Source organism: Caretta caretta, chromosome 6 (assembly GCF_965140235.1).
Source record: "Caretta caretta isolate rCarCar2 chromosome 6, rCarCar1.hap1, whole genome shotgun sequence".
NCBI lineage: Eukaryota > Metazoa > Chordata > Testudines > Cheloniidae > Caretta > Caretta caretta.
The window spans coordinates 87,794,805-87,861,415 of record NC_134211.1 but is presented as its reverse complement, the minus strand read 5'-3'; the positions used below and the strand labels follow the sequence as shown (position 1 = coordinate 87,861,415).

Sequence of the window (66,611 nt, the reverse complement as noted above, 5' to 3'; positions counted from 1 at the left end):
GTCGAATTTATAGGTCAGTTTTTTATAAATTGTTTTTATATAGTTGATTGTGTGTGTCCCCACACAAAATGCTCTAAGTGCATTAACTCAGCAGAGTGCTTCCACAGTACCGAGGCGAGCATCGACGCCTAGTGTAGACCAGGGCTGAGACAGCTAGGTGACATCCACACCTACTCTGAGAGCAGACTGTCCTTTTCCCCCACTAGGTAACAATGCAGCATGTAGGGGAAACTGAGGCACACATAGACTTCATACAAATATTACAGAAAATTCCCACATTGTCACAAATGCACACTAAGCCAAGGCTCTGACTCAGTTCTGAGCCCAAGCCTGCCCTCCATCTACACACAAATCAGTCTGACTCAGGTCAGCAAGCACTCAGGACCCAGGTCCTAACCTGAGTCCCACTGAGACTCAGGTCCAAGCCCTGTCATTTTGCAATGTGGCTGCAGCTCAAGACACAGACCCGAGGCAGAAGATCTGCGTTGTGCAGTGTAGAAGTTTAGCATGGCTGCAAGACCCAGGTCCAGTGCTTGTAAGCCCAGGTTTACAATGCAATTTGGATGTTCAAATGCAGTCTTAGAAACACTAATTCCAAATGTCTAAGTCCCACAGAGCTGGGTTTACAATATAGTGTCGACGTATCCTGAGAGGGTAAAATATAAACCCGGAAGACTAAAAACCTACATTCTCTGGCTCACATGTTACATACTGATATATAGTATATAAAGTGACCTCCTGTCCTGTGTTTTAAGGGAGATCCCTTGTATGGTGCCTAACAACCCAAATCCAGCAAGCCAGAGGCTGCTTTCAAGCAATAATCATACAAAGGCTCACACCCTGTGTTACAAATGTATGATTTTGTACCATCAATACCTCATGAGTACCTTCCCCATAGTGGTTCCCATGAAAAATAAACTGTCTCGCATTTTTATATAGCTCTCCTGTATTTCCTTAGCCATTAGTGCATATTCCATCACAATGACACCACATGGCAAGAGTATCTAACAGTTTGCAAACCACAATCATCAACACTGGAAAAACACACATAAAAACAGTGACAGGAAAACTCCAAGGATTCAGGATTTAGGACTAGTTCTGACAAGCCTTCTATGGATGTCATTCAGCAACTATTGAGGCCCCCAACAGGCTTCAGACCCTCCCTCATGCCTCCCCTAAACAAATCCTATTTCCCCACAACCTGTTTGTTATCTTCTTAGGATGCTGCTATCCCAATGTGTTGTGTCTGGGAGCCAGGGCAGTTAGCAGGTGTGCTTCCCCTCTACTGTGTCCTGGAGCATCTTTGTAAGGCCTCTCTTCTACCATTTTTCAACCTCACTGCTGTCAAGGTCTGCCCCAGTCTCCCTTCTGTGGTGTCACCCGTCCTTTCCACCTGCACCTTGTTTGGTAACCCCAGTCTCTCTCCCCTCTCCATACTGTCCCCAGCCCATAGTGTTCCTCCCTAGCCTGACAGTGTCCACATCCATTTCCCTCCCTAGTGCCCCTACCTTCCTCTCAACAGTCCCCCAAGGTGTGCCCCCCTCTTTGCTCTCCACCACAAGGTATGCATACTACTTTCCCCTTGCCTTGCTATCTCTTATCTCTCACCAGTACCTGCCACTGTTTTGAGGGTGACAGAGTTAAGGTGAGCGACACAGACAATGCTAATGGCTGCTGCCTTCTGCCCTCCCTAGCTTCCCCAGTTTTGTTGCAGGCAGAAGCACAGAGCAGTGAATGGGGGGGCATCTGGCAGTCAGAGCAGTGAGACTAGATCTAGAACAGACAGATGCAGACTCTAGTGACAGGAGGAGAAAACTGCAGCCAGTTTTTGTTTTCACTCCCCACTGGCAACGCAACAGGTCAAAGGAAGAGACCTTAGAACATATCTGTTTACAACAGGAAACTCAAAATCTCTCAGCTGATCCCCCCTCCTTCACTAAATTCTCTCCCCTCCCTAGTGCAACAGTTTCTCTCTGCCATTTAGGAAATGGGGAATGGCATATAAAGCATTTCAATTTAAAAAAATCAGGAAGATAATATTCCTGACTTTAATTATTATTATTTGTATTGTGGATCAAAATGCCTAGGCCCACATGCAAAAGAAGACAGAATATCTGTCCCAAAGAGATTTAAATCTGGATAACAGTGGGACTCTTGAACTGTCCACTTTCCAGCTTCTCTTTTCCTCTATTCTGTGGTATGCCTAAGTCCTAACATGGAACAGAGGGTAGAAACTAATTACTGGCCTGGGAAAATTGGAGTTTTATTCCCAAGTACAGCATGCAATTGCTATGCTTAAAAATGGTAAATCCAAGCACCTTAGCCTCAAATTAGCTCAACTGTGTAGTTGTATGAAGAAGCCAAATAATGATATCCAAGCTTAGATCTCTAGACCATGTTACTTTAAAAATTTGTTAAACTTTATCTGAAAATGGTTGATTTATGTTTCATACCAATAGGAAGCTATTGAGTCCAAAGCATGTCTAAACCAGTTCCAGAGTCAGTGTGTGACTCTTCTAATGGATGTGTTAAAAGGGTTTAACTAAACATGGCTATTCAAATTATGCTATCTGCAGTTTTCCAAAGTTTTCTGTTTGGCGTTTACTGTGGACTTTGATAGACTGCAAAAATATCTAGTGAGTCTCCACAGGTAAAACATGGGCTTTCTTTTGTGACTCTAGGTGATATATATGGGATTTTACAGTAGCTATTGTTTAAAAAAAAGACCAGGTGCATAATTTTCAAGCCTTCTGGGTGGAACAAGAATGTCGCGACCACAGACATACATGACAAGAGTTTATGATCCTATTATCCACTTTTTAGATTTGAAGCTGTTAAAGGCTGTTTGGAAGCACCCTGATCCCCCTTCTGTATGGATTATTTTTTGTTGTGTGATTTCAATAATGAACCAAATTTAGATTAATTATTCTCTTTTCCTGTTTATAATTTTAAGTCCCAGACCCGTAGTCTTTATGAAGACATAATTCTCAGTTATCTTTGAATTAAGCTCAAAGGTAATAGTTAATGGAGTTTATCATAACAGGCTTCCAAAGGACAAAGTTGAAAACTTTTAGCAGATATAAAATGTGCTGTATATTTTACTTCCACTTTGCAAGTTAAAGACCAGACACATTCTTGCAGTAATTAAGCATGGACTGTGTTAGTGTACATGCAAAGATATAGGAATATTAATGAAAACATAGGAAATGTAGATTGACCAACCTATTTATAGAAATGTTCAATATGCAAACCTGAGAAGCATGCTCACAAATCTCAAAACTTTATAAGATTTGTGCATCTTTCTGCCATGTGACATACAGAAATATATATACTTATGGCTTAATTTTAACAAGACGTTAAACAATAAAGATTTCTTGTACATAGGTTGACATTTTGAGTGCTATTAGCTGCACATATTAAATACATTATATAGAAAACAAAAAAGTTACTGAATTTTGTTATTTTTCATAGTTGCCCATTACGTGGTGGACAATGTTGTTGTATCTGTGTCTGTCCCAGGATATTATCGAGACAAGGTGGATGAGGTAATATCTCTTATTGGAACAACTTCTGTTGGTGATACAGACAAGCTATCAAGCCACACAGAGCTCGTCTTCCTCAAACCCCTGGGTTATGCTAGTAGCATTAAGCATTTATGTTGAAGAATTTAAAGATTATCAAGCATAAAACAACTAATATTTAAATATAAGACCAGAAATAAAATTAGAGAAAAATAATTTTAATTAAGCACAATTATTTGCCAAACTACCAACACAACCTGACAAGGGACAAGAAACTGCTGGTTATTAACTGTCACTCATTTTACTTCAATTATTTTTGCTTTACATAGTACATGGTTTCAGAGTGGTAGCCGTGTTAGTCTGTATCAGCAAAAACAACAAGGAGTCCTTGTGGCACCTTAGAGACTAACAAATTTATTTGGGCATAAGCTTTCGTGGGCTAAAACCCACTTCATCAGTTGCTGATAGTTGACCATAGTGCCCTGTGGGAAAACATATTACAGAAAATTTGAACAGCCCACCAACACATCCTGCCAAGCAGTCATTTTGGTCTGTGCACCCCCGGCTACCAGAGCCAGCAATATGAAGGAGGCAACTTTTGAAGAACTTCTCTTGCTTGCGCTTTCACTCCTGGGTCAAGAGAGAGGCAGAGCTTTTGTGAGATGCTGGTGGATATTTTGGCAGCATTTTCTGATCCACCAAAGGCACCTGATGGAGCTTATGATGGAGGAGGAGGACAAGGACACAGACAGGGCAGACTCGAACTTGCTGATGCTCCTCATGACACTTGGTATACCCTCTGATGCCCCCTTGTGGACTGGTGCTTCTGAAGCAGGGCCCAAGCACTGACCTGGTGGGACCACATCATCATGCAGACCTGGGATGACCAGCAGTGGGTCCAGAACTTTTGCATGACGAAAGCTGCATTGCTGGAGCTTTGTGAGCAGTTTGCCCCAGCCCTCCATCATAAAGACATTTGCATGAGAGCAGCCTCACCAGTACAGAAGTGGGTTGCTATACCCCAGACTGCTACAGATCCGTTGCCAACCAGTCTGGTGTTGGAAAGTTGACTATGGATAAAGTGGTGGTGGAGTTTCTGAGGCAATCAGGCATGTGGCTTATCCCAAGGTGGTGAGCACAAACAATATTGCTGAAGTAATTGCTGGCTTTGAGAGAATGGGGTTTCCAAACTGCACCAGGGTCATTGATCGAACTCATGGTCCCCGTAGTTTGCCCTCCTCAAGGAGCACGAGTACATAAACCACAAAGGATACTACTCCACTGTTATGCAGGCTCGCAGACACAAAAGTCGATTTATGAATGTCAACATGGGATGCACAGGAAAAGTTCATGATGTCTGGATTTTTTGCCAATTGGAAGTCTACATTCATGGGCAGGCTGGGATACTATTCCCACCAAATGACACTGTCATAAATGGAGTTACTGTCTCCACCGTTATTCTGGGAGACACTATGTATCCCCTTTGTCTTGCCTTATGAATCCATACCCTGATTTTAGAGGCCCTGTCAAAAGATGGTTTAATTACACTCTCAGCAGGTATAGAATGGTTGTTGAATGTCAGTGGACATGCTACAAAAAGCTTTTTCTATCATTTCAGGCCTTCCATATTTTGGAGGACATAACACTTCTTTTGGTCCCTCAATGGGAAAGGGAGGTGTTATTCCAAGCTGCCAGGGGGAAACCTGCGGTGTATGCAACCAAAGTATTCTACTGTACAGTGACTGACAAGCACATCTCGGAGTGCAGTGGGCTGGTCAGCTACCCAGGTAGCCCTGGAAAATACGACCTTCCCCGCTGGCCTATTATGACTGCATGTAAACACGTCACAGCCATTCTCCTAGCCTCTCCCACCCCACAGCACTTAACTGGACAAAATTTCAAACGCTAGTCAACTGAAATGGACTAGATTTGTGAATGGAACACATTTTCCCCTCCCCACCACAGTTCACTGTTTCCAGCAGGTTCATTATGCTATTGAGCAGTTACAGAGCAGCGTACTTACAGACATGGCAATACAAGGTTATTATTTGTAAGAAACAGGAATTCACTAGCAAAAATCTGCACCTTTCTAGTAAAAATTCACTTTCAAGGAGTTTTTACTGTTTGCATTTCCAGGTTGCCATTTTGAACTCCATGTATGGGGGGGAAAGAGGGAGGGAGCCAAGCTGTTGGCATACAATTCACCATTAGTGGCTACACACAACTAGCTGGGGCTTTTAATAACTTTTGCATTGGTTCATAGAATGGAAATCCCTTCCACTCCTACATTAATAAACATTAAAATGGAGCCAGAAACTTACCAGGCTCTGGGGCAGCTTCTGTCCTTTCTAGATCTCCTGCAGGCTCTGTAGTGGGCTGTTCCTCAAGAGGGGCATCGAAAGGCTCCTCCAAGAAAGGCCCCAGGACATGCTGCTGCTGCTCCTACAGTAAAGTCTCCTCTGGGACTGGTTTCAGAAACACAGTCACTGCGCTGGCCTTACTTGGCACCTTCTGCTGGCTCTGATCAGTTTCCATTCTAGACTCTGGGGCCAGCCAGTCACCATCTTGGTTGACCAGGGACCATCATGCACAACAGTTAGCTCTGTGTTTGATGCAGTATTCAGCACCCAGTCAAACTCCTCATAAAACAGGCATGATGTCAACAAGTAGTCCAAAGTGTGGTTCTGGTCCCTGATTTTCTGGTACTCATTCTTGAGAAATGTAATCTGGTCCCTGCGTTGGTCACTAGTCCAGTAAATTTGCAATACTGCCAGTTTCTTCATTATTTGTTGGTATGCATGGTCATTCCTGGTACTTTTACTAAAGTCCACTGTTTTGCTGGCTTGCACCAGAGATCTACCCAAATTTGGCTGTGCTCCCGTGACCATGAAGCAGCAAGCTCTGTAAAAGACTTCTTCTGTTCAGTCTCCATTGGAAACACAGAAAGCTTTGTGATAGTGTGTTTGCAGCTTGGTGGTCAGAAGACAATGGAAAGGTTAAACACTGACTCACTAAGCTCCTGCACTACACCAAGGTGGGTTGCTTCTGTGTCCCTTGAGTCAACCGGTTATTCTTGGACTAGAGAAGACAAAGGAAGTTGGCCCATGGGATTGTGGGATACTTTTGGTGGACTCCCAGGATCCAAGTCTAGGGGACTGCATCAACACTGCAAAACAATAGGGCTCTAACCCTGGGTCCTGGCTAGAGTCAAGCTCGAACCCTCCACCCCTGCAGGGTACTAGGAGCCTAGGTCTGAGCCTGAGACATGTGTGTGTAGACGGAAGGGAGGTTTGGACTGTAGACTGAGTATGAGCCTAGGCTTACACTGCAGTGTAAACATGCCCTAAGTAATTTGCCCAGTCACACGACAGTTGTAGTAGAATCAAGAATTGGGCCCAGATCTCTGAATTCTAACCCAATGGTTTAACCCTAACACTATCCTTTTTCCTCTTTACATGTGTAGAAATCACTTGATGGCCAGTTGAAAATCTGAAGAAGTGGGGTTTTTTACCCATGAAAGCTTATGCCCAAATAAAACTGTTAGTCTTTAAGGTGTCACCGGACTCCTCGTTGTTTTAATTGAAAATATGTTAGTCTGAGAATGGAATTTTGCTCTGTGTGGTTTTTTACAGTTCAATGATTTTTATTTTGTAAACATTTACTTCCAATTTCCTTTAAAGATATGCAGTTTTAAGAGTTAATGGCAAAGACGTTAGCTTATGTAAATAACAGGGATTTTTCTGAGTGATGTAGCATTAGTGCACATTTGCTGCATTTCATCTATGTAGCTCTATACATCATTCATGAACAATCTACCTGCAGACTTTTGGTTTTAGCACAAAAGGACTCAGCTACTTTGGATCATCAGATTAGAAGATGGAGGGTGTTAGACATCAGATTTTAAAAAAAAGTTTAGTTCAGTTTATATTTCCTGTTACTATTTGATTAATGGGTGCTGATCAATATGCAGGGCCAATGGAAAATTGTATCCTGGGATGGTTGTGGGGCTTCACTTTATGACAAAATACAGAAAAAACAACCCATCCTGTCATCTATTAATCTTAGGCCATGTCTACACTAGCAACTATGTCAGCAAAACTGTTGTTGCTCAGGGATATGAAAAAAACACCCTTCTGGGTGACGTAAATTTAGCCAGCATAAGTGGTAGTCTGCACAGCACTATGTCCACTGGTCATTGGGGGTAATTTAATTATGTTGACACGAGAGCTTTCTCCCATCGGCATAGAGCGCCTACGTGAGAGATCTTACAGTGGTGCAGTTGCGCAGCTGTAAGCTCTCTAGTGTAGACACGGCCTTAGTCATAACATTATTACCCTGGTGAAATATCCAACGCCATGACACTATGTATGGAGTAAACTGCATGGTAAGCATTGTTTACTTTTTAGAGAACAGGAATGTAAGCAAGTAGCAGCTAGACCTACTTTGATGGAAATAGAAAATTATGTACATTCTCTAGGTAATAAATGACATCCTGAGCCTGTACAGCTGACATGGCAATGAAGAAAGACTCTCAAATTCATTCCTCTAATTGCTGAATAAAAACTTGGCAAAGTTTAGAGGAAAGTCAGGTCCCAGAGACTGTATTCAGCTTTTCTGTCTGCCAAGCCTTGCTTTGATTTGCCACACCCAATAAGGCACAAATTTTTAACAGTGAGAGTAATTCTCTATTGGAACAATTTACAAGGGGTCATCATAGATTCAGCACATGCAATTTTTAAATCAAAATTGGATTTTTTCCCCCTAAAAGATATGCTCTCTTTCAAACAGGAATTACTTCAGGGAAGTCTTATGGCCTATGTTATGCAGATCAGACTAGCGGATCACAATGGTCTCTTCTAACTTTATAATCTATGAACGCCAACACAACGTAAATACCATTTTTTGTTTAAATAAAACCTTAACTTCTGTCAGACTGTTTGTATACCTTGGCAGCAGTCTCTCGTAGACTGATCATGAATGTCAGGTACCTCAGATTTCCCTAAAAGAGGATTTTCTAGTCATAATTTTAAGGCCAGAATGGACCATCATAATCATCTAGTCTGAACACCTGGAAAACACAAACAATATACTTACTACGGTGATCAGTACTTAAAAGGTTAAGTGTTTTAGTCTCATTGCCAAATTATTCAAACAGCTGTTGAGACTGGAAAGAGAATGGGACCTTTCCCTGTCTCTAATCTTCATCTCCAGACAGGAAATTGGACTCTTCCTATGCCTGCTGAGAGCAGCTGCCTAATGACTCCATGCACTCTATTTCTGGAGACCTAGCAATCACTATGGAAATATTCAATTTAAGATGCTATTTTCAATACTGGTTGAAGCAAGTGATTGCTTTTCCCTATCTTTAATAAATAAATAAATAAATCCTGAATAGACATCTCACAGCTACATGGTCCAGAATATGTTATGCAGGGAGGACGGGACTTCAGCATTTAGAGAAGTTACTGAAAAGACTACAAAACAACTTACTGCTGCTGACAAACGTGGCTCTGTTTTAGTTTTGTTTGCAAGCATCTTGCTTTTGGGAAATTTAGTTTTTCTGACGATATCATACATAAATGTCTGGGTCCAAATAGACAGGACAATTTTAGTAAGGCTGGCTGTGAACAGTGCAGCAACGTGAGCTTACTGTATTTATATAGTGGCCATTAATATCATGACAAAATCTCTTGCATCTGAAGTATTAAGCTATCACATACACCATCTACACTATTACTCTGCAAAACTAGAACCAATTAACCAAGTACCTCTCTAATTTACATTCAAACCAGGTCAGAAATAAACTTTTTTTTCCTTTTGTCAAAATTTATTGCTGCCTGAAATAGGACCTAAACCTAAAATAAGAATTAAATTTAATCAATCCACTGTCTAATTGACTAACTAGGATCCACTGCATTGCTACTGTAGGTTGAACTAGTGCATTCCTTCAGACCTATGTACTGTGGTGTCTGGTTAGCACAGCTCACTTCTTGTCCAGGACTCTACTATTACTCAACACTTCCTGGACAATAAGCAAACCGCTCAACTGTGTTGACAGAATAAAGGGCAGCTTTTTAAGAAGCTGGACACTATTTTGCAACTTATAGTTAAAATGGCAAAAAAGTTAAAATGGCTTCTAAAAATGGAATCTGAAATAGGCAGTTAACTAAATTATGGCAGCTAAGGACATGCTTGCTAATAGCTTCCCTGTAAACAACAGAATTGCTGATAAATTTAAAATGTAGCATTTTCCAACTGAGACAGGGACAGCTGAATTTGTCTCCCCTACATCTAATTATAATCTGCAAGACAGAGTCCCCAATGCAGATTATGTACAAATTCTTCTGCAGGTATTAGATTAATCCACCTCAGCTCTGACCCATTGTTTAAAAAAAACAGAAAGGGAAATGAGTTTGCACTGACAGGCAAGAAGAAAAAGCAGCAGCAATTCCAGAGAAGCAAAAGCAAAAGCAGAAAGCACACAGAAGGGAAGTATGATGGAAGATCCCGATTGAAAGGAATGCTAGCTGATTAGTGCAAGGCAGAAACTTCAGCAGCATCACCCTTGCATAACATCCACTCTCAGCACTTAATTTCATTCTTGGGTAGTCAAGTATTCTTTAAGCAAAAGAGTCCACTGTTCTACACTACTATGAAATGATGGGTCAGGCTGAACGATTTGAAGTGGATCTGCAGAATTAAACTGAAAGATGAATTAAGCACAAGGGGAGTTTGGCACAAGCACAGCAGTTGATTGTATATCCCTTCTGAAATGGTTCTAGGATTTCCTGAAGATATTTATGAGTGAATCATTCTCAGATTCATCTTACCAAGCCCATTCCACCCTCACTTCCTGGGACACGCAGCACAAATGTGTTTTGTTCAGTTTTTAACTTGTACAGTAGTTTTGCCATTCACCTTTTTTGTTTTCAAATACCATGTATACTGCACGCAGATGATGTTAGCTTTTTTGTTTGCGGTATTGTTGTAGCCATGGTAGCAACTTCCAGGATATAAAAGATAACACTGATGATGTAATATCTTTCACTAGACCAACTTCTGTTGGTAGAGGACAAGCTATGGAGCCCAAGAGAGGTGCTCTTCAAGTCTAGAGAAGGTAACCAGAGTGCCCAAGCTAAACACAAGGTAGAACAGATTGTTAAACATAAGGGGTTCACACATGCTGGAAGAAACCACTTATAACGAAGTGACCAATTAACACCTCAGCAGTGGTAGGAGAATGAGGGGCTAGTAGGCAGCAGAATGTTTTATAAATTGTTGTAACGGCCATAAAACCATAGTATCTGTTAAGTCAATGGTTTTTAGTGTTCTGCAGTTATGAATTTAAGTTCCCAGGCTTGTCTTCTGAAGATGGTGTACCGGTTTCTTTTGAGGGTGAGGACAGAAGTCAGATATGAAGTGAACGCTTTGTAAAAAGTGTTCAGCCACAGGTGTGAGTCTTATTTTTCAGTGCAATTTTGATGCATAGTGATTACGTGGGTGAAACGAGACAGGAGTTAGGGCATATAATGCAGTGGATGAGGTATACCACATTGTGATATGCCTGTATAGGACTCATGGAAACCTGCACAACACCTTCAAAAGGCAAGCCTGGGAATTTAAATTAATAATTCTGCTGGACAGTAAAAACCATTAACTTAACAGACTCTGATTTTATGGTCCATTACAACAATCTGTATTACACCTGGCTCCCTCCATTTTCCTGGAACTGCCGAGGTGATAATTGCCCACTTCATTTTAAGAGGTCTCCTACACCATGTGAAGACCTTATGCTTCATCTTTCCCACCTTGTACTTAGTTTGGACACTCTGGTTACCTTCTCCAGACCTGAAGTGAAGCTCTGTGAAGCCAGAAAGCTTGTTCTCTTCATCAAACAGAAGTTGGTCTAATACAAGATATTACCTCTCTCACCTTGTGTCTCTCAATGTTAGCCTTCACAGATTAGTATGAGCAGAAACAGAAACAGTCTTAAGCATCCATTCAGTAGTCTAATAAGCCACATTTATTTGCACATTTACAGAACAGGCCAACAGGTATGTCATTGTTTCAATCAAAATTATAAAAACAAAGTCACCTTGATACACCATACTGTTTTATTTGGAACTTACACACTTCCCTATCAAATACATTCAAAAGTATCCTTGAACACAAAACATTGGTATTAGTCCCAGATAACTCCAACATAATATTCATAGTGGCATACAGGGATCAAAGTTTCATCAGTGGTGAACAAATATAAGATCCTAGTTAAAAGTGACCAGAGGTCTTGGCCTTTTCCACCACTGGCCAACAAAGCAGGGAGCATCACTAAACAGACATTGTTTTCAGAACATAGTTGTAAACATAACCTGAGCACCTGCAGAGGACAGAGTAGCATTCCAGACTCTGTCTTGGTCTACATTAGCATTTTTATTTAACTACTGCTCATATGTGGGTTGGAGAAACATTTGTAAAATGGGGAAATAAATCAAGCTAGAATTGGTTAGGGTGGGGAAGAAAGTAAAGGAGTGAAAACAGATTGTTCACTTCCCCCTCTCTGTCCTGCTTTGGGAAGTTGAGGCTATCTTTAGGGGGACTATGAATTCCAATTCTTGCCAGGGATGGAGGAGAGAAGGTAGAATGGTAATTATTCTAGGCAACAATGTTATAAAAGCTCCTAAAATATGTAGATGGAAAGTTAAGTGTCAACAGGACATCTCAAACCATTTATTTAAAATGCACATTTATTTCTACAAAAAAGATGTATGATACAGAAGTAGAAGTGATCACACCAATTTAAAGATTTACCTATTAAAATATACAGAGATTCTTAATGAGTACAGGATATTTAAAAAAGATGCAAAGGGGGGGTTAATTCTTTTATTTTTACAGTTTTCTGGAACTTCACATAATTTTGATAAGTAACCTTTTACAAAATTATGTAAAAAGTACAAGATGCCTGGTAAACTGTCTGCATTTTTCCAAAAGACTTTTTACAGCATGCATTTGTTAAGGCAGCCTTCTCCTCCTCATAAGGAATCCTTTTACTCATCAAGTAATCTTCTGCTGCAAAGATTAGGCTAAGGAAGTTTAGTCTCTTCTGTTAACGCCTTTTGTCTTTCCTGTCTGATTTACGGTCTCTTTCACTCCGTGAAGTTCTTTTGCCTGACCGACTATTTTCTGACACAGACCTCTTTCTGTCAGACCTTGAGCTTTTATCCTTTGATCCTTTTGTATCTCTGCTACTACCTTTCGAAGACTTGTGACTTCTGTCTAGTCCTGAAGCATCCCTTCGCTTCCTATCCAAGCTCCTTCTGTGCTTTCTATCCCTATTATGACCCCGTCCTCTGCTTCGACTTCTGCTCTCACTGCTGCTAGTGCTACTGCTGCTACTGTCTCTGCTACTACTTCCACTCGTGCTACTGCTGCTGCTGGAACTACTCCGACTACTGCTGCTGCCACTGCTGGAACTGCTGCCGCTGCTACTGCTGGTTGAGCTACTACTACTAGTACTAGTGCTGCTGCTACGACTTCGACTCTTGCTAGTCTTGTTCCTTGTCCTACCCCTGCTTCTACTCCTAGTTTTACTCTTAATTTCTACGCTCGTCGCCTGGATCTGATCAGATTGCAACTCACCCAGCTTTACAGACACCGCAGCAATTTCCTCCTGGTCTGCCCGAGGCTCTTGATCTTGAATGGACTGAGACAATGGTGGAGGCTGTGGCAGTGGCACAGACTCTGGCTGGGGCTGTATCTCTGCCTCAGGCTCTGGCTGGGCTTGAGGCTCCTTTTCCTGTTTCTCTTCAGGTTCAGCTTCAATTTCTGGTTTGTTAGCTGTCTCCTTTTCAGGAGAATCAGCGTCAAGCTCTTTGGCTGGCTGAGCTTCACACTCAGCTTCTGGTGCCACTTCCTTGCTATTTTCACTTTCTAATGGTTCTACACTATCAGCCTCATTCATCTCCATCATATCCTGCTCGTTATCCACTGGCTGACAACTCTCACCTTCCTCTCTTACAGCCATGACCTCTTCATGCTGACTATCCTGCTGCCTGTCATTCTCCTTCACCTCACCTCTCTCTTCTACCTTATCCTCAATTTCATGTTTCTGCTCCTCCTCCTCCTCCTGTTCTCTCTCTGCATCACTATGACCTGCCCCTATTTTCACCTTTTCCTCCCCTGCCTCCTCCATTTCTATATCATTGTTCTGGTTACCTGTCTCCATCTCTTCCACCTGCTGAGCCACCTTACCCTCTTCCTGCTCCTTGTTCTGCTCTTCTTTCTTTTCTTCATTATGCACCTCCTGCTGTTCTTTTTCCTTTACAGACTGTCTTCTGGGCCTGGCCTCCATTTTGTTAATTTGTTCTGCAAACTCATTGCGTCTATTTTCAAATATTGCTGGAGAACAAGAGGCAAACATGAAAAAGTAAATTTCAGAATAACTTGTCGAAGTTAAGACTGAAATCTTACTTTATTCCCAAATATGTGTTTATGAATTGTAAAATACTATGGTCCTGTTATCTTTTCAAAGTGTTGTGCCATTCAAGTGTAATGCAAAAGATGACAATAGTTTACCAAGAAAGTGAAAGGGGACAGAGGTAGGTAAATTTAAGCCCAAATTTTAGATTTTATGAAAAGCTATCCAAAAAGATTGGTCAACAGATGTTCAACATTTCTAGAATTCCAATGAAGAATTCTGACTGATTTAAACATTAATAGATTTAAAAACTAAACATCAGAATATAGGTTTCCTTGGGCGTAATTTTAAAGCCTGATCCAAACCGAACTAGACCATAGCCAATCCAAAGCCAACCTGAGCATGTTGGGTTGTTTTCAAACAAGATAAAAACCACTTGTATTCCGGTCAGATTGCAAGGGTCTAGCCACTGACCTGGACTCCATTTTCTTTACTTTGTTTCCTCCATGGAGCCACCTGGGCTAATTACCACTGACCCCTCATGCCACCTCAACCTAGTGCCCCACAAATGAAGAGTGTCTGCTTCTCCCTGGGTTGCTGTCCTGAACCTGTGCTCAGTGCTGACACCCATCCTTGGGGCCCAGCTCCTGCTGGGCTCCTCACTGCACAGTGCAGCGAGGTGAAGGTGGCCGGCAGGAAAGGGGCATGCAACTGCTGTCGTGCCGACGCAATGAGCAAGAAGAGGTGATCAGAGACTACCTGACCTGACCTAAGCCCAGGAGTGTCAGGCTGTTTTCAACTCAACCCTAATGCTTGTAGTTGGATCTGGTCAAGCTTGGACTGGTTTACGAGACTAACACCAGAGCATTTTCACTTCGGTACTCATACTATTGGCACTGACTAGGTTCCAGTGTCTAAACTGGATGAAATGAAAGTAGTAAGAGCCTAAATGGCAAAAAGTAAATTAGATGTTTAAAAAACTCAATTTTATTAATAAGGTATTTGTACACGTGAACTAGTTTTAAACGAGAATGTAACTTGACAGCATTCCTTTCAGCTAGGAAGGTCAGTCAGAATGATATAATCCCAATATAGAAAAAAGGCTTTGAGGGAGCGAGATCTCATGTTTAAGAACATTCAAGGAAAATACTACAATTGATAAATTCTCAACTGAATTATCCCCTTTCAAAAAACCCATAAGATGCTCAGTATCACACATACTGATCTATTCCTGAAAGAAAACTTAGATAGTTATTCTGAGGAAAAGGGTGCACACACACACACATACATATATATTTTTAAGATCAATACTTTTAAAAAATTGTTTAAGTTATCACAGAAGAGCTAATTTGTTCTGTTCCTCAGAACACACAAGTTGCTGACTCCTTGGTAACACTTACATTTTCACACATGCTCGCTCCATGGAATGTGCCTCCTTACCTTCTTGCCTCATTAGCATTTACAGGTGAGACATGGCTACGGGCGATAACATGAAGCAAAGAATACAACACACACACACTTTTAAAAGACTATATGCATACACCACTTCTCAATTAATTTTGCACTAGATAATGACTTCTTTAAAAAAAGGCGTTAAGTGACAAACACTTCTCCCACTTCTCCATCAACCACTGTTTAGAAATGTAAAATTTGTTCTGGTAAAGGAATTAAGATATTGAAATTCAAAAAGTTAAAGAAAATACATATCTTGCTTGAGGGAGGGGAGTACGCTCACACTCCTTTTCCTCCATATACCACCTACCATTCATTTTTTTTTGCGAATCATCTATTAGCTTTTGCGTAGCGGGACACATCCTGCCAGGTATGTAGAAGAGATGGGGCCTTGTCCTGGTTCTTATATATTTAATTATTTTGGCATTATGTTCATTCCATTCTTCTTGCTGAGAAACAAAGGAAAAAAATGTAAGATACACAAGAGTATCCTTTACATAAAGGAAGTACTGAGAGTAAAAGTGAGAATACTCACCAGTTGAGCAAGTTCAACCTTTTGTTCCAATAGACGCAGTTCTGTCTGTTTAGCACGCCTTTCTTCAAACAATTCCCGCCTCTCATTTTCAACCTGCTTTCTCTCCTCCTCTGCCTGCACTTCAAGCTTTTGTTCAATTTCTTGCCGTCTCTTTTGCTGAAGGTAAATAAGGTATTGTTTTAGCATTTTCTTCTAGTGTTGAAAAGGTACTCTTGATCAGTTTTGTAAGTATAAAGAGTTACATAAATGTTACATGCAGTTATACTATGGAGTGAAATATATATATTCTTCCTTTAAACACAAGTTAAGATAGAATTCAGAAGCTAGCTAGCAACCTGTAGAAAAATTCTGACCTCGGTTTAAGACCAAACAGTTGTCTCAATAGGAAAGAATTCAGAACTGCAACTTATCAATAATTGTTAAATAGTTAATTTTACCTAAGCAATTATTCTTTTTTTAAAAAAAATCCTATCATCCATTTGGGATCAGGCTGACCTAGTTTAAATGCTTATCTAGTAATAAGTTACAGCTCTACTAACAATGGCTTTATCAATACCACAGGAGACTCACACATCTATTTACTGAAAATGGGAAGGCTTACAATACATGTTATAGAAAAATCATTGACTTGTGCACATAAGTGGCACAGCACAATTACATTCTTATGCACTTTTGGCACAGTTGCCTATGGTTTACAAAATCAGAACACAGAAATAGAATCACTGCATCTTAAGTCAATGATTATCTTTAACAACTGTTTCATTTTGTATTAACAGTAATAGACCACTTGTTTGAGGGTTAGATATCACAGACAGCCTTTTAGTTGGCTACAAGTGCCATTCACTTTGAAATTACTCCAAGTACTCAATACCAAGAGAAAAATGTTATCCTTTTCCGGCTCTGCATGTTTTAGAACATGATGCTTTCTTAAAATTTCCTATGAGCATATACTATTTATCACTTGTGTCATGACAACTGGGGACAAAGCTCAGAGTTTCGCAGCACTTTGAAATCCTAAAAGAAAGAAAAGTCCCTACCTAGTTTTTACAGCTTTTCAGTTCAAAGCAGCTTTAAAAGCTTCTTAAAGACTCTTGGGCCCCTGGGGTCAGGATGTCTCACTATAAGCAATGCATGCATCATGGGAATTTTTCACTCCATGCACTGAAGTAGTAACTGCCTAATTTTGCCTCACTTGCTTTAGTTGTGTCAGATTATAGCATATAATATTAAGAGAAACAAGTACCCTCTCAGTAGCAACTGTGGATTCTTGTTTAAATTTCTGAAGAGTGCCCATCAACAAGCCAAATATACGTCGATTCCTGAATAAAAGATAAAACACTTTTTGAGTCTCAGTTTAAAACAGAGGGTTTTTGCTTGCATGAACACTGAAGGAAATTATTGTACATTCGTGACACCTATTTCTATAGGGTCACTAACATTCCAAGGCCACAAGAAAGAGGTATGGACTGTGCCAACAGTGTAGAACATAATTAATAATGTATACTTTGACGTAAGTGTACACTTTGCTTTACCAAATAGGCTAAGACATGATCTATGTCCACAAAACCTCACGCTTACAGTTCAGGTAACAGTGTGGAAAAATAACTACTAAAGAATTCATTGTAAAATACATACATGGAAAAAGTGGATTTTAAGGAAGGATTTAGAAAAGGGCACAAAAAAATTAAAAGCAAAAGACTGTTCCAAGTGCAGGGAATAAGAGAAAGACGAAAGCTGAACTGACTGTTTAGTCTAGTAGGGGGATCCATGGACTGGAAGAGTCTGGGTTCTGTCATTGGACTATTGTGTGAACTTAGGAAAGTCATTTCACTTCTCTGTGCCTCCATTTCCCCAGCCATCTTATGTCTATCAGCCGAGGAAAGGACCACCTATCACTATGTGTTTCCGCAAAACCTTATACAATGGAGTGTCACACATTCAGTGGCAGGGGCTGACTTTCTCTCACTTGACTCTAGAGGCTGGGAATAAAAGTTCACTGACAACAGCCTAGTTGTGATCTTGTCCAATTGCAGAATGTGCTTGACAATTATAAGGCTTGTTTAAAGTAAATACATTTACTTCCTTCCCCTATCCATAAACTCACTCCTCCATGCCTCCCATTATTGCCTTTTTCTGAATATTCTTCTTCCCTACCCAATTCCTCTTTTCCCTGCCTTTAGGATTTTCCCCCTTGTCCTTTACTTTTAGGAACTATGCCCCTCCCCTTTAAGGGATACTGCCTCTCCCAACAGAAAATTTCTCCCCCTCACTCTTTTTGCGTGAGGAGATAGGATACCAGAAGCAATTACTCCTCTTAGCATGGAGCCACAGGGCTCACCCTGAGCAGCAAAAGCCAGGCAGGAAGAAAGAAGACAACACGAACAGAGTCCTGAAGTCTTTGTAGGGAGGGGAGAGGCATATGAGAACTGAGGACAAAGCATTCTCTATCACGTAATCCATTTTAAGAAGTGTACCTAGGCTACGTTTACTTTCAAGGTAGTCCTTCAAAGTCACCTGTCATGTATAAATATTGCCTTCAGAAACCATATGAAAAATTTTAAAAAAGTCATACCATGTTCCATGTTAGGAGACAGAACATGTGAAGGTGCCACATAAGCATAAGGAAAATAGATTTGTACCTTTGTTTTCCCTTCTCATCCATAGTTTGATCCTGAATTAGGTCTCGACGTGTTCGCTCTTTGGAGGTAGCAACAACAGAAGATTGCAACGCCGGCTACAAGAACAACAAAACAATTAGTTTGTGTTCCATCTATGCACTTGTGTGCCAAATGCCCACTCTCTCAACTGTTACCTTTTTAACATCTTCATCCTCTGCGTCGCTTTCATGGCGTGATTCTCTCCTTGTCCGACGTTCCCCACCCAGCCTGAGGAGAAAATACAAGAGTCAAACATCATTATTTGAGATTGAAACAAGAATAAAGGAAAGTTTACATCCCAATAGAAACGGCACTTTTCAAGACTGCTGCAGCCACGTGCACCAAGATTTCCAATAAATTCTCATCGTCCAGAAGTTTAGAAGATAGCCAATAAATAGTGCTCAGGCTACAGATTTGCATATGGGACTCCCGTGTCAGAGAACACAAGTATTACAGTTTACAAACAGTACCTTAAATTGCTTTAAACAGTATCTAGTAAAGTAAAAGACAGGACTGCCTGTTTAGGTATTTATTGTACACATGATATATTACTATCCTCGGTTTTATTCCCAGTTTATAACCTCTCTGTGCTTAAGTTTAGTAAGTATTTACATACTGCACTTCAGGGTGGAGTTCAAAGGCTTCAGAATTTGTAAATGGTTTTGAAATTTCAGGAGAAAATGTTCCTTAAGTTATCTAAAATGGATGAAATCCTCACAATAAATTAATCCGTGAAACACTGCAATTTTCCAGATAATGTGATCAATATTTCAGTGTAAGCATTTTTTGCAGAATTAAGTGTTAACTTTATAACAGATTTTAACCCAGAACAATTATTCTCCAAAGTTAAAACCCTAAAAGGTGGTCTTAGAAGAAGCAGACTAGTACAGTACCGCAATATGATTTTTTTTAGTGAAAATGATTGATGATCAAGCAGTAAAATGCTTTAAAACGAAGTAATTTCTAACTACTTTTGAGAGACATATGGCACCAATTCAGAAAAGCACTTACCGGTAAGTACATGTGTAACTGCTTTGCTGAATCCAGGTCTTAATAAAGAACAACAAACCTACAAATTAACAACAGAGCTATTCCCAATTTTTATCTCCTGGTATTTCTGTATCACAAGGCCAACCTAAAGTATGAACTCTTCATACTTCAAGACAGACTGCATACATATGTGCGATGTTTTAAGATACTTTTGAAACAAATGCAGATCTTGTTTTTCTAAAAGAGTACACAATGAACACAACTACGGAACTCCTTTAAAATTCCACGAACAAAACCAAATGATGAGACCTTATTGCTGAACTGCAGCCAAACAGAAAGTGTTTCTGATTAAAGAGAATCAGTTACACAAGAATAAACTTGAGCAAAGCAAAACAAAATTTTATGAGATTCTATTCCTGTGTGTTGGTTGTGTTTATTTAAGTTATCTCCTTCACAACCCGGTTTCTTTGAGCCTTCTATAAAGTCAAACCTAGGTAAAATTGTTGCTACAGAATGTTGCAGTGTTGCAAGTTCTACACCATATCTGCACTGTATGATCACGCAGAAAAGATTTCAAGAGGAGAAAGTCCTTATCAACAGCCATGAACTCAGCAGCAAGCTCCTCAAACATACTCACACACACTGAATTTGGCAGTGATACATACTAAATCCTGGGGCAAGAAAGTCTGCTGAATTGACTAAGAAATAAAATCACTGCTGTGTTCCTTATGTTATTAAAGGTGACCTACAAAGAAAAAAATAGAGGACATGCTCACCTATAACTGAAGTGTTTTGAAATGGACTCTACACATTCACTCTCTTGGGTTGCACTATGGTGCAGTTCCAGTGGTTGAACGGTTCATTGCAGTGTCACCCAAGTGTCCTAATATCCCCTCCTTCTCTGTTCCTGAATGTTCTGAGGGTAAAGCTATAAAAGTGGGCGTGGTGTTCTGGCCAGCTCAGTTCCTTTCACCACCTTCTCAGGTCTGTGACTGCAATAAAGATTTCACAGACAATGGGTAGGGAGTGTGAATGTGTAGAGTCCATCTTGAAGAACTCCAGTGACAGGCAAGTAACCTCTATTTCTTCTTCGAGTGGCATCTATACACGCCCACTCTTGGGACAGTCTAATGAGTGGTACAGTGAAATGAGAAAAGTGGGACACTTAAACACTGACTGAAGTACAGCTCTGCTGAACTGTGCAGCACACCCAGATGCTGAATTAAGGGAGTAATGTTTAGAGAATGTGTGTACAGAGCTCCAAGTTCCAGCTCTGCAGTTTTCAACAAGCACACAGTCAAAGAGGCTGCCTTAGCCTAATTAAATGTGTCTTTTAATGTTGTAGGAAGAGGGACAGAAGGTAGTTTGTAGTTCTCTAATTCAGAGCCTAACCCAGGGGTCTCTAACACGTGGCCCGCGCGGTTATTTCCTGCAGCCTGCCAAGCTCCCCGCCCTCCCACACTGCATCCCCGCTCCTCTGCCTACCTCCAGGCACTTAGCGCTTACCAGGAGGGAGGGGAGTGGAGCGGGGAGCCACAAGCTCGGGGAGGAGGCGGAGATTTGGGGAAGGGATTGGAATAGGGTCAGGGAGGGGGCGGAGTTGGGGTGGGGACTTTGAAGAAGGGGTTGGAATGGGAGCGAGGAATGGGTGGGAAGAGGCAGGGCAGGGGTGGGGCCTGTCAGTGATGCGGCCCTTGGGCCAATGTACTAGTTCTCATGTGGCACGCCTGGTGATTCGAGTTTGAGATCCCTGGCCTAACCCATTTAGACAAGCATTTAAAATAATCTGACCTTTACTATTCACTTTCAAGGCTATGGACAGATTAGGTGATTTAAATCCCGGGTCTTAAAGACGCATGCGGCCCATGGGGTTATTTTCTGTGGCCCGCCAGCTCCCCAGAGCGTTTACCTAGAGTGGCTCTGGCCCGGCGCGCACTGGGGGCAGGGAAGGCTCCCTGCCTGCCTGCCCTGCCCCCGCGCTGCTCCGGGAAGCGGCCGCAACCTGGGGGGGGGGGGGAGGTGGGAAGGTGTCACAGGGGCTGGGAACGGGGAACCGCGGCCAATAGGAGCTTCGGTGGAGATACCGGGAGGAGCGGCCAGGGCAACACACAGACCCCTGTGCCCCCGCCCCAGGTCTTGGCCGCTTCCCGGAGTGGCGTGGGGGCAGGGCAGGCAGGCAGGGAGCCTGTCCTGTCCCCCGTGCGCACCGGGCCGGACCCAAACCCCACACCCCTCCTGCACCCTGACCCCTGCCGCACCCTGGACCCCAACCCCCTGCCCTGAGCCCCCTGCTGCACCCTGACCCCCTGCCGCACCCCAACCCCCTTCCCTGAGCCCCCTGCACCCCTCCTGTACCCCCTGGGGGCAGGGAGGGGCAGAGTTGGGATGGGGGTATGGAAGGGGTGGGAAGAGGTGGGGCCTCACGGAAGGGGTGGAGTGAGGCAGGGGCGGGGCAGTGGTCAGTGGTGCAGCCCTCCGGCAAATGTACTAGTCCTCATGTGGACCTTGTCGTCATTTGAGTTTGAGACCCCTGATTTAAATAAAATGTCAGTGCTCTTTTATCAACTGTGTGGAGTTTTGATTCTCCCAAGTGTGCATGAGATGTGGAAAAGAACACTAGTAGAATAAGTGACTGGTCAAAATGTAAGTCAATGAGGGGAGGAGCAGCAGGCAGCACAAGAGCACTCCAACTGCTATGAAGTTTCACTGTCAAAGTTGCAATCAAGAATGGTACACGTAAAGGCCACTCAAAGACATAGTAACAGGTCTGTGACCCTATGCTTTGTCTATATATAGGCTTGAATTGGTTTAACTTAATTAGTTTAAAATCAATTTGGTTAAAGCAGGGGTGGCCAACCTGTGGCTCCGGAGCCACATGCAGCTCTTGAGAAGTTAATATGCGGCTCCTTGTATAGGCACTGACTCCGGGGCTGGAGCTACAGGCGCCAACTTTCTTATGTACTGGAGGGTGCTCACTAATCAACCCCTGGCTCTGCCACAGGCCCTGTCCCCACTCCACCCCTTCCCGTCCCCTCCCCTGAGCCCTTCCGTGCCCTCACTCCTCCCCACCACCCCTGAGCCTCCTGCATGCCACAAAACAGCTGATTGGGAGGTGCGGGGAGGGAGGGGCTGATTGGCGGGGCTGCCAGTGGGTGGGAGGTGCTGGGAGCTGATGTATTACTGTAGCTCTTTGGCAATGTACAGTGGTAAATTCTGGCTCCTTCTCAGGCTGGCCACCCCAGGTTAAACCATTACAATTTTGATGTGTAAAAGAAACCGTAGTTCTCTGCCCCAGCAAACAGATACTCAAACTGCCTGCACTGTCAAACTTCTACCACTGTATTCAATGAGAAAAATATTAGCAAAAACATTCAGTTAGTATGTTCAGCCGTTAATGTTGACAATTAAGCATCTTAGATTTCAGTGTTCACACCCCATTGAGCTGGGGGAAGAGGGAGGCAGTTTACACCCATATATTACTTCAGAACCATTAAAGGATGCATATATAAGTTACCACTCAAATTCTACATCTGATTGCACTCCTTCACAATTATAGAACATACCTGTAGTAGAACCAGAGGCTTAAAATGGAAAGCAAATACTAACCTTATAGTCCATTGTATTGCATTTTATAGTGAGGAAAATGAGACAAGATTTCGTCAAAGGTGAGACGGACATGTTAATACACAGACAGGAAATCATACCTTTACTGGTGCAAAAGTGTTCTTCCAAAAACATTAGTGACAACAGTGTCTTAATTTTGGAATGGTTAATCTTTAAACAGGTAATTGTAAAGCCACCAAGCTAACAATTTCCAGTTCTGAGAATTTAAATTTGCTAAATCATAATGACCATTTACCCGAGTAAAGTTTTTATGTCGACCTCTGTACCTACCTACTGGTTGCCCCTTCAAGATCCCTCTGTTTGGCTGGGGGTCCTCCACTATCCGAGAATCCACGCCTAAAAAAAAATACAAGACGTAAGACAGGAAGTAGTAGTCTGAGCAGAGACCTGGAAGCTGGAGCTCCGGAGTTCCCAATGCATGTCTGTCACTGATTCAATTGCGACCCTAGGTAAGTCAAACCTCCTGTCTGTGTGGTTAATGCTTGCCTACCTCGCAGGAAATAACAAGCATAATAATTCACTATATTTTGGTAACAGCCAAATTATATAGCACTCTCCAAACACTAAGTAAATGCCCTATATTAGTGGCATTAAGTACACAATAACCCTGTAATTTTGACCCTCCAACACCTGATATTCTACTATAGGAAAGTATCATTTAGCCAGGGCAGACAGTTGGCCACAAAATAAATAAGCATCTCATGTAGTCACAGCTAAAGCTAACATGTACACAAACATGTACTAACTTTTATTTTACCTAATTCTGAAGTTTCTTACCTTAGCAATATGCTACCACGCCCTCTACCTCCACCAGGGCCTGTGATGGTCAATAATCTACCTTGAGCGGGCCTGGAAGAAATGTACTAGGTGTTAAAACTTGACCAAGGTAAATAAATACATGCTCTCTCTGGCCATCTGCACAGCCTCACACACCAGACATGGACTGTGACAGAACCTTGCTTGGAAAAACCTTGCCCGGGGGGAGCAGCAGCACAAACCTTGGGGAGATGCACAGGGACGTGACTGCCACTTGGCGTCGCCAACATTGTATTGAAAATAAAAAAGGGGGGCTGTTTTCGTACCTTACCCCTCCTCTCAATATCATTAATTAATAATAATAATAATAATAATAATAATAAGCAGCAGCGCTCACCTACATTCATGAAAAAAATAAGGAACTTTTGTGTGTCCCTTAGACACGTTACCGACCCTGCGGGCAAATCACACGCACCGGGTCCCTGCAATCACGAGGTGGTGAAAGTCGATCCAACGCCCTGCCCAGCAAGCCCACAGGAGCAGCAAGGAAAGCGGCGGGGAGCCCCCGTCTGCACGCTAGAGGGAGGCCGCAGCGCAGGCCAGGGCGCTCCGTGTGTGTGGGGGGGGGGGTCGTCTCCCGCGCTCACGGGTCGGAACCTGGTGCCCGAAGCAAGAAGGGGCGCCGGGCTGTGGCCTGGGGAACCCCCAAACGCGCGAACAGTCGGCGGGGTTTGCTGCCAGGGTCGGACATGCGCGGCCCCATCGCCCCGCAAGAAAAGGAGCCGGCAGCCTCGGGGCGCGCGCCCGCCCAGCCCCGGCCTCGCCTCACCTCACATCGTTGGGGTCCCGGCCCGTGAGTTTACGGATATTCTCATCCACGTGCTTGAGGCTCTCCTTGGCCTTCTCCAGCTGCTCCTGCAGCGCGCGCACCGCCACCGCCATCCCGCCAGCAGCGCGGCCTAGCCAGGGGCCTAGCGCAAAGCACCGCTGGGTAACGGGGAAACACGCTCCGCCTACAGGCAACTCGTCCCGCTCTGTAACTCGCCAATCACAGAGCTCAACGCCAGAGTGACACCAAGAGCCAACCACCGACCATCCGCGCCCGCCAATCACCAACCCCTGACGAAGAACGACACCTCCCAGCGCCAAGAATCGCCCGACTCATCTGCCAATTAAAGAGCCCCATGACGGAGTGACACCCCCACAGCCCATCACCAGTCGCCTTTGCCTACCATATCTGCGAATCACCAAACGGACGAACAAAATGACACCGCTAGAAGCCAACCAGCACAGTTTCCTTCCTTCAGGTCAACCAATCAGAAGCGGAGTAATACTGTCCATCTCCACCCACTCCGAACTAATCCCAACTTTCCCACCGAGGCGCCTCAAAGGCAAGAGGCAGAACTAACAGGTCTGGGCAGTAGCCAATCAGCTCCTACTTTGTTATAAGTGAACCAATAACAAGGCATTTTATTTGGAAACAAGAAAAGAAGAGCGATCATCTGCCCGCCCGCCCGGCCTAGGGTGTAGCCAGTCAGCGCGCGCGCTGTTTGCTTCTTTCCCTTGGAGTCGCCCCCTCGTGAGCTGCCTCGCCCATGGGGCGAACTGGCTGCGGAGGAGCCGAGAGCCGCCCGGGGCTCGCGGGGCAAGGCGAGCCGCCTGCTTGGCGCTGTTGTCCTGTCCTTCCCAGCCACTTCAGAGACTTCAGAGCGCCGCCTGCCCTGCTCCGGTATGCGCCCGCCACCCTGCACCGCCACGGCCCCTCGGCCGGTGGTTGCAGCGTGATTGGCAGGGGGCAGGTCGTCCCCGGCACAGTTCTGCACGCCGTGCAGAGAGCTCCCTACTCAAGCCTCCTGCTCATTGCCCAGGGTTTTGTAGCGCGCAATGAGCCGGGTAGCCAAGTGTCTCTGATCTGGCTGTAAAATTCCTTATTTGCTCATCTAGGTTCCCGCTGTTTAGGTTCTTCTACTGCATCCAGCTCTGCGGCATGCTCACAGAATTAGCATGAAATGAAAATCTCTCTCTCTTGCTCCGTATCCCGTAGGGACTTGATGGATTTGGCTTTGTGGTGGTGTGCGAAATTTAGGTGAACGAAATGGGCCAATTTCCCATCTGAAGTCAACAAGCAAGGGACCATGAATGAAAGATGGGTCATTGTGCTGGTGCTGGGTGGTGCTGATGGCCTGGCCTAGATGATCTGGTCTGGCCTTAAATCTATGACTAAAATAGTGCGGATGAGGTGATAAGATAAATGTGAAGAAAGAGAAGTAAAAAGAACAGGAGGACTTGTGGCACCTTAGAGACTAACATTTATTAGAGCACAAGCTTTTGTGGGCTACAGCCCACTTCATCGGAAAAGTAAGTTTCTACTGCACCTCTAACATCATCCTTAGTTTAATCCCAGCTGTATCTGCAGAGGTAGAGGGTGCCATTATAAATTTACATCCAGCTTGTATCATTCCCCAACCCACACACACCCTAGAGCTGCCAAGATTTTTCTCCTGTAGACTGCGATTTGTCCCCTTTATAATGAGTATCTGCCACAAAGAGAACTCTGTTACTGGCATTAGCTTAAAAAAAAAGGTAAAATGCCATTGACCAAACGATATGGGCAGAATGTCTATAACAGCTTTCAGAGCCGGTAGAGCTACTCGTGTGCCAGTTTAAAACATGAGTGAGACCACGGGCTGGGCATGGGTGTAAAGGGGAGCCATTATACCTAGACTATAGGGAGAAAAGGGACCTCAATATTTTAGAATATCTGACGTTAAAGTAGTCTACAAGTTTCACACCCAGCATCCTCTCCCTCCTGGGATACATCCCCACATTTTAACTTTGCAACCCCGGGCCGGGCCGGGCCTCGCCTCGCCGGGCCGGGCCGGGCCGGGCCTCGCCTCCCCCCGCCTTTGCCCCGCCTTGCGCAGCGCGCTCCCCCTGCCCTCTTACGCTTTTCTCCCGGGGGGCGGGGCCCTTGGAGTCTGACAGCGGGAAGCCCCGCCCCTGCCCGGAAGCCGCCCGTTGCCTTGGCAGTGAGGCCGCGCTGCTTCCCGGAGCGGCCGGGGCCCGGTCTGGGAAGGAAGGGGCCGGGGAGGCAGCGCGAGGCCGGGCCCTGTCCTCCAGCCCCCGTCATGACTAGGCCGGAGATGGCGGACGAGACGCTGTTCCTGCTGCTGCACAACGAGATGGTGTCTGGGCTGTACCGGGCCGCGGAGCACGGCGAGGGGGTGAGGCGGGGACTGCCGGCGGGGCGGAGACCGCGATTCACGGGCACTCGCACGCCTTGGCCTGCGGGCGGTCTCCCGCGGGTTCCTTATACAGCTGGTCCCTACGCTCCTGCTTGGCACGATGCCTGTGCCCGGAGCAAACCCCACTCCCACCAGGGCCTCTGGGTGCCGGGAGTACCGTGGGGCAAAGCCCAGCCTGGCGCTGTCCTGGCCGAAGCTAGAGAAAGAAAGACATGAACAAGTTTATTTCCTGAACTCAAAATATCTGATTCTTTTGTAAAATCTTTCAGGAGAGCCCGCTGGCCAGATCTTACTATTAGCATGTGTTTGCAGGGGAGGAGCACGAGCTGAAATAGCATATCGTAGTCTATAGCTTGAAGCCATTTGGGATGGATGTGTTCTTATTTTCCCTATACACCCGTGCTACAAAACTGGCTTTAACAGAATATGAAAATTTAACTTTTGTATCTTCTAGGAAAATGGACGATGCATCACTAAACTGGAAAATATGGGGTTTAGAGTAGGACAAGGATTAATTGAAAGGTAAGAATGTCTCACTTTGCTGCCCCCCCGTCCCCTCCCCCGCAACTTTCCCCAGATATACTGTGTAGACTGGAACCCTCCATGAATTTTTGGTATTGAAGTAAGGTTTACAGGACTGTACTTTATAGCATCACTTCTAGTGCTTTTTTAAAAAGAGAGACAATGTTTGCTCACCTTCAGGCCTTTGGTACAGTATCTTCAGGCCTTTGGCACCTTCAGACCTTTGGTACCTTCAGACCTTTGGTTAGAGTAGCTGACTTTAATGGATGATTGGATACTTTTGTTAGCAGTCCATCTACTTCAACTTAAAATCATCCATAATTCTTGGATGAATGCAATGTAGTACAGGTGATTTATAGTTCTTTAATTGTCACTTGTTCTAGCACCTTCTCTTTCGACGCCTCATTCTCTTATGGGTCATATTTATTACCTGAAGATAGGATGCGGTGGAGATAAGTATATGGTAAAGACTGAGGCAAACACATTACATAGTTACTCTAATGTCGTTTTCCTCATGAATTGTGCCTTTTAGGCTTTGTCTACACTACAGAGTTTTGTCGACGCAAGTTACGCTGACATACAGCCATTGCTGTAGTTAAACTGCTATGGCATATCCACACTACACTCTTTGTGTCAGTTGAGTGCATCCATAATAGCAGCTTTTGCATCTGCATCGATACAGAGAGCAGGGCACTGTGGGTAGCTATTCCACTGTGCAGCTGGCTGCAGGGTGCTTTGGGAAGGGTTTGCAATGCCTCATGGGGACAAATACAGCATCACATGATGAAAGTTTCTCAATCCCATTGTTTAGTGGGCATCCTACTAGATTGCTAACCGCTTTTCAACTTCCTTGGTAACGTGGAACCTAGTCATCTCTGTCAGAAAGCATGGCTCCTGCATTGCTGTTCACTATTGTGCTGTGTGTTCTGAACACAAGGCTATTTGGAGGAGCCCAGTGGGGGGCTATTTGGCTGGGGGATGCCTTGAAGGAGCATATTAACATGGATCCACAGTAATGTGTGTTGCTGTAGTGTGCTGAGCCTGGCATTGTTTGTTTGCACCTTTCTATGAACCATCTAATGATTGCAGTGTGTGCCCAAAAAGTAACACATTTTAAATCACTTTTTAAAGTAGTACTCGGTAATATGACCAAACTGATATTGCTAAACACTAACACAAACCCACAGAAGTGTATATGTGTGTGTGGCAGGGAGTGTGTGTATGAGAGAGAGACAGAGTATGTGTTGGGGGTGTGTGCATGTGAGAGAGAGACCGAGTGTGTGTTGGGGGAGAGTGAGTGTTGGCATGCTGTCTCCTTAAGTTCAGACAGCAGCCGGAAGCATCCAATCCTGAGGCAGAAGCTGGTGGTGCACAGATAGCTGGTGTCTCCTTATACCCCCAGCTCAGCAGAGACCAGTACACTAACAAGGGGAAAGGGACACCCTGATATCAACCTCCCGTCTCACTCCCTGGCTCAGTACAGCACAAGTCTCTTCCCCCACACCCCCAGTAGCAGCAGCCCGCCCTGCCTGCCTGCTGCTGTGGTCCTAGTGCCAGGGAGAGCAGGATTTCGCATTAAAGTTTTGATTCAGTGATTCCCTCTGAATTCTCTCACAGCCTCCTCTCCCCACAGACCAAGGAGATCCACCTCCTTCCCTGTAGTCCAGGCAGGTGTGCATTTGCTGCCAGAAAACAGCATGTTCAGCTGGGCAGTAGCTATGGGAGTTCTCTAGCTGAGCAGTTTCAAAACTTCCTGGGGTTTTAAAGGGGAGGGGTGCATACCTGTGTAGCTGGATGCAGGGCAGCAGAGTTCAAAACAGTGAGCAGAGTGATCATGGTGGCCATTGTGGGATACTTCTTGGAGGACAGTTAGGGTGACATCTACACTGATGCTTTTTTGATCTAACTTTGCCGCAAAAAACTCTACACCTCTCATTGAGGTGGTTTTATTTTGTCAGCAAAGCAGGAGAGTTTTGTCGGCAGGAGGAACATTTTAGTGTGTATACCTCCACTATTTTTGTCGACAAAAGCTGCCTTTTGCTGACAAAACTGTGTAGTGTAGACAAGGCCTTACTCCCTTATAGCCCACCAGACTTACTGCTTCTCTGACAGGCTTACCACTTTTGATATACTTCATTAATTTCTTGTTTTTTCTGGTATTTGTTTTTCAAAATCCCTTTTAGCCTCCTAATTTACATCATACATTTTATCTGCCACAGGTTATGCTCCTTGCTCTTGGTTGCAGTAGGGTCAAATTTCCCATTTCTTAAGGATGCCTCTTTGACCCTCCTGAACCTTGCCATTTAACCATACTGTATTATTTTTCTTGTCTTCCTGTTTTTTTTTTTTCTTTTAGGAATGTGATTCACTTATAGTTTACTCAAGTGAACTCCATGCTGAATCTAAAGATTTTAGTTTCCTCACTTTTTGGGTTTCATTGATGGTTTGTTTTGTTTGTTTTGTTTTGTTTTTTAAATCCCCTTTCCTAAACATATAGGTGTGTGTGTGTGTGTGTATATATATATATGTATATGAACAAATAATGCTAGTGAGGGGCAGCTGGAGGTAAACTATATAGAGGGATGGAAAAACAATGATTAAAAATAAGTGTCCCCAGAATCACTCTTTTTAGGAAGGTGCGGCAAGTGAAAGGGTATGTATTTGTCTCTAGGGACTAGTTCTTTTGCCATATTTGATGGAATTTTTGTTTTGAAAATAATAGTGAGCATCCAATAGTATACCATGTGTGAGCAGTATGTTGTCTTCTGACAGTTATTTTAACACAGTTGCTGGTGCATACATCTGAAGCATCACGTGCAAACAACATTAACTTTGCTTGTCTGCTCTACCTTAATACTCAGTGCTTTGAATCCTTCCTGCATCCCTGTCAGCCATTCTTTCCCCAGGATTAAAGTTAGTGAATTCAAAGATATTGGTCCCACCATAATTTTGCCACATCATGCATAGGTATTAAGATAACATAAAAGCAACACACAATACTATGCGTACATGAGTGACAGTGGTCAAGGGAGTCTAATATTTGAATTTTCTGACTGTGTTATATACTTAAATCTCAACCAATGTTGCATATAGCTTTTTTTGGTCATTTACTTGACATGTGGTCAATTGAGAAAGTCACTGAACACCTGCGTTTACTTGAACAAAATCAACCTAACCATTTCTGCTCTCTTCTTAGGTTTACCAAAGACACTGCTAGATTCAAGGATGAGTTAGATATTATGAAGTTCATCTGCAAAGATTTTTGGACTACTGTATTCAAAAAGCAAATTGATAATTTAAGGACCAATCATCAGGTATTGATACTGTAGCATAAGAGTTAATTTGTGAAGCTTGTTATAAACATTTTATTATTTTGAAGGAATAATAATATTGCTTTAGTTTGTCTTGGTCTGAAATTAATCATACATATTTTCCATCAGGGATAACCTTTTTCTTTATATGGTCTTAGTTTAAAAAGTAGCTGTCCTTAGTTAAAAATAAATGTTTTAGATACTACTTTCAATGCAGACTTGACTATAATAAATATTGGAGTGGTGTTATAATGCAGACTTGGCTGTAATAAAAGCTTAGAGCGATGTTATAGTCTTTTGCCATTTTAAAAGACTAATGCCCAGATCATCAAAGGAATTTAGGCTTCTAACTTTCATTAAAATCAATAGCTGCTTAAATACCTTTGAGGATCTGAGCCTAAATGCCTGCAGTCCCCTAAACATTCTTTGTAGTACCGCTGCACCAACAGACCCAATGCAAGTACACAGTCCAAAAATGGAGCTGGCAATTGTGATTGAGTTTTGTTGTTGTACAACACATTTTTACATACCTGATGAATCATTTAATAGAAAGCAATTGTCAGACATGCTATCTCAAACTGCCTGCATAATATTTCTCTAGAATGAGTTCCTTGAACCATTTTTACTTTGAAGTCATTATTGTATGCTTTTGAATGTTGCCATTTGAAATACTTCCACCCGGCTAAACACATTTTGTATGAAACAGTTGACAAACTTTCACTGCAAATTGGCATCCCACTGATATGGCTCTGTATCCATGTCCCTTCCTCTGTGGAGCTAGCCAGTTCTCAGAGCTATAGCAGAATCATGTAAACAGCTGCTTTCATTGTTAGAGCCTCAAATCTCTGTTTTTTCTTTCCAATAATCCATGATATGGCACAATTCTCATGATAAAATTAGGGATGGGAGACTTGTATGAGGAAGAAATGGCTGCAAAAGGTACACTCTGTAAAGTATTTAACTTCCAGTGGGTATTTTATCACCAATACAATTTAACAAGGAATGCTTGCAGATTAGAAACTGTATACTCAAATTTAATAATTTGTTCTTTGTTCTAATAGTTATTATATTCCAAAAATATTTGAGATCTGTAATAGCAGAGCCTTAAACAATGTCAGTTTTATATATACCTTTAAATTCATTTTAAGTAATGTTAGGTTATAAATTGACAGAATCGTCCTTACCTCTTACAGCCAGAAATTAAACTTGGAGACATTTTCATTGCATGCTTAGATCAGCCTGTGCTCTTTTTTTATACTTTCTGTTACATAAAGTTATGTGGGCACCTTTTTAATATGTGCAGAGATGAATTATTAGAATCCTCTTTTATGCTGTTCATATCAGGGAGAAACTCATGTCCATATCCTCTCCAATGACTTTTTATTCTTAAATTATTTTGGGGGAAAGTAGTGGAGAAAAAATTTATAGTTTCTTAAGTATTAAAATGAACAAATATTAAAATATTAACAACAAACAAAATTTAATACATCAGAGCTGCTGTTAAAATTATTCTACAGCACTGGAAAGACTTCTCCCAATTACATGTAAGTCATCCGGCAAATCCCAGGTTCACAACTTTAACCCTTGAAAGATTTGTGCCAAAACTAAGTTAGGTATGCAGATACCACAACAATGAATGTGCTTTGCGAACCTGGGTTCATTACAGGATTCTAAATACAAAGAAAGTATCTTAAGAAAACATTATACACTTCTTATCAGCAAATTGATAATATGTATTAATGTAATATTGTGGTTTTGTATAAACTTGCAATTTGAAGTATCTTTTCTATGGCTCGTTTTTAAATTTTATTTTATAAAACTTAAACAATTCAGTTTAAACTTTCTGCTCTTTATTCTTTATATATAGTGTAGATCCAGTTTTCTGTTTCAATCTGAAAACATTTCTCTGTATTTGTAAATATCTCTTACAAAAAGATGAACTGATACTCTCCAAAAACCTTGATTACAATATGTTGCTAAATATCCTGCTAAAGGAAAAATTTCTTTTCCAATAGGGTATTTATGTACTTCAGGACAACAAATTTCGTCTCTTGACTCAGATGTCTACAGGAAAACAGTATTTAGAATATGCACCTAAGGTATTCTTCAGCTGTAGCCTAGAAAATTAGCAGTTTTAGATCTGTATTATCTTGATTCAATTGTACAAATTCTTATGACTGGAGTTGTGTGGCTAGAAAAGGTACAAAAATGTGTTTGAAGAATTTTCTTTGTAAGTGTTAAGTGTTAGACTAGATATCAGTAATGTTTTCTATTATATTTAGGTACAGTGAATGTGACTGGTGGGTCAGGAAATAATCATGGTCATTTTGAAGTTTAGCTGTGTTAGATTTGAGTGGCTTGTCTGACAGAGCTAGGTCTACACAGGGGTCTCTTCTGCTCTGCCTGTGAGTGGAACATCAACAAACAACACACCTTGCTCTATGGGGAATACTGAAATGGGAGTGACCATTAGCCTCTCAAAACTTTTTTCTTTTCCTTTAGTAGAAAGCATGTATTATCAGGAACCTTCCTGTCTTTCTCTTCCATTCCTTTTCTCCTAATTCCCAAGAGATGGTGAGATTATACTAAAGTGATGCTCAAAACAAGCTTTCAAAGATATTACATTTTTAAAAGAAATATCTTCCATCAGATTTTTATAAATAGCTCTTAGTTGTATTAATTTAAATACTGTATCTAACATAATAGGTTAGATAAGTTACATCAGTGCCTCAGCAGAGACTCTGCTGCTCTGAAATGGTTTTGGTCAGAGTGGATGTCAGAAATAGTATGCTCTATTCAATTATAATATACTATAAATAGCTCTTAGATGATAGCTTTTGATCTCTTAACCTAAGCCATGACTATGGATCTTTATAATACTGGATAGAGTCTTGGGAGATTAGCCTCTTTCTGTCTAGTCTGCTTGAGATACTGTTTTCTATTTTATATATTTTTCTGTAAAAATATTTGGAGATATCTTTAAGTTCATAACATTTACCCATTTTCTCAGGATAAGCTAAGCTCTGATTTGCCAGGAGGTGTCTCGAGTTTAAAATCACTCCCTGTGTATTCTGGTATGAAGTTTATATACCCTCTGGCCAAATGTCTTGCAAAATGTTAGCATGTGCTCAAATGTTGAAACAAAACCAGAACTACCACATGGGCTGTTTTTATGCATTTGTAGTTAGATTGTGATACAATGCTAGTATACTTTTATTGTAAACTTCATTTTCAATGATGCTGACATAAAATAAAATGTAATTTTATGTTTAGTATCTGGCATTCACTTGTGGACTAATCAGAGGTGGCTTATCAAATCTGGGAATAAAGAGTATTGTGACAGCTGAAGTTTCAGCAATGCCTGCATGTGAGTACATCTCAGATTAGACAACTGTTGTAAGATCATTTAATAGGTTTCTTTATTTACTTCATCACTGTTCAAGTGTTCAGTGTAGGACTAGAATTTAAAGCTGTACTAAGTGTGGATGTCAGGAAATGGCTTATTTTGAGTATTATTGAAGGTTGTTCTATTGAAAGAGCAGAGAAGGCTAGCACAAAGAAAAAACATAATTATAAAATGAAAAGCAAAACCAAGAAAAATACATAGAAAAGAAAGACTGGGGAAAATGAGAAGCAGCAATCAAGCCAGGATGTGGCAGTAGGGGAAAGAAGGGGAAGATTCCAACCAAATGAGGTTGAGAATTGCTGTTTGAATATCTTCTATCTCTAGAAAATGACTACTAATTTTGTAGAATTCCAAGTGCCAATGGGATTTAACTTTTTTAGTTTTCAGAGTAACAGCCGTGTTAATCTGTATTCGCAAAAAGTTAAGCGAAAAAGTTAAGCACCTTAGAGACTAACCAATTTATTTGAGCATAAGCTTTCGTGAGCTACATAAGCTTTCGTGAGCTGTAGCTCACGAAAGCTTATGCTCAAATAAATTGGTTAGTCTCTAAGGTGCCACAAGTACTCCTTAACTTTTTTAGTGGTTCTCAAACTTTTTTTACTGGTGACCCCCTCACATAGCTAGTCTCTGAGTGTGACCCCCCTTATTAATTAAAAACAAGTTTTTATATATTTAACACCATTATAAATGCTGGAGGCAAAGCGGGGTTTGGGGTAGAGGCTGACCGCTTGTGACCCCCCCCCCCATGTAATAGCCTTGTGACCCCCTGAGAGGTCCCGACCCCCAGTTTGAGAACCTATTTTAGTACAACTTGGATTATTGCTTGCAAAATGAACATGGTATATGTAGTTACTGACAAACTACCCAGTCTCCACTCCTCTTCAATATTTACACGAAACCACTAGAAGGGGTGGTGACATAATAGGCTTTAAGTGTGTTCCCACAGGGCTTTGCACTAGTTTAAATTGTTTTTGTTTTTAACAGATTTAAAATGAAATGGATGCACCTTTGAACATAGACAAACTTGTAAAAATACTTTTAACTGGGTTTAACAAATGTAGTAGAATGGCTAAATTTGTTTTACTGGGAAGAAGAGGACTGCACTGTCTCCTTCTAGCTCTTTTGAACAAAGCAAGTATGAGAAGTTGCTGCCATTGGAAGGATTTACAGATAATACTGATATTTTGTAACTTGATTCTGCTTTTCTTTGCAGGTAAATTTCAGGTGATGATACAGAAGATGTAGAACATGTTCAGATCTGTGTATCTGCCCTTTTTTAAAAACCCTGTGTACACTAAAGATGTCTTGATTCATTTAGCTTCACCTGTATACCTTATAAATTATAGTAGCATGCAGCAAAATTCCTGCATTATGTAAAGTAAATATTAACTTAATAAAAATAGCTTAACACGATATTAGTATCTTGGTATGTACTAAGACATTGGGGGAGGGATAGCTCAGTGGTTTGAGCATTGGCCTGCTAAACCCAGGGTTGTGAGTTCAGTCCTTGAGAGGGCCATTTAGGGATGTGGGCCAAAAAAAAAAAAATTGGGGATTAGTCCTGCTTTGAGCAGGGGGTTGGACTAGATGACCTCCTGAGGTCCCTTCCAACCCTGATATTCTATGATTCTATATCCACTACAATACACATTCAATTGATTAAATAACTTTAACAGAAATACATGCATTTCAGTTACTAGATTGCTGTATGATGAAGATTGCAGGCAGATGTTGTTAAGGTTCCTTCCCCACTCTGAACTCTAGGGTAAAGATGTGGGGACCTGCATGAAAGACCCCCTAAGCTTATTCTTACCAGTTTAGGTTAAAAACTTCCCCAAGGTACAAGCTTTGCCTTGTCCTTGAACAGTATGCCGCCACCACCAAGCGTTTTAAATAAAGAACAGGAAAAGAGCCCACTTGGAGACGTCTTCCCCCAAAATATCCCCCCCAAGCCCTTCACACTCTCTCCTGGGGAAGGCTTGATAATAATTCTTACCAATTGGTACAGGTGAACACAGACCTAAACCCTTGGATCTTAAGAACAATGAAAAATTAATCAGGTTCTTAAAAGAAGAATTTTAACTAAAGAAAAGGTAAAAGAATCACCTTTGTAAAATCAGGGTGGTAAATACCTTACAGGGTAATCAGATTAAAAACATAGAGGATCCCTCTACGCAAAACCTTAAGTTACAAAAAGACACAAAAACAGCACAGCTTATTTTACAAGCCATTAAACAAAAGAAAATCTAACAAAAGAAAATCTAAAAATCTAGCTAGATTATTTACTAACTTTATAGAAGTTGTAAGGCTTGCATTCCTGATCTGTTCCTGGCAAAAGCATCACACAGACAGACCAAACCCTTCCCCCCCGTCCAGATTTGAAAGAATCTTGTCCCCTCGTTGGCCATTTTGGGTCAGGTGCCAGTGGGGTTACCTTAGCTTCTTAATCCTTTACAGGTGAAAGAGTTTTGCCTGTGGCCAGGAGGGATTTTATAGCACTGTATACAGAAAGGTGGTTACCCTTTCCTTTATATTTATGACACGCCCCCCCAAATCACAGATAGGGGGAAACACTGGCTGTGATTTCTTCCTGGAGCTTGAGGAGAAAACAAGAGTTAATAAGACACATGCATCTCTAAATATACTACTAACTGTATAAAGACTAACAATATTTTCCACATCTTAAGGACAATTTGAACCAGTTGATTCTGGGAAACTTTCACAGGAGAGTACATCAGCCACTTTGTTAGAAGCTCCTGAAATGTGTTGTATGTTGAAATCAAAATTTGGAGAGCTAAACGCCACCGAATAAGTTTTTTATTTCCCTTGGCGATATGAAGCCACTGTAGCGCAGCATGGTTGGTTTGCAGGTGGAAACGCTGTCCCCAAACGTATGGGCGTAGCTTTTCCAGAGCGTAGACAATGGTGTAACATTCCTTTTCACTGATTGACCAGTGGCTTTTCCTCTCAGACAGCTTTTTGCTGAGAAACACTACAGGATGGAACTCTTGATTCAGTCCTTCCTGCATTAAGATTGCTCCCACACCACGCTCGGACGCATCTGTGGTTACTAGGAACGGTTTGTCAAAGTCTGGGGCCCTTAGCACAGGGTCAGACATGAGTGTCACTTTAAGCTGGTTAAAAGCCTTCCGACACTCTTCAGTCCCTTGAACTGCATTTGGCTGTTTCTTTTTGGTTAGGTCTGTTAGTGGAGCGGCAATTTGGCTGTAGTACGGTACAAATCGCCTGTAATATCCGGCCAAGCCTAAGAAGGATTGAACCTGTTTTTTTTACTTTGGGACAGGCCACTTTTGGATAACATCCACTTTGGCCTGTAGGGGGTTGATAGTTCCTTGACTCACCTGGTTTCCAAGGTAAGTCACTCTGTTTAGGCCTATTTGACACTTCTTAGCCTTAACAGTTAGTCCTGCCTCCCTTATGCGCTCAAAGACTTTTTGTAGATGTTACAGGTGTTCTGCCCAGGAATCTGAAAATATGGCCACATGGTCAAGGTAGGCGACTGCATATTTTCCCGATCCTGCTAGGAGACCATCTACAAGTTTTTGGAAGGTGGCGGGTGCATTTCGCAGCCCGAAAGGCAGCACATTAAATTCATACAGCCCGACATGTGTGAGGAAGGCTGACCTTTCCTTGGTGGATTGATCTAGTGGTACCTGCCAGTACCCCTTGGTTAAGTCCAAGGTAGAGATGAACTGGGCCCGTCCCAGTTTTTTTAATAGTTCATCTGTGCGTGGCATTGGATAGTTGTCTGGGCGAGATACAGCATTTAGCTTACGGTCCCATGCAAAATCATATCTTCCCCATCTGGTTTGGGAACTAGAACCACTGGAGATGCCCATGCACTGCCAGAAGGGCGGATTACATCCATCTGTAGCGTAACCTGGATCTCCTGTTTTATAGCAGTTTTGTAAAATCAGGATGGTAAATACCTTACAGGGTAATCAGATTCAAAACATAGAGAATCCCTCTAGGCAAAACCTTAAGTTACAAAAAGACACAAAAACAGGAATACACATTCCCTCCAGCACAGCTTATTTTACAAGCCATTAAACAAAGAAAATCTAACGCTTTTTCTAGCTAGATTACTTACTAAGGGTATGTCTACACTAAGGAATAAGGTCGAATTTATAGAAGTCGTTTTTTTAGAAATCGGTTTTATATATTCGAGTGTGTGTGTCCCCACAGAAAATGCTCTAAGTGCATTAAGTGCATTAACTCGGCGGAGCGCTTCCACAGTACCGAGGCTAGAGTCGACTTCCGGAGCGTTGCACTGTGGGTAGCTATCCCACAGTTCCCGCAGTCTCCGCTGCCCATTGGAATTCTGGGTTGAGATCCCAATGCCTGATGGGGCTAAAACATTGTCGCGGGTGGTTCTGGGTACATATCGTCAGGCCCCCGTTCCCTCCCTCCGTCCGTGAAAGCAAGGGCAGACAATCATTTCGCGCCTTTTTTCCTGAGTTACCTGTGCAGACGCCATACCACGGCAAGCCTGGAGCCCGCTCAGGTAACCATCACCCTATGTCTCCTGGGTGCTGGCAGACACGGTACAGCATTGCTACACAGTAGCAGCAACCCCTTGCCTTGTGGCAGCAGACGGTACAGTACGACTGGTAGCCGTCATCATCATGTCTGAGGTGCTCCTGGTTGCCTCTGTGAGGTCGATCAGGAGCGCCTGGGCAGACATGGGCGCAGGGACTAAATTTGGAGTGACTTGACCAGGTCATTCTCTTTAGTCCTGCAGTCAGTCCTATTGAACCGTCTTATGGTGAGCGGGCAGGCGATACGGACTGCTAGCAGTCGTACTGTACCATCTTCTGCTGAGCAGCCATGAGATGTGGATGGTATGCAGTCCTTCTGCACCGTCTGCTGCCAGCCAAAGATGTAAAAGATAGATGGAGTGGATCAAAACAAGAAATAGACCAGATTTGTTTTGTACTCATTTGCTTCCCCCCCTCCCCTATCGAGGGGACCCATTCTTCTAGATCACACTGCAGTCACTCACAGAGAAGGTGCAGCGAGGTAAATCTAGCCATGTATCAATCAGAGGCCAGGCTAACCTTCTTGTTCCAATAAGGACAATAACTTAGGTGCACCATTTCTTATTGGAACCCTCTGTGAAGTCCTGCCTGAAATACTCCTTGATGTAAAGCCACCCCCTTTGTTGATTTTAGCTCCCTGAAGCCAACCCTGTAAGCGCCCCTCCCAGCGTCAGAGCAATGGCAAACAATCGGGCATCTGAGAGTGCTGTCCAGAGCAGTCACAATGGAGCACTCTGATGGGGCTAAAACATTGTCGCGGGTGGTTCTGGGTACGTGTCGTCAGGCCCCCGTTCCCTCCCTCCGTGAAAGCAAGGGCAGACAATCATTTTGCACCTTTTTTCCTGAGTTACCTGTGCAGACGCCATACCACGGCAAGCATGGAGCCCGCTCAGGTAACCGTCACCCTATGTCTCCTGGGTGCTGGCAGACGTGGTACGGCTTTGCTGCACAGTAGCAGCAACCCATTGCCTTCTGGCAGCAGACGGTGCAATACGATTGGTAGTCGTCCTCGTCGTGTCCGAGGTGCTCCTGGCCACGTCGGCTGGGAGCGCCTGGGCAGACATGGGCGCAGGGACTAAATTTGGAGTGACTTGACCAGGTCATTCTCTTTAGTCCTGCAGTCAGTCCTATTGAACCGTCTTATGGTGAGCGGGCAGGCGATACGGACTGCTAGCAGTCCTATTGTACCATCTTATGCCAGGCAGGCAAGAGATGAAGATGGCTAGCAGTCGTACTGTACCATCTTCTGCCGAGCAGCCATGAGATGTGGATGGCATGCAGTCCTTCTGCACCGTCTGCTGCCAGCCAAAGATGTAAAAGATAGATGGAGTGGGTCAGAACAAGAAATAGACCAGATTTGTTTTGTACTCATTTGCCTCCTCCCCTGTCTAGGGGACTCATTCCTCTAGATCACACTGCAGTCACTCACAGAGAAGGTGCAGCGAGGTAAATCTAGCCATGTATAAATCAGAGGCCAGGCTAACCTCCTTGTTCCAATAAGAACGATAACTTAGGTGCACCATTTCTTATTGGAACCCTCCGTGCAGTCCTGCCTGAAATACTCCTTGATGTACAGGCACCCCCTTTGTTGATTTTAGCTCCCTGAAGCCAACCCTGTAAGCCGTGTCGTCAGTCGCCCCTCCCTCCGTCAGAGCAACGGCAGACAATCGTTCCGCACCTTTTTTCTGTGCGGACGCCATACCAAGGCAAGCATGGAGGCCGCTCAGCTCACTTTGGCAATTAGGAGCACATTAAACACCACACGCATTATCCAGCAGTATATACAGCACCAGAACCTGGCAACGCGATACCGGGCGAGGAGGCGACGTCAGCGCGGTCATGTGAGTGATCAGGACATGGACACAGATTTCTCTGAAAGCATGGGCCCTGACAATGCATGCATCATCGTGCTAATGGGGCAGGTTCATGCTGTGGAACGCCGATTCTGGGCTCGGGAAACAAGGACAGACTGGTGGGACCGCATAGTGTTGCAGGTCTGGGACAATTCCCAGTGGCTGCGAAACTTTCGCATGCGTAAGGGCACTTTCATGGAACTTTGTGACTTGCTTTCCCCTGCCCTGAAGCGCATGAATACCAAGATGAGAGCAGCCCTCACAGTTGAGAAGCGAGTGGCGATAGCCCTGTGGAAGCTTGCAACGCCAGACAGCTACCGGACAGTTGGGAATCAATTTGGAGTGGGCAAATCTACTGTGGGGGCTGCTGTGATGCAAGTAGCCCACGCAATCAAAGATCTGCTGATATCAAGGGTAGTGACCCTGGGAAATGTGCAGGTCATAGTGGATGGCTTTGCTGCAATGGGATTCCCTAACTGTGGTGGGGCTATAGACGGAACCCATATCCCTATCTTGGCACCGGAGCACCAAGCCGCCGAGTACATAAACCGCAAGGGGTACTTTTCGATAGTGCTGCAAGCTCTGGTGGATCACAAGGGACGTTTCACCAACATCAACGTGGGATGGCCGGGAAAAGTGCATGATGCTCGCATCTTCAGGAACTCTGGTCTGTTTCAAAAGCTGCAGGAAGGGACTTTATTCCCAGACCAGAAAACAACTGTTGGGGATGTTGAAATGCCTATATGTATCCTTGGGGACCCAGCCTACCCCTTAATGCCATGGCTCATGAAGCCGTACACAGGCAGCCTGGACAGTAGTCAGGAGCTGTTCAACTACAGGCTGAGCAAGTGCAGAATGGTGGTAGAATGTGCATTTGGACGTTTAAAGGCGCGCTGGCGCAGTTTACTGACTCGCTTAGACCTCAGCGAAACCAATATTCCCACTGTTATTACTGCTTGCTGTGTGCTCCACAATATCTGTGAGAGTAAGGGGGAGACGTTTATGGCGGGGTGGGAGGTTGAGGCAAATCGCCTGGCTGCTGGTTATGCGCAGCCAGACACCAGGGCGGTTAGAAGAGCACAGGAGGGCGCGGTACGCATCAGAGAAGCTTTGAAAACCAGTTTCATGACTGGCCAGGCTACGTTGTGAAAGTTCTGTTTGTTTCTCCTTGATGAAACCCCCCGCCCCTTGGTTCACTCTACTTCCCTGTAAGCTAACCACCCGCCCCTCCTCCCTTCAATCACCGCTTGCAGAGGCAATAAAGTCATTGTTGCTTCACATTCATGCATTCGTTATTCATTCATCACACAAATAGGGAGATGACTACCAAGGTAGCCCAGGAGGGGTGGTGGAGGAGGGAAGGAAAATGCCACACAGCACTTTAAGCACAGCACTTTAAAAGTTTACAACTTTAAAATTTATTAAATGACAGCCTTCTTTTTTTTGGGCAATCCTCTGTGGTGGAGTGGCTGGTTGGCCGGAGGCCCCCCACCGCGTTCTTGGGCGTCTGGGTGTGGAGGCTATGGAACTTGGGGAGGAGGGCGGTTGGTTACAGAGGGGCAGCAGTGGCAGTCTGTGCTCCAGCTGCCTTTGCTGCAACTCAACCATACACTGGAGCATACTGGTTTGGTCCTGCAGCAGCCTCAGCATTGAATCCTGCCTCCTCTCATCACGCTGCCGCCACATTTGAGCTTCAGCCCTGTCTTCAGCCTGCCACTTACTCTCTTCAGCCCGCCACTTACTCTCTTCAGCCCGCCACCTCTCCTCCCGGTCATTTTGTGCTTTCCTGCACTCTGACATTATTTGCCTCCACGCATTCGTCTGTGCTCTGTCAGTGTGGGAGGACAGCATGAGCTCGGAGAACATTTCATCGCGAGTGCGTTTTTTCTTTCTTTCTAAGCTTCACTAGCCTCTGGGAAGATCCATGTGATCATTGAAAACATGCAGCTGGTGGAGAAAAAAAAAAAAGGGACAGCGGTATTTAAAAAGACACATTTTATAAAACAGTGGCTACACTCTTTCAGGGTAAACCTTGCTGTTAACATTACATACATAGCACATGTGCTTTCGTTACAAGGTCGCATTTTGCCTCCTACCACCGCGTGACTACCCCCTCAACCTTCCCCCCTCCCTGTGGCCAACAGCGGGGAACATTTCTGTTTAGCCACAGGCAAACAGCCCAGCAGGAACGGGCTCCTCTGAGTGTCCCCTGAAGAAAAGCACTCTATTTCAACCAGGTGACCATGAATTATATCTCACTCTCCTGAGGATAACACAGAGAGATAAAGAACGGATGTTGTTTGAATGCCAGCAAACATACACTGCAATGCTTTGTTCTACAGTGATTCCCGAGTACGTGTTACTGGCCTGGAGTGGTAAAGTGTCCTACCATGAAGGACGCAATAAGGCTGCCCTCCCCAGAAACCTTTTGCAAAGGCTTTAGGACTACATCTAGGAGAACCGCAAATGCCAGGGCAAAGTAATCCTTTCACATGCTTGCTTTTAAACCATGTATAGTATTTTAAAAGGTACACTCACCAGAGGTCCCTTCTCCGCCTGCTGGGTCCAGGAGGCAGCCTTGGGTGGGTTCGGGGGGGTACTGGCTCCAGGTCTAGGGTGAAAAACAGTTCCTGGCTTTCGGGAAAACCGGTTTCTCCGCTTGCTTGCTGTGAGCTATCTACAACCTCCTCATCATCATCATCTTCTTCGTCCCCAAAACCTGCTTCCGCATTGCCTCCATCTCCATTGAAGGAGTCAAACAACACGGCTGGGGTAGTGGTGGCTGAACCCCCTAAAATGGCATGCAGCTCATCATAGAAGCGGCATGTTTGGGGCTCTGACCCAGAGCGGCTGTTCGCCTCTCTGGTTTTCTGGTAGGCTTGCCTCAGCTCCTTCAGTTTCACGCGGCACTGCTTCGGGTCCCTGTTATGGCCTCTGTCCTTCATGCCCTGGGAGATTTTCACAAAGGTTTTGGCATTTCGAAAACTGGAACGGAGTTCTGATAGCACGGATTCCTCTCCCCAAACAGCGATCAGATCCCATACCTCCCGTTCGGTCCATGCTGGAGCTCTTTTGCGATTCTGGGACTCCATCATGGTCACCTGTGCTGATGAGCTCTGCATGGTCACCTGCAGCTTGCCACGCTGGCCAAACAGGAAATGAGATTCAAAAGTTCGCGGTTCTTTTCCTGTCTACCTGGCCAGTGCATCTGAGTTGAGAGTGCTGTCCAGAGCGGTCATAATGGAGCACTCTGGGATAGCTCCCGGAGGCCAATACCATCGAATTGTGTCCACAGTACCCCAAATTCGAGCCGGCAACGTCGATTTAAGCGCTAATCCACTTGTCAGGGGTGGAGTAAGGAAATCGATTTTAAGAGCCCTTTAAGTCGAAATAAAGGGCTTCATTGTGTGGACGGGTGCAGGTTTAAATCGATTTAACGCTGCTAAATTCGACCTAAAGTCCTAGTGTAGACCAGGGCTAACTTTACAGGAGTTGTAAGGCTGCATTCCTGATCTGTTCCTGGCAAAAGCATCACACAGACAGACCAAACCCTTTGTTGTCCCCCCCCCCCCCACTCCAGATTTGAAAGACTCTTGTCCCCTCATTGGCCATTTTGGGTCAGGTGCCAGCGGGGTTACTTTAGCTTCTCAACCCTTTACAGGTGAAAGGATTTTGCCTCTGGCCAGGAGGGATTTTATAGCACTGTACACAGAAAGGTGGTTACCCTTTCCTTTATATTTATGACAGATGTATTTTAAAAATCTTTAAAGTTGGAGTTGAAAACCTGAAGTATGGTAGAGTGGGCAACTTTTCCCCTCCCTTTTTGTTCTTTAATTGTGTTAGCTAGAATCCTGTGAGTGAGAGTGAATGGATTGTAAAAGGAGGTGAAGAGCTTGTACATTTCAGCAACTGCAGAGGTTGACAGAATAATGGTATGTTTGTTTATGGGATGCATGAGTTTTGCTCAATTCAGCATTTTGAAAGGTGATGACGTACTACCAAGCAACCTTAACTCTGCATTAACATAGGAATTGCTTGCCATTAAATTTCCTAGTTTTTTGAATGGGAAAAGTTACGTTGTTGGTAGAAGTTAGTAGCCATTTAGGCTGTTGTAGATCTGTCCCACAATTTGCATACTGAGACATTCAAAACTCCCCCCAATCAGCTGGGCTTCACCAGCCATGAACCTGACTCCTTCTCTGGTGGCAGGCCCCCCCATCACTGCAGCTGAGAACAGATGTCCCTGAAGCCTTCACTACTTGCTATACAAACTCTTCTGTTGCTGTTACTTCCCCCCCCCGTCAAACAATCCACCTTGAGTGAAGGACAATTATGTTACAGTGGAATGGTGTTTCTCATCATGTTTTGGAATGCTTGGAGAGTGGAGTTTGTGGCAGGGTCAGTGAGAGAAATCAGACAGTGTCTGTTCTAATACTACCAGTTTTTATGTTTGGGCTAGAGAGGGAATGATTCTGTTCTGGTGGTTATGGCAGCCATGTGGGAAATCTCAGATCCAGTCCTGCCTTTCTCATCACTTTTTCATTATTTATCCACAATAGAACAGCTTCAGCAGAAGGTGAGGACATCTCTCATCAGAATATTGGATAGATCAGTGGTTGAAACACTCAGAGGTGGAAGACCCCTGTTCAAATCCTTTCTCCCCCTCAGGCACAGTGGGGGGAATTGAATTTGAATCTCTCACATTCCAGGCAAATGCTCTAACCACTCAGCTAAAAGTTGTAAGGCGGGAACTATCATTGCTGGCACCACATATTTTGTGTGGCTGAAGCACCTAACTCATCCCCTCAAGGAATAGCATAGGCACCTAAGCCACCTGCCTCCAGGTGTTGAGTGATACCTTTCATGAATTGCTAAACAGAGATAGGCACAGCCTGGATTTAGGCACCTATTTCAGAGAGAGGCAGAGTTTAGCACACATCCGTGTCATCAACATCTCCCATTGGCTATCTTAGGTGGCTCCCGATCTATTATGCTGGCTTCTGTGAATCACACTCTTAGCTGCTTAATCTCTCTCCCCATTCATTGTATAAGGAACCTAAGCACCTAACTCAGGCTGTGTGGATCAATGTTGTCCCTGTGATTGTCTAGGTACCTAAAAATTAGGCACTGTGACACTCAGCATTGAAATGTTTAAGTCCGTTTGTAGATCTCACCTTTTGTTCATCAAAAGGAGAGTGTTTAGAAGCAGTTAATGGCTGTATTACAGAAGCTATGTTCAGTCTGCTATGGTGTAGTAAGAACCGGACACAATGGAAATTTTGTTCCTACATTTAAATATTGTGAAAATGACATAGTATAGTAACCTGCCATTTATTTGAAATGTTTAAGTATTTTTTCTTGTATATACCCAGACTTGACTACAAGTGCCAATACTGATAGCAGTTAAAGCAAGAGAGAAACTAAGAGCATAGAGAAACTAATTTCATTTTGAAGTGGTTAAATGTACAAAAAGCATACCCGATCAGTGTATGAGACTAGTCTTATACATCCAGTAAAGTTAACAGGATTAAGGTTACAATATTTCTGTCTAGATTACATTAAAGCCAGGTCAAATAGTTGTACAAGCTTGTTCACACTAATAAATACTCATTATGCTCTTGTGAGTAAATGTGTAATTATTTTACTGCTAAAATTAGTATAAACTAGTTTTATTGCACTAGCATCTAACATTTTCAGATCCTTTGTTTTATCTCATGAATACGGAGCTAATTGTTAAATATATTAGAGTCCCTAACTAATAAGGAATATAGTTTTGTAGTACTATTTAAATTCAGTACCTGAATTGAGACCATAAAAAAAACCCTCACTCCATGTATATCTAACATGACCACCAATTCTGAAAAGTGCAGTTTATAAATAGCAAAAACAGATGCCAAGAAGCAATTTTTAGAAACATTCTAGCAAGACGCACACACTGAGCAGTTTTGAAAATTTTATTGTAAAGTTTTACAAAACCCTTTAATATCTGACTCTTTATCCTGGTTCAGGAAAGAGCTTTCTCACTGCCTCAAACTTTCATTTGTAAAAAGCTTGGGGCGCAGTCTTGTAAATCTTTATTCACATGAGTAATTCAATTTCAACAAAAGGGCTTACTCTCCAGAAGTAATTTTTCAGGATAAACTACCCTTGGGTGCTTACAACAGCTCAAGTTGCATACTGCTTTAAAGACCACTTGTTTTTGCAGAGAAACAGGTTTATAGAGAGTGGGTAGACACTTCGCTGCTGACCCTTTTCAGGTCATGGATTATTCAGTGAGACCAGCAGTCTTTTGCTCAACACCATTCAAGCTCACTACTAAGAAGGTACATTTTGAGCTGCATTGCACCTGGCTGTTTAACACTGATGCTGGTGTTGGTTTTATAGCAATGCGAGACATTTAAATATCCCCAATCTGGAATCAGGAGGGCTCATCAGCCAGATCACGTTGATCAAAATACCTATCAGAGAAACGTAATTTGAATATATGGAGAACAAAGTTAGTCTGAGAAAGTGTTAAGACATTGTCTCCCCCCCATTAAGTAATTGACAGTGTATTTGCTGTATATTTTACCACTAGTTTTTATTCCCAGAATGTTTTTGGCTTCATATAAGTAATTTTAGATTTGTTCAAAAGGTTCATCGTTTATCACCTGCTTCAGATGAGTTTTTATTTTATTTTACTTACCTCTCCTTGAGGAAATCAGTATATGCTTCGTTTTCTCCTGGTTTTAAAAGTAAGTCATTTTAACTGAGCAAATGTGTACCACAGTATATAAGGTCTTTACAAAAACATTGTCATAGCCAAAATTCCTTAAAAGCTGATCCTAAAGCCAAGATTTCTGTGCTTGCTGTGTACATAAATTACTCCAAATTCTACTTAATAAAAATGAAGCTTGCAATACCTGCTAACTAAACAGATTAACAAATTCAGAGCAGACACTTTCTCTTCATTCTTGTTCTCCTGCAACAAAGGAATATGAAGTCTTAGGTCATATGTCTAATATTACTTGGCTGCAGAAAAGAACTGCCATTCTTAAGCAATTTGTTGGGTTCCCATAAAAATCCAGTAGTTCATTCTCCATACTTTGCTTTTTCATTCACTTGAGTCTACTATATACATATACATACACACACACTATTAAATCGAATAACTTGGATAAATGCAAACTAAGAATTTTATTTCTCAACAATACTGTCAAGTCATCCCCCACACTACGCTGAATTGTAAGAATTTTTCCATATTAAATTGTTACTTACCTCTAATACTCTGACTTCAGAGCATCGTCTTGCCAATTGCCGAATCAGGGAGTGAGCTTCAGGCAACAAAGGCTTTTCAAGACATGCCAACAAAGCATAAAGCCATCTGCCCTAAGTGGATTTAAATAGAAGTAGTACAGCTTGGTATTTTCCAAATCAATTTTTACCGTAATTAATTGGTAACACACCAACTGTACTGAATGCTAGTAGAGACCAATATCTAGTTCAAGAAAATACATGCATTAATAAATATTGTCATGATAGAGGGGAGATAGGGAAAAAGGTTTCAAAGTTTGTTTTAACACCAAGTGTGTGGTCCCTAGGGCATACCTACAGGCAAGGGAGACAAGTTATCATTGCTATGAAAATAAATTTGAGTTTCTTGATATTTGAAATATACAACTCTTCACTGAGTTAGTTTATAGGTAGATAGAATAAATTAAAATTACCAGTTCTGGAGTAAACTCTTTCTCTCCAAACCAGTTTATCAGATATTCCAGGACGCTAGTTACTGTTGCCTTTTAAAAGAGGAAAAGAAAAAAACACCTGAAAAGAAGAATGACTACGTATAACGGTCATTGCACCAATTTTTGATTATAGTTTATAAAGAACTATATCAAAAGCAAACAGAAGCGTGACTTCACTTTTCATAGTGAAATGACACTTGTTTATATATCCACTCTATGGTGCATCTAGACAGGCATTTATTTCAGTCTGAAACTTGATATAAAGGAGAGAGGAAATTTCAGGACAGATGCTGCTGAAATTGAAAAGGACTTGAATATATAGTAAGAAGAGAAATGATGCCCAAAGTGGACCACAATACTTGAAAGTCTTTCTGTACCTCTGATTTTAGTTTTATGGCAGACACAGAAAAAATTCAGACTGTTTAGAGATGACTAACAGGACATAATAGTACAAGGGGTAGTATTAGTATGAGGGGCTTCCACGATGTTCAGAATGCCACAAGACATTCCACATGCTGTTCTCCGGGTGGCTTGCAACATCCGGGATAAAATTCCATCAACTGAGGTGTGGAGGCAGCCTACAGGCAGACACCCTATTACATGGGTTCATGAAGTCTGTTCCAACGTTGGACTTTCTGCTAGGGTGATCAGACAGCAAATGTGAAAAACTGGGATGGGGGTGGGAGGGTTAATAGGAGCCTATATAAGAAAAAGACCAAAAAATCAGTACTGTCCCTATAAAATCGGGACATCTGGTCATCCTACTTTTTGCCCATCAAGGCTTTGCAGCCACACAGGAATGGACCGAATGGTGAACAGTCACTACAGCCGACCGTTTGGTTAAGCGCTGAAGTAGCAGTAGCAGTGGTGCAGTAAGCAATGTGAATAAACATCACATCTGTCCTGTGTTTGTTCTCTCCTCCTCTCCTCAGGAGGAGAAGCATGTGCAGTGGAGTGTATTGTTCTGGTAGGGTTTTTATTATTATTATTTAAGCCACAAGCATGCGAATGTGTCCTCAGTACCAGCAACAATAATCAAAAGTAATTCACATGAACAAAAAAATATTTCTATTTAAACACTAAGTATCAATGAGAAAAGGGTAGAGGTTTGATGTGTTAGTTTTACCAAGTAAGTCTCTAGTGGCAGATTGCGATAATGCCTCAAACAAGTTTTATGGTATAAATTATTGTTTCCTTTAATACAATGACACAATAGATGGGATATCCATGGAATTAATAGGAAAACTATAGAAAAAGTAAATATTTTTGGTGAGAAATATTTTATTCTCATAAGTAGAAACATAGACTTACCTGATTCATTCTGCTAACAATACTTAAAAAAGGGGGAAAACCAATCTGAAAAGAAAAATCATGGTGGAACTGTAATATATGAAGTAAACTTCCCAAGAAATGCCCTTGTATTTTAAGATTTAAATTAGAACAGAGTTTGAATGTGAGGACATAAATCCACTTCATATTTTTCATTGTAATGGGTTTTCAAAGCATACAAAGTTCTAATTTTGAAAATGCCAGTTACAATTAATAATGCGAAGAGCAATAAATACTCCTGGGGGAATTCTGTACCAAAATATTAACAATTCTGTGCACATTATAAAATTCTGCATATTTTGTGAAAACAACACTATATAATCACGCCAATTTCCATTATTTTGGTAATTATTTCAAAATATCTGTCAGTAATTATGTCTGTAACAATACAGACAAAAAATTCTCCCAAGCGCAGAGAGTTAAAGAAACCTCTATGACAACCCAGTTCCTGTTTCTCCTCCCCCTATTCCCCAGAGCCCAGCTGGGGGGCCAGATACCCATAACCTCTTCCCCTCCCAGAGCCCAGCTGCGGGGCACCCCCCAGCCCAGTCACTTGCATGCACCCCCTACCCTCCCAGACCCCAGGGATCCAGAGGGAGAAACAGCATGATGCTGGATCCTGGGCTTGTTTGGAGTTTCCTGCACGCCAAGTCCTTCCTTCAGGACGTGCTGGGAAATGTAGCTGCCAGAAACCCTCCAGCTCCTCCTCCCCCTCCCTTCAGCAGTGTCTTCTATTTGTGAGCTGGGCTCTGCCAGGTCCAGTGCCACGTAGTGGCGGCAGGCAGCTCTGTAGCCCATTTCTGTTTGGGGGGGGGAGAATTCTGAGCAGAACATTAATTTCTGCACCAATTTTGCATTGTTCAGTGGCACAGAATTCCCCCAGGAGTAAACAAAGCAAACATAAGCTGTAAAAAATAGCTATTCATCTAAATGTTACCAAATACTGGGAGAGGCAACAGATTTTAAAAGGATACAACTTCAATTTCTTTGGACTTCAATTTTTTTAAAAAGTTATTGTTTGGGTCATAGGCTCTTTAAATAGGTCCTGAATTTTTATAAGTGTTTTCTGGCTCTCTGATGTTTACTAAGGGCCTTTCCGGCACATCTAAGAGGAACAACGAACATGCCTGAGTCCACGTCTCCACCTACCTCTCTGTATACACACATGCTCACCCAAACTCCTTCCTCTCTGTACACATCCATGCCTGATGCCTTTGTGGCTTCAGCTTTGCTGCTACCACTACTAGTAAGCCCACTCTTAAAAGGCTTAGGGAATAGCATATATGAGAGTTCCCTGGAGAGTGGTCTGCACAGGAGACAAACTGCAACTGACCATCAACAAAAAATGGAGACTATGCAGAAAATGCTGTTAAACATACAGAATAAAACATTGTCTCTAACATGTTTCAGTTAATAGTAATCCTAAGACTAGCTTATAGTAGTAGATATATTTCCATCTGAAAATTAAGTAAGATCAGATTCTCTGCTTCACCAAGATTCCACTTAACATACCAGGCAGGTGTGCAGCATGTTCATCAGAGCCTGTTTTGCATTCAGATTGGATCTGCACTGAGCCCAACACATCAGGACAATTTCTGGAAGCTGCTAACAAGACATAACTGCCAAGAACCAAGAAGGAGCTTGAGTACTCTTATTAAAAGTGATACCTACCTTTATGTAATCAATTCCTAGGTTTTCATTACCAGACACTGCAATAGCTGTTTCCGAATATAACTTTTCACCCAGACAAAACAGTTTCCAGCCTTCTTCATCCTCAGATTTTGGCTGAAAAAGGTAAATAAGAGTGGGCTACTTTTCATATGATGTTATGATTTGTATTTTCATTACATAAATTATATATTTTCAAATAATATATAACTCTGGTAATCCTGATTTGCAGTTAAACACAATTACTAATGCACCACCATTATCAGCATAACACAATTTAACAGTAAAATAAAGAGGTTCACAAAATTTGTTATAAAATTCACTCACCATTGTAACATTGCTGTCCAAATGTTGTGCCTTCCAATGATTTCTGTGTTTGTTCAAACTCTGTAGGATTAAAATAATTAAGCTTGATTATGGTTCATAATGTAATGATTTTATTCTAGCCAAAATAGCTTTTCATCTCCAAATTGCTTTAATTGGGCCTTCATAACCATAAAAAAAACAATTCAATACCATTATAATGGTTATTTCTTTTAGAAAAAGTAGATTGCATGTTGCTGTAAAAATATGGTAAATAACTGATCAAATTATTCATGTATTTCTTTTAATATAACAACGTGTTGCAAGTTGTAAGACAGAATTTACTATTTTATAACCTGTAAAGAGAGATGAAATATGAAGAAAATGTGTTGCTTGGTTAGTCTACTCCTTAAAATGTTACTTTAAATGCTTCTTCATTTATATAGCTTTGACAATCTCTAGAACCATAATTTTAGCACTATTAATCCTTTAAAATGTTTACTTAAGGTAAGCAATCTTAAGAAAAACAGTTTTCAATTCTTGAAACACTGCCCTTGCTTCTGTTTTGAGATGTATGTTTAAATGGGGAGCTTTCACCTTCATAAGCCAGCTTTCTCCTTCTTCTGGATCTGGCAGAGTTAGCATGTGTTTGATAATCTTGCCCTAGAAATAAGCCTCAACAAGTACTGCAGTATCCTAAATGAGAGGAAAACTGGCTGAAAGGAACCAAAACCTTGTTTCAACACAAACGCTAAAAGAGATTAGATGTATTCAGATTCTCAGTCCAGTATGGGTCAAGGACCTTCATACCATAAAAATACCTTTTTGAAAGGAGATATGTAGAGTTTGTCCAAAACCAAAATGGCCTGCTTTGACAGTATTCTGGAGATTGAAGTTTAAACCTTTGGAATTCAAGGTATGTTTTCCAACCAGTGACGGTTATTGCAGCAAAGTTTTTGTTGTTGTTTTTTAAGCAGGCACCATGTGACCAGAAATCTGTGCTAAAAATCAGAAGAGCTGACAGATTTTATACAAACATAATGTTAGCACAGAGGGCTAGCCTTCTGATTCTTCTTCACTGCTACTCTTGCATGTTTTCATGGATACTAACACCAATGCTTTTCCTTCCCCTCCATGCTAATTCTGTCAGAGGTAAAAGAGGTCGGCATTTAACATGTTGCAATAGGAATGCTATATGTTTTAAGTCACTTAAGATCTTAGAGTATTAAAACTTCGTGGTAAAAGTCCAGTTTACTATTTGTTTACCTTTTGCAATTTACTCAGCTTGGATTGGGGGTGGGAAGGGGGAGAGGCTATTCAGTTTCCCTTTCTAGTTCTCATACAATGGGGCAACTTGCAAGCACTGTATGGAAAATTTAAGATACGGCCATCAGATCTGTGCAGATGGGCCTTTCTACCTAGATGGAATCCTACTGAACTCAATGGGTTCCTGTATGGGTGCAAGGTACTGTCCATGAGCCCCATTACTGGACTGGGACCCAAATGTTTTTATTTCGATCTTAGTAGTTCATTAAAACATTCCTATTAATACTACATTTTGTAATATTTTTTGTTAGCTACAAAAAACCCCTAAGCTTTGTCCTCAACTACTTGACAGAGACTCTTTTAATACACAGATATCATCATTTACAAGACTGTTCTCAGCCAGCTAAATGTATGATTGCCTGTTTTCTCCAAGAACCTCTTTGGTGCTAGAGTGTCATGATAAATTAGGTTTACCAAAAAACCCAAACAAAAAAAAACAAAACAAGTTTTCCAAAGACAGAGCAGTCATCTACTTTATTTACTATTTTCTACCATAAAATGTTACGTCCTATATCTTTCCCCAGAATACAGTAAAGTTCACCCTTCCACCCCAAAAAACACCACCACACTAGATGCCATCATATCCACACTGCACTAGTTTGTGAACACTCTGTTCTTTACCTGACGAACTGCTGAAAAGTGAGACACTTGCTGCTGCTGCCATTTGAGAGTTGGAGAATATCCCTCAGGGGCAGGATGGCATCCTGTGAGCTAAGAAAGCATAGGTAGGATTTTTTTTATAACAAGTAATCAACAAACAGAACCCTAAACTAATTAAGTCTAAAACTAAGAATTTCCACTTAAAGTACATGTGAAACTAGGAAGACAAGACAAGAGATAATTCTACTTTGAGAAAGAAAATAAAACCAGCCCCAATTCTCACATTTTACAAAAGAAATGTCATGTTTTGACTGGTGATATGCTGAAGATATCCAAATGACAGATGTACCCCACTCTCTTACTATTAATGGGGAAGTATTGTTTTCTCATAATGATAGGGGAAATTCTCTAAAATAGAACAAATGGTCATTATTTTTCTTTTTCTGAGTGTAGATTTAAATAGTTTATTTTGCACAAAGTACAAATGCAAGTTTTACAGAAATCTCAATCAGATATATTGACTGTCTTACTTCATATCACAAGCAAGTGGATAGCCTGATTTGCACAGAATAAAAGACTGATCTATAAAAATACATTGTTTTAGGGCCCTAAACCGATCTACCACTTCAATTAAGATGGGGCAACTGCCAGCCATATAAGACATCAGTGCAGAATCAGAAGAATTACCGTTCCAAATCTCCACATTAAACCCATGAATTGGTAATAAAAATCTAGGAGGTAGAGATAAAAATTTTTAAATGCTTGTAGTTAAGTGCCTTTTAGAGGAAGGGATAATGAAAAACCTCTAATGACTTCTTGCAGGTGGGATGCTGAAAATTTAGCAAGAATATAGGATATATCTCTAGATTAAAAGTGAACCCCAAAACTCACACTAATCCACTACTTTTACAGTTCAGTATTGAGCCAAGTCCCTATTTTATTGCATTGAACAAGCTCTGAATGATTAACTGGAAGAGACACACAAGCAGGAAATTCCACTATTATTTCTACAAGATACAATGAGTTAAAGAAAAGTTAATCTGAACTGTAATGTATATTAAAAAAATTTAATTAAAATAGTTTCAAGTACCACATTTTGCCTGACCACATCCCAATTTGATTTTACAAACACTTAGGCTTGGTCTGCACTACAAAGTTAGGTCCATGCAAAACAGCTTATGTTGACCAAGTTTGTGCATATGTCTATGCTTAAATTGGTCTCCCTCTGATGTAAGTGCCTCATTATGCTGACACACTAATACCATCTCTCCAAGCGGCGCAGAGCCACAGTCCATGTACTTAGGTCAACACAGGGCAAGTGTAGACACTGTATTACTATAGCAATCCTAACTGTCGTCCAGCAGCTGTCCTATAATGCCCCACACTGATCACTCTGGTCACCATTGTGAACTTCACTTCCCAGGGGCCCTGAAAATTTTTGAAATTCCATTTCCTGATTGCCTGATACAGTGTTCACACCTAGCAGCTTTCCATTGTTGAGTGCAATTGCCCAGCGGACCACGCTGGCTATATACTCCAGATGCACTCCTGCCTGGAGCAGACAGGAGATATTGGATCTCCTGGGCCTGTGCGGAGAAGAGGATGTGCAGGCCCAGTTTCAAACCAGCTGTAAAAATGTCGATATCTACCAGCACATTGCTCAGGGGATGCAAGAGAAGGGACCAGCAGCAGTGCCGCACAAAAGCCAGGAAGCTGTGGCAGGCATACCAGAATGCTAGGAAGACCAACAATCGATCTGATGCCAAGCCGCAGACCTGTCCCCTTTACAAAGAGATGCAGGCCATACCTGGCAGAGATACCCCTCCCGACGCCAGCACAGTGGATACCTCTGAGAAGCCAAAGACATAAACCCCTGGTGTGAACAGTGAGGAGGAAGAAGAGTTGGTGGTGGAGGATGAGGAAGAGGAGTATGGGACAGGTAACCAGGGGATCCAGCTGCCCAGCAAGCCAGGACCTGTTTCTGACTCCACGGCAGTCCAGCCAATCAAGCACAGGTGAGTCTGATGCAGGGGAAGGAACCCTGGGTAAGTGTTTAGATAAATTTTCAATTACAGGGATGGCACTCCCGAAGTGTCAAAAGATGTGTTCTGCTTTTTCATTAATTTACTCACGATAGAAGAGCTAGTGGCATAACCAAGAGATGTAGAATTGCTATCCGTTTTTCATTCCACTCTAAAGTGGGGGGGGAGGGGGGAGAAGAGAAGGAGAATATGATCATGTGGAGCAGTTTATGTATGTACACAGGGATGTTCCTTGAATCCTCCTGAGAGATCTGTATGAAATTTTCATGGAGGTACTCTGCAATCCTCTGCCAAAAGTTTCTAGGGAGGGCTGCCTCATTCCTCTGCCATAGGACACTATTCCACAACACTCAGCAACAACTTCAGCAGGCACCATTGCAATACACAGGCTAGTATCATAAAGGCCCAGACAGCTTCAGGACACCAGCAGCAACTGTCCTCTCTCTACCTTTGTTACCCTCAGGAGTGAGATATCAACTAAAATCACCCCAGTCGGCCACTCTCACCATGGCTGGTGCTGTGACTGACACTGTCCACAAGCAATCCCAAGCAGAAGTGAGAACGTAGTGCTTAAAACTTTAGGAAAGCAAGGAGAGTGAGTTCAGCATCCAGGTCTGCTTTCTTAGTGAATATGCTGACAATGTTACCCCATGTGTTTTGTCTTAAAACAACTGCCATTACAGCCTTCAGGATCTCCCCCTGCACACCTGCAGAATGCCTGAACCAGATGAGGAGAAAGAGGACTCGGGATGACATGTTCAATGGGATCCTGCAAGCCAGAGCTGCATTGTATCATGAGCACAAGGCATGGAGGATGAATACTATGGACATCCCACAGAAGGAAAGAGTGGAGAGGGGAAAGGCCCAAGAGTTCCAGCAGGAAAAAGGAGAGAGAGATGCATTAGGACATAATACGGATTTTCAGGCAGCAAACACAGATGTTGCAGGCTCTGGTGGACCTGCAGGTTCAACTATCCCGAGGTCACCTCCCTCTACAATCCATTGAGAGCTCAGTATCAGGAACATCCTATATCCCCCACATAACATTCCATGTGTCATCATTCCCCATACCACTCCACCCCAAGGGACATTAAAGACAATCACAGTTTCTCATACACTGACTTGTAAAAAAGCCATGGTTGGTGTATGTGTAGCTGAAATCAATATGAACATTTTTTCCCCTTCATAATAAATTAAGAGATCAGAACTTATGTTTTTATTGTATTTGTTTTAAATTGCACAAGTTGTTTTTTTTAAACTACTTTTGTTACAGAATAAAATTATATTATTTGGAAAATAATTCATCTTTATTAGGTCACAACATATGCTGCCAAGTGCTCAGCAGTTCTGAAAGCAACCAATTACCTGTTACTGCATGATGACACACAAATCATAGGCTCATTCACAAACAAAATTAACAGGTGAAATGACAATGTTATATTCCTACACGTAATTGCCACAAAAGAGCAGAACCTGGACAACACCACACACTACTCTGGCTCGCTGTTAAACTGGTCTTTGAAAGTCTCCCTGAGCTGTATACCTCCTTGTTAAGCTCTTCTAATACCCCTTGCATCTGGCTATTCAATTCAGCAGACATCTGCTCCACTTCCACCCTTGTGGAAACTTTTCTCCCTTTGCTTCACATATATTATGCAGGACACAGCAAGGAGCTATAACCATTGGGATATTTTTCTCACTGAGGTCCAACCTTGTGAGTAAACAACGCCAATGACCCTTCAAATGACCAAACGCACATTCAACTGTCATTTGGCACTTGCTGAGCCAGTAGCTGAATCATTCCTTGCTGCTGTCGATGTGGCCGGTGTACGGCTTCATGAGTTGGGGGAGTAAAAGGAAGATTGGGTCACCCAAGATCACTATTGGCATTTCAACATTCCCACTGGTAATCGACTGGTCGGGAAAGGAAGTCCCTCCTTGTAGCTTCCTGAATAGTCCTGTGCTCTTACAGACGCGAGTGCCATGTACCTTCCCTGACCAGTCCACACTGATGTTGGTGAAGAACCCCTGGTGATCCACCAATGCTTGCATAACCATAGAAAAGTAGCCCTTTCCGCAGATATTCTCAGTGGCAAGGTGGTCTGGAGCCAAAATAGGGATATGCATGCCATCTAGCACTCCACCACAATTGGGAACCCCATTGCTGCAAATCCATCCACTGTGTCCTGCACATTGCCAGGAGTCACAGTCCTGCTTAGCAGAAGGCGATGAATGGCTCTGCATGCTTGCATGAGAACGGCCCCCGCTGTGGATTTCCCAAATCCAAATTGATTCCATACTGACCGGTAGCAATCTGGCGTTGCAAGTTTCCACAGTTCCACTCACTTCTCCCTGTCAGTGCTGTTCTCATTTTGGTGTCCCTGGGCTGAAGGGCTGGGGCGAGCTCAGTGCACAAATCCAGGAATGTGGCTTTGTGGATCTGAAAGTTATGCAGCCAGTTTGTCACCCCAAACTTGCAACATGATGCAACCCACCAGATCAGTGCTGGTTTCTTGGGCCCAGAAGTGGCAATCCACCATCTGGAGCTGCTCTGTGAATGCCACCAACAACCGTGAATCTGTCCTCCAAGGAATCATCATGGTCCCCACTCATTCGGTTCTTCTTGAGGCTCTGCAAATACTCCAGGATTGTGCGCTCTGTGCTTGCAACGTTCATGACAATAGTGCAGAGCTGTGCAAGCTCCATGGTTCTGTCAGAGATAGCAGACAGCGAGGAGAACCATGTGGGTTTGTGGAATTTTGAAAAAGAGGTGCAAAAGTTATGGATACATATAACATTATGGGATGGAAACAGTAGCAAACTGGGAAGTTGACCCCATGCTCCCAGCTACCCCTGCATGACTCATTTCAGTCCCATTATGCACTGCCAAAGCTTCCCAAAAGACAGTGAACATGAGAGTGGCGAGTTGCACAGTGTGATACCTATACATTGTGCACAGCACTCTGCATTGATACAAGCACTCCTGATGAGTATGTTTCTCACCGAACCAAGGAGCCAAGTATGCAGGCGCACAAGCGACATACTAACTTTGGCAGCTGTACGCCAACGTAACTTGAGTAAACATAAGTTTGTAGTGTAGACGTGCCCTTAAACAAAAATATTTATCTCCCCTGTTGTGTGATCAATAGAAACAAAAGGGAAACCTGTCAAAGCAAATAAACTAAGATGACACACTTTCTCCTCTACCATCTCTTAAAGATCGTAGTCTGATCTGCCTCAGTTCTCCATCTACAAAATGGGGATAATATCTCACTGGGGTGTTACGAAGATAAAAATCTATTAATGATTGTGACGTGGTCAAATAATAAGGTGAGTAAGTCTATATAAGCATCTAAATAGATTTTAGTAATATTAGATTTTAAAAATCATTTATGTTAGAATATTAAATAGATGGTGTCCCCTCTAGAAAGTAAAACAAAATACTATCATTCTAAGGGCCTGATCTAACTCCTATCATCAAAGTTAATTGAAGGATTAGTAACTTCATTGGGAGGTAGTCAATTTTATGGCTTATCATAAGAAGAGAATACAATATCTTTCTATATGTACTTGAAAACCCCTCCTTCAAATATTCTCTCCTTTCTTGATAGAGTTGAAGTGAAAGAGGAAAGTGTCCCAGGTTGTTCAACTGGGAATCATGAAGTAAAATTGAGCAAATGAAAATTTTATGCCAATCTCAAGAAATGTTTTCCAACCGTGAAATATCAGAATAGAGTTTCCAGAAGAGAAATTGTAGAAGCTCCATTATTTGAACCATTTCAAAGGGGACAGGGCAAAGCCCTAGGACACATACAGTAGGGAATAATCCTGTTTGGCTGACCAGAATGGATGGACTAGGTGATTTAAAATAAAAAAAAAAAATCTGAGAAACTAGCAACAGTAAAAGAATAAGAACATACTCTGTATTGATATCCTTGTATCTTTCAACTGTAGGAAAGTTTTATGACAAACTTTGTTATAAATCTTTAAATACAAAATTCTTTCAGTTGCTTCTGCAGCGAGAAAATATGATCAATTATTTTTGCTGTAGATACAAGACAATATTTTGTGTGAATGTTATAAGTTAGATTAGTTGAGTTTTAATGAGACTTCAGTTATCCAGTAATTCACAATCTGAATCTGCAAGACTAGATTCCATTTACTTCTGCAGATTACTTAAAATTCAGGTACTCTACGACATGTTTGATGCTTATACCATGCATCCAAAAATTTTAGTATGAAACCAAAAGCTTTTATTCTCATTTAACTGTCTAGTCTGTTTTTCTAAAAAAATATTTTAAAAATATATACACAAATATATACACAATACTTACTGAAATATTCACTGTCTGCTTCTTTCTCAACTTTCTGGGGTCTATCTGTGCCACAACAACATCTGGGCATCGTGCTGCTTCAATCCTTCAAACAGAAATAAAAGGCTATGTTTTAAATCTCTCAGCTGCGTCCCTTAGAACCTGAAACGGTCACAGGTTTGGGTTTGCATGAGGAGGTACCTGATCAAATACAAAATACTTGCACAATTCTTAAGTTATGAATTAGAATCTATTAAAGAAAAAAAAGTTAAAAAAAATATTTCTTACGGAAGGGTATGGGTTGAGAGTTTTAAAAAGATTTATGAGTTTACAATATAAGCTATGAATGACAGATAAGTGCCCCCATGTGAGCCAGTCTGTGGCACAGCCAGGAACAGAATTCAGGACTTGTGATTTCTCGTTCTGTGCTTCAGCCACAAGACATCTTTCCATCATAAATATCAGTAAAGATCATTGCTATTAACAACTGTAGCAAGTAAAATACCATTGTATTCCTTCTGTGAAAAACAGACTACAGTCAAGAGCAAGAACTTTCTCCTATTATTTGATTATGCCATAATCTGCCTGTCAAAAACATGTGATGATGGATCAGAGAGTGCAGTGGAATTTTAGAAAGTGTTAAAGAATATGCTTGCTGTCTGAAATGAGAAACTTATGAATATCAAAACCTGAACAACCTAGAGCGACAGAGTCAGGTAATTTTAGGCTTACATTTTTAGTATTGTTAAAAATAGCCTTGTTATGAATATTGAAATTAATTTAAATTCTCAGTAAGTTATGTAATTAAGTAACATTTGCACCTTGAACACTGTGTTACCTTGTAAGATTTACAAAGTTTAATTAACAATAGTATTATTCAGACATCAAACTTTGTAATTACTTGTATTATGGTAGCACCTAGAGGAACCAAATGAATTCATAGCACTTTTGTGATGGGTGCTTTCCAAACACATAAGAGATAGTTCATGTTCCAGAGAGTTTATAGTTGAAGGCCCCAATCTTGCAACCATGTACAGCATAAACAGGGCAGTTTGTCTCTGCACTTAGAAATTGCTGGACCAGGACCTAAGAGACAAGACAGCTAAAGGGTTTGGTAAATGGGTTAGGTAGAGAGTCAGGGACAGGACCTGGATCTCTTAATTTCCAGTGCAGTGCCTAAACAACACTTATTTCTTAAGAGTATTGTTGGAGACCCCAGGGTATGGCCACTAGTTCAGTTGAGGGGATGGGAGGCCATAAGGGTCGAGGAAGTCTCCCTGCTGAAGGCCTAAGGGCTTCTTCTCAACCCCCCTTAATAGAATTCAGGCCTGGCTGGTTTGAGTAAGCTCTTTTGCTCTTAAAACAATGTTGCAGCCGCATATAATGCCTCAGAGTGTAAGGTTTGCTGATGCCAAGTTAAAATAGTAGGAGATAGTTACAAGGCCAGACAGAATGTGCTGGTTGTTTAAGTTGCTATGAATGTTTGTTAGAGGTTGCAGGAAATAAACATTGTTGTAACCCATATAAGGAAGGCAGAGTATTTGTGTAAAGTTTTGATTGGCTAATGTGTAGTGCAGTAGCATTAAGGAATATAAAAGTGTGTGTAATGACCTGCTCTGATGTGCAGGATTTGAGATTCTATTCTCCCTGTACCTTGTTTGCAGCTGCAAATAAACTTTTCTGCTTCTCTACCCCGTTGTGATTATTGAGTGAAACACACCGGGTAATGAACCTCTGCTGTTGTTTTGCCTCTTGGCACTGGGTGCCCGGCAACAGCATGCTTAGGGAGGTTGTGAAATCTCCACCATTAGAGATGTTTAAGAGCAGGTTAGACAAACACCCGTCAGGAATGGTCTAGAGATAATATAGTCCTGCCACGAGCGCAGGGAACTGGACTTCATTAGATGACCTCTGGAGGTCCCTTCCAGTCCTATGATTCTACACTGCACTGTAAACCTAGGCTCAGACTCAGGGTGAACTTAGTGAACTCACAGGACCCAGGTTCTCGGACCCAGTGGTCCGAGCGTGAGTCCTGCTGTGATTCAGGTCCAAGCCCTGTCATTTTACAGCGTGGATACTGCTCAACCCTGGATCTCCAGAGGTCTGACCTGAGGCTGCACCCAGGCCCAGCAAATACAAGCCCAGGTTCAGACCGCAGCGCGGAGTCGCGGACCCACAAGCGGAAGCTTGGAAACAGGGGCCGGCAGAGACCCGGGTTGACAATGCAATGTAGGGGGTGGGGCGGCCCCCACGCAGGCTGAGCACTGGGTCCAAGGGGGGCTGGAACCAGCCCCGCAGCTCGCGGGGCGCGCGAGAGCGACACGGGTCAGGGCACAACTCCCTGCACCCCCGGCCCCTTCACAGACAGGAGGGGGGGGAGGCGCCCAACGCCCCCCCCCCCCAACGGGCTCCCAGGCCAGGCGTGCTCTGGAGAGGCGACCCGGCAGCCGCCGCCCCTCACCAAGGGGAAGCGAGGCCCGGCCCAGCCCCCGCTCGGCTCCCCCACGGGGCCAGAAGGCAGCGGCGCAGCCCCCCCAGCCAACCCCTCCCCCACTTACTGGACTCGCTTTAAATACTCCGAGGGCGTCCGCGGGGGCATGGTGGGGTCGAAATCCTCCGCGAGGTCACAGTCCCCTACAGGCAGGAGCCGGGGCATCAGCTCCTCCACCGCGGACTCCATCACCGCGCCACGGCCGCTGCCACCGGAGGGGGGGAGGGAGAGAATCGTAGGGCGCAGGCGCATTGAGCGACGCCGCTTACTCCAGGGACCGCCTCGGCTGCGGGTCGAGGACACAACGCGTGCGCACTGCGTGACCTTCCGCACTGGGGAGACCGCCCCTTCCGACGCCTGCCAGAGATCGGTGCAAGCGGCGCAGCGCGCTGCCTTTCCCAGGGCTCAGTGGAGGTTGGGACGCCCTCTAGTGGTGCGGCCAAGCTCCCGCTCTCATCTCCTTCGACCGCGTCCCGATGCTTCTGGGACCACCGGTCTGGGAGCTTCTACCCCACTGGTCTGGATTGAAGCCTTCCTGGACCCATTGCCTTTTGAGCCTGCAAACACCATCCCATTGCACCGTGTGGTTCTTGTTCCAGGCAGTATAAGACACACTGTCTCCTATTGTAATAATAATTGTGCACAGGACCATCTGCTGCCAATACAGACAGTGTATAATTTAGTACCGTAAACAAAACACTACAGGGTGTATTCCCTTTTAAATAACACTATGCCTTATTTTCCATACAGTTCCATACCCTCGTGTGACAAAAGGAGGGCATTGTTATGCAATAGGTGCCCAACAAACCACTGCCATGTTGGAATGTGACCTGCCAAAATAACATTGCAATGTGACCATTGTTATGCACAAACTCAGAAACACTGAAACCTTAGCACAAGCTTGGTATGTAGATCTCAGCTAGGAAACAGAATGGGAGTAATATTGTGCACAGATAGACAGGTCTACAGAGAACTGCCATGTACTAAGTTTATAATTCAGGGGCACACTTGCCCACTTCTTTACTGACCACAGGTCATCTCTTGACATAATTTCTGGACCCAGAAACACACTAAGCCAACTTTGCCACTGCACTTCAACCTAGAACCAGGTGTACCACAGCTTTCCCTTCATTTTAACAGCCCTGAATCAGACACCTTTTCACACTTTAGTACACTTGTGTACAGATCTACAGAATGGGTTTGCTGTCACTATGGCCACAAATTAATGGCAGAATGAAATGTAACAGTTGGCCAAGAGATTTATGTCTCATCATTGCCTTTTGGGGGCTGTTGTATCACAGTGGAATGATGGATTGGGATTGAAGATAGAGAGGAGGAAGTTTCTACACGATCCCTATGAGAAAACCTCTTGAAGGGCTAACCTTTGGCTTAACACACAGAAATACCAAGCAATCCTGTATATACCAAGCACACTTGTGCCCAAATAGTTCTCTGATGTTAATCCACAAATTATAAAGCAATTAAATCTCCAAAATGCCATTGAATCTAGTTAGCTCTTTAATAACCATTTTAAAGGACCAAAGCCAGCGTTCTAACCTAAATTTCAGCATTAGCAAGTGTTTCTTTCAGCGCCAGTGCTTAAGATTCAATCTTTCTCCATTTAAGTCAATGGAAGTTTTGCCATTAGTAAATTATTTCTTAATTTCAAAATTTGTCTCATCTGGCAGTCCCCTTGCTTTCTGTAAAAACAGAAGAAAAGATCAGTGTAATTAGGATGTTGACGGAACTGGACTTTTATATACAGGGATCCATTGCTTGTCTTTTGCCCCATGTCTCAGAGAAATAAACTAACCTTCTTTGGTAAATCTTAAGACCAGCTCTTTTATTTCAGGCTGACGCCTCCATCAAGTGAGTACACATTTCAGCCAAAAGATGACACATACACACACACAAGTCATCTTAAATGAAGGCAAAGGGACATTTAAAACACAAACAACAATGTACATTATAGAGAACATAAAACTTTCTCAATTCTCTGTGTCAAATGAGAATAATGATACTTCCCTTCTCTGTAAAACAATTTGAGATCTATGGATAAAAAGCACTATAAGATCTAGATATTAATAATAATAATATAATTAATAATAAAATACAGTGCCTGCTCTAGGCAATGATACAAATATTTTATGTACTTATTCCTGAAGGGTCAGTGAAAGGATCTTTAAATTTTACTGCACACACTGCATTTATTGTATTTTTTTAAAAAAAACTATTTGAAAGGCACTTTTGGTTGTTTCTTCTGTATTTGAGCAGTTCTGAACAAGCAATGACCTGCAACTTCCCTCTCCATTCATTTTTATTTGCTTTTAAGGTGTGTCTCATAACCATTTACGTGTAACAGGCAGCTTTACTCTGAAACCAGGATGTAACTTCCTATTAGTGCAAGTGACAAGTGTGAACATCACTTGAAATAAGACCTGCTTAATCAAAACTACGTTGGCATTTCAGGAGAGTTTGACACAGTGCTAAAGGTAAAACCTTAACTTTGTCAATATATAAATGGATTTCTTGAAAATATTCAGATTTTAGGATCTATGATTTTATCTGGTGTGAAGACAAGAATTATAAAAAGAGAGAATCAGGGATTTTGATGCAGCAAGTTTAAATGTACATTAGTTTTTAATTATCTAGATGATTTTTTTCCTGAACATTTCTAATGCTGCTTTTTGAAGCTGAATAACATACTTTGAACTAATTACTTACTTTTAAATTGACTGTTACAGGAAAAACTGATGGTTTTCCTAGGACTATCAAGAACCAAGACTTAACAATGGAATTCCTGCAATATCTGGCAGAGCTAAATATGATTCAGAGGATGAAGAAGAGAAAACAGTCAGAGCTGAATATTCTTTCTCCTTATCAACCGCCTAGGAGTTACAAAGGAGTAATTTCTTGAAGAAGAGGTGAGTTGCCACCTGTTGATCTGAACTGATGATTCAAAATCTAACACACTAATTTGTAACATATTGCAATAAGGTAAGAAAAATAAAGTAGAATTACCATATATTGTAACACCAGGGGATAACAGAAAAGAGATTTTCTGATTACAGTGATTGCTTGTTTTTTGACCTGTTTATCCATTCCATATATGTATCTATGTGTCCATCCAGGTACTTTTGCTTCCCATTGAGGTCCCCGCCACCACAAAATCTGTGCACCTTCCTGAAGGGCTCTTTGGGGCACAAGAAATGTGGGACTGGGCCTTTATAAAATTAAATATTTATTCTTACAATGATTGGTAACAAAAATATTTTATACCTCTTATCCTCACTGGGCTTTCACTATATTGTACACTCCTGATTTTCTTTCTTTCTTTCTTTCTTTCTTTCTTTCTTTCTTTCTTTCTTTCTTTCTTTCTTTCTTTCTTCACAGTTAGCTCTCTGCTGCTGTCTACAGGGGTACTCCAGGGCTCTGTCCTTGACCCTCATTTCTTTTCCCTTTACATCCTTTCTTTGGGCACCATAATATTGAGGGAGTTTTTCCATCTGCTTTAACAGCACCTGCCAAGGGACTATTTGGGGCTCCAGCCTTTTTTTTGGAGGATAGAGAGTGTGGATACCCTCAACTCACAGTTCAATATTTTCTCCAACTGACAGTGTGATCAGAGTGTGTGTAGTGTAACTCAGAATCTCTCCGTTCAGGCAGTGTGGGACCCTGCTTTTGTCTGCAAGCCCCTTAAGTCATGAAGCCAGCCTGGTCATTCAGAACATAAGATGACTGGTGAATAGCAGTGAAGATAGTAATTGTGTAGAATTCACCATAATCACAGTTAAAATACAAATAATGGATGTAATAATGTTATAGTCACTCATAATTGATTCACTGATACTAGTTGGTTATTACCATGTGACATATATTTTCAGATTCTGTGAGAAAAAGTGCACGAGAGATGATAAGTGTTTAGCTCCCCACAATCAATAAGATTCCTCAGAAAAGACTACAGTTACTG

The 66,611-nt window shown here is 42.5% G+C and overlaps 4 protein-coding genes across 5 annotated transcripts; 1 reads left to right on the top strand and 3 right to left on the bottom strand.

Annotated features, from left to right (window-relative positions):
- Positions 1–11,521: 11,521 nt before the first annotated feature.
- On the bottom strand, positions 11,522–24,977 carry PNN (pinin, desmosome associated protein). The gene is made up of 9 exons (XM_048852260.1): positions 24,779–24,977; positions 23,971–24,042; positions 23,464–23,529; positions 18,735–18,807; positions 18,562–18,656; positions 17,166–17,241; positions 15,923–16,078; positions 15,698–15,836; positions 11,522–13,916 (listed from the first exon to the last, which is right to left on the bottom strand). Exons 1-9 carry the CDS (start codon positions 24,889–24,891, stop codon positions 12,625–12,627), a joined length of 2,082 nt encoding a protein of 693 aa, XP_048708217.1. The 5' UTR covers positions 24,892–24,977; the 3' UTR covers positions 11,522–12,624.
- A 1,942-nt stretch (positions 24,978–26,919) lies between these two features.
- TRAPPC6B (trafficking protein particle complex subunit 6B) lies at positions 26,920–35,846 on the top strand. 2 transcript variants are annotated; one of them, XM_048852263.2, is made up of 6 exons: positions 26,924–27,173; positions 27,649–27,716; positions 30,913–31,030; positions 33,043–33,126; positions 34,301–34,394; positions 35,647–35,846. In XM_048852263.2, the coding sequence occupies exons 1-6, from the start codon at positions 27,078–27,080 to the stop codon at positions 35,676–35,678; spliced, it is 492 nt and encodes a 163-aa protein (XP_048708220.1). In that variant the 5' UTR covers positions 26,924–27,077; the 3' UTR covers positions 35,679–35,846. The 2 variants fall into 2 exon arrangements, with proteins under 2 accessions (XP_048708221.1, XP_048708220.1); XM_048852264.2 differs by lacking the exon at positions 33,043–33,126 and having other exon boundaries at positions 26,920–27,173.
- A 6,393-nt stretch (positions 35,847–42,239) lies between these two features.
- On the bottom strand, positions 42,240–44,111 carry LOC125637602 (myb/SANT-like DNA-binding domain-containing protein 7). Its single transcript, XM_048852262.2, has 2 exons — positions 43,384–44,111; positions 42,240–42,792 (listed from the first exon to the last, which is right to left on the bottom strand). The coding sequence occupies exons 1-2, from the start codon at positions 43,965–43,967 to the stop codon at positions 42,741–42,743; spliced, it is 636 nt and encodes a 211-aa protein (XP_048708219.2). The 5' UTR covers positions 43,968–44,111; the 3' UTR covers positions 42,240–42,740.
- A 2,674-nt stretch (positions 44,112–46,785) lies between these two features.
- On the bottom strand, positions 46,786–62,881 carry GEMIN2 (gem nuclear organelle associated protein 2). Its single transcript, XM_048852261.2, has 10 exons — positions 62,709–62,881; positions 60,172–60,256; positions 53,817–53,906; positions 51,894–51,953; positions 51,570–51,683; positions 49,881–49,925; positions 48,552–48,620; positions 48,103–48,213; positions 47,748–47,806; positions 46,786–47,303 (listed from the first exon to the last, which is right to left on the bottom strand). Exons 1-10 carry the CDS (start codon positions 62,828–62,830, stop codon positions 47,264–47,266), a joined length of 795 nt encoding a protein of 264 aa, XP_048708218.1. The 5' UTR covers positions 62,831–62,881; the 3' UTR covers positions 46,786–47,263.
- Between the last annotated feature and the right edge of the window lie 3,730 nt (positions 62,882–66,611).

Excerpts from the sequence above, each read along its gene's own strand:
- PNN (XM_048852260.1), bottom strand. The coding sequence starts at position 24,891 with ATGGCGGTGGCGGTGCGCGCGCTGCAGGAGCAGCTGGAGAAGGCCAAG. Across the intron at positions 24,043-24,778 it reads CGGGACCCCAACGATGTGAG|GCCCGCTCAAGGTAGATTAT; the intron begins GTGAGGCGAGGC and ends CATTTCTTCCAG. Across the intron at positions 18,657-18,734 it reads AGGATGAAGATGTTAAAAAG|CCGGCGTTGCAATCTTCTGT; the intron begins GTAACAGTTGAG and ends TTGTTCTTGTAG.
- TRAPPC6B (XM_048852263.2), top strand. The coding sequence starts at position 27,078 with ATGACTAGGCCGGAGATGGCGGACGAGACGCTGTTCCTGCTGCTGCAC. Across the intron at positions 27,174-27,648 it reads CCGCGGAGCACGGCGAGGGG|GAAAATGGACGATGCATCAC; the intron begins GTGAGGCGGGGA and ends TGTATCTTCTAG. Across the intron at positions 27,717-30,912 it reads GGACAAGGATTAATTGAAAG|GTTTACCAAAGACACTGCTA; the intron begins GTAAGAATGTCT and ends CTCTCTTCTTAG.
- LOC125637602 (XM_048852262.2), bottom strand. The coding sequence starts at position 43,967 with ATGCAGAGCTCATCAGCACAGGTGACCATGATGGAGTCCCAGAATCGC. Across the intron at positions 42,793-43,383 it reads AGGCGGAGAAGGGACCTCTG|CTGCATGTTTTCAATGATCA; the intron begins GTGAGTGTACCT and ends TTTCTCCACCAG.
- GEMIN2 (XM_048852261.2), bottom strand. The coding sequence starts at position 62,830 with ATGGAGTCCGCGGTGGAGGAGCTGATGCCCCGGCTCCTGCCTGTAGGG. Across the intron at positions 60,257-62,708 it reads GAGTATTTAAAGCGAGTCCA|GATTGAAGCAGCACGATGCC; the intron begins GTAAGTGGGGGA and ends TTCTGTTTGAAG. Across the intron at positions 51,684-51,893 it reads TGGACAGCAATGTTACAATG|CCAAAATCTGAGGATGAAGA; the intron begins GTGAGTGAATTT and ends TACCTTTTTCAG.